Here is a 70,702-nt window from a genome sequence, read left to right as displayed (position 1 = left end):
CCAGACAGACATCACACAATAAAGAAAACTATATACCAATAACCCTCATGGATACAGTGGCAAAAATCCTTAACAAGATACTAGCAAATAGGGAGCGCCTGGCTGGCTCAGTCGGAAGGGCATATGACTCTTGATCTTGGGGTCACGAGTTTGCACCCCAAGTTGGGTGCAGAGATAACTTAAATCAATTAATTAAAAATAAAAAGACTGGGGCGCCTGGGTGGCTCAGGCGGTTAAGCGTCCAACTCTTGATTTCGGCTCAGGTCTCGATCTTGTGGTTCGTGGGTTCGAGCCCCGCACTGAAGCCTGCTTGGAATTTTCTGTATCTCCCTCTCTCTCTCTGCCCCTCCCCCACTTGCATGCATTTCCCCGCCCCTTCTCTCTCAAAATAAATAAATAAAACTTAAAAAAAATAAAAATAAAAAGGCTCTCTGGCAAAACTCTTGGCTCCTGTCTGGCTTATTGATTCCTGGAAGACGGAGTGATGCAGATGTGAATTCATAACATATTTTCTATATGGTCCTTGTGGTTCTTAACATGGGTTTCTCTGTGTTAATGTAACGTAACGTTATACTCCTATTAGACGTATGTTACTTGGGGGCAAGTTGAGTCAGTACATCAGTACTCTGTCTAACCGGGAGGCAGTGACAATGCTTTACAATTGAATAATCTGTTGGCGCTTCTAAAAGGTTTTCACGTATGACACAAGTGTCAACATAAATTGAAAATATGAGGGCAGGGATCATAGGAGGTCTCCAGAGGAGGCTGTCAAAGCGCCACTGAGCGAAAAGGAGAGGAAGAGAGACAATTGCCAGGGAAAGGTAATGAGCCCTCCTCCCCCCTAGAGAAATTGGTGAAGGCCTGCAACCTTTAAGTCTTAGCTGGCAAGACACCGCCATCTTTGGGGGCCATTATTCTGTCTACCATGACTTCCCGTCTCCCTACTCTGTAGGGACCATTTCTCTCAGTCGTCCACAGACATCTTTCCCTGTGGCATCTCCCATAGGTTTTCTGTTAATATTCACTGTTCATAGAAGAAACTTGTGGCATTTGGCTTTGTTGTTTTCCTATTTTGTTTTTGGTCAGATGAGCCTCAGGATGAAAGGGACTGTCTCTGTCTTCACTGGTGGAGTTCTCTAGCTCTGAATGGAAACCCAGGAGGGCTGCTTTCAGTCTGGAGATCTCTGGGTCTAATTCACAGGGAATTTAAGGAAAGAAGCCGGTGGGAGTTTTGAAGTGGCCCGTCACTGGGAGCGCACACAAGTCAACCGGGCCCTTGGTCTCCACCACCCCTGGCTTGCCCCTCCACAACCCGCCCCCCACCCCCAATCTCAGCAAATAGCAAATCCAATTTTCCAGTTTCTCATGCAAAAACTCTCCTCTCGGGGCGCCTGGGTGGCTCATTTGGTGGAGCGTTGGACTTCGGCTCAGGTCATGATCTCACAGTTCCTGAGTTCGAACCCCAGATCGGGCTCTCTACTGTCAACACAGAGCCCTTTTCCAATCGTGTCTCCCCCCTTTTTGTTTTCTCCTCCGCCGCCTGCGCTCTTTCTCTCAAAAAAAATCAACATATAAAAAACAAAAATCTCACGTTTCCTCTCGCATCCAACATTTAAAACATCAGCGATCCCTGTTGATTATCTGCTATGTATGTTCAGAACTTGACCACTTCTTACACCTCTACTGCTGACACCCTGGTCTGAGCCACTGTCACCTTTCTCCCTAGTCATGGCATTAGTTTCCTATGTGGTCTTCCTCCTCCTGTCCTGCCTCCCTCTGGTTTCTTTTCTTTTCTTTATTAAGTCATCTCTATGCCCAGCGTGTGGCTTGAACTCACCATCCGAGATCAAGAGTCCCAGGCTCCACCAAGTGAGCCAGCCAGGCGCCCTGCCCCCCCTCCAGTTTATTTTCAACACAGCAGCCACAGTGGCCTTCTCGAAATGGACTCCAGATCATGTCTCTCCTCTTATAATTCTCCAATGGCTCTCAATCTTGTTCTGAGGATAAGGTAAAGTCATGGCCCACAAGCGCCTGGGTGCCCCAGTAGGTTAAGTGTCGGACTCTCGATTTCAGCTCACGTCATGATCTTAGGGTTTGTGAGTTTCCAGCCTCCCCATTGGGCTCTGCCCTGGCAGAGCAGAGCCTGCTTGGGGTTCTCTCTCCCTCTCTCTCTCCCCCTCTCCTGCTTTGCACGCTCTCTCTCAAATTAAATAAACACTAAAAAAAAAATTTTTTTTTTAATGCTTCCTTCTCAGTGAGTCTTTCTGGCCACCCTTTCGAAATATAATGCCTCCTCCAACACCTCGCCTCCCTTTCCTGCTTTCCTGCTTAATTTCCTCCCTGGCTCTATTTGTCATCTCACATTATATATATATATATATATATATATATATATATATATATATATATATAGTGCAGTTTGTTAACTGCCTGCCTTAGCCCTCCAATATAAATTCCCAAGGGCAAAGATTTTTCTCTGTTTTATTCATTGATGAAACCCCCAGTGCTATAAACAGTGCCTGTCACATAGTAAATGCCAATAAACATTTGTTGGATGGATGAATAAACGAACTTTACATGTTCCTCCCCACCCAGTCCCACGCTAACTATTCCCTCACCCAATTTCAGCATCACAAACTTGCACCCTTCCCCTGAGACCTGAGTTCACTTTGCGTCTTAAAAATGATGTCCCAGGGACACCTGGGTGGCTGAGTCGGTTAAGCCTCCGACTTCGACTCAGGTCATGATCTCACAGCTCAGCTGGGGGGTTCGAGCCCCGCATGGGGTTCTGTGGTGACAGTTCAGAGCCTCAGCCTGTTTCGGATTCTGTCTCCCCCTCTCTCTGCCCCTCCCTCACTCGTGTACTCTCTCTCTCTCTCTCTCTAAAGTAAACATTAAAAAAATTTTAAAACACGATGTCCCAAGGTTCGAGGCTGACCACGCCCACTCTGCCAAAAGGTCCCTGCGGGGACACCGGCCCGGCCCTGGCAGTGTGGGAGGACGGGGTTCCAGCCCACCACGAGGTCTAGAGATCAGGGAAGGCTTCTCGGAGGAGGTGACAACCGAGTGGAGGCTGAGGGGCCAGTGGAGTCAGAGTGAAGAAGTGGACCGCCCAGAGAAGTCAAAGCTTAGAGGGGACCGTTGGGAGCTTGAGGGAGGAGGCACTGGCGGCTGGTGGGAGCCATCGCTGCTGGGATCCTGGGTGACCGGGACTCCGGGGGCACGGTGGGTGCACGTGCGATCCAAGCCGCTGTGAACATTGAGCTCACCCACGACGCCCATAGAGAGGGGCCCGGCCAGGGTGGCCTTGCCCCTTGTGACCGCGGCTGCATTGTCCCAGATGGTGCAGCCGCTGACCCTGGAGTTGCTGGAGGAAACCGGGCAGGCCACGGAGGTGGGGTGAAGTAGGATGCTTAGAGCTTGGAACAAGGGGGAAATAAACCTAAGAAATACAAAGACACCTGGGGGGAAAAAAAAAGATGTCCCCAAAGATTAGCCCCAACCCCACAGAGGGAGTTTCAGGTATTCTAACCAGAAAAGTGTTATTCTTGGAGAGTGAGAAGGTTATCTGCAATCACAGCATTCTTGGGAAGCCCGAAAGTATTTACTTTTTTATGCCTGGAGCGATCCCCGGCACAAAGATAAGGTCACGCCACGTAGACTGCTCTGTCCTTTGCAATCCCTGCAGAAGTCAGTGCGGTCCCTATAGCCTCACATACCGGTCCTATGATCTCTGTGGGATAGATTTCCAAAGCGGGGTCACCGCTGGCTCCGGCGGCCTGGGCTTCAAAAACGTAAAAAACGGTGTCAGATGATTATCCAGAGAAGGTTGTAAACAGTCATACTCCTGCCAACTATGTAAGAGAATGCCTGTTTCCCCACGTGCTTACTAGTACCAGATGTTATCAATCTTTTTCATTTTTGCCCATCCAGTGGAGGGAAATGGTATCTCGTTGTGTGGATTTCCATTTCCTTTATCGCTTGGTGAAGTTGAACATCTTTTCATTGGTACCTTATTCATTCGCACGTCTTCGTATGTGATTATCTTTTCCTTCGTCCAGCTGTCTTTCGGGTCATTTGTAATTTTTCTCTCTCTCTTTTTTTTTTTAACTTTTTTTGAGACAGAGAGAGAGCATGAACGGGGGAGGGGCAGAGAGAGAGGGAGACACAGAATCCGAAGCGGGCTCCAGGCTCCGAGCTGTCAGCACAGAGCCCGACGCGGGGCTCGAACTCACGGACCATGAGATCATGACCTGAGCCAAAGTAGGATGCTTAACCGACTGAGCCACCCAGGTGCCCCTTATTTTATTTTATTTTTTATAAGACTTGCAGTTTATTCTTTTTTAAAAAAATTTTTTATTGTTCTTTAAAAAAATTTTTTTTTAGTGTTTATTGTTTATTTTTGAGAGAGACACAGAGTGCAAGCAGGGGAGGGACTGAGAGAGAGGGAGACACAAAATCCAAAGCAGGCCTCAGGCTCTGACCTGTCAGCACAGAGCTCGATGCGGGGCTCGAGCTCACGAACCGTGTGATCCTGACCCGAGCCGAAGTCAGATGCTTAACTGACTGAGCCACCCAAGCGCCCCTTAATCTGAACACTTTAGAGTCTTCTCATTAAGTTCAGAATGCCACATTTAGTACCTCAAAACTATTGTGGGTGCCTGGCTGGCTCAATCTGTAGAGCATGTGACTCTTGATCTTGGGGTTGTAAGTTCGAGCCCCATGTCGGGTGTTGAGATTACTTAAAAATAAAATCTAAAAAACAGGGGCGCTTGGTGGCTCAGTCAGTTGAGCGTCCGACTTCGGCTCAGGTCATGATCTCACGGCTCGTGAGTTGGAGCCCCGCGTCGCGTCGGGCTCTGGGCTGACAGCTCAGAGCCTGGAGCCTGCTTTGGATTCTGTGTCTCCTTCTCTCTCTGCCCCTAACCCACTTGCATTCCATCTCTGTCTCTCTCAAAAATAAACATTAAAAAAAATCTAAAAAGCAAAACAAAATGATTATTGCGGTACCTGGGTGGCTTAGTCAGTTGAGTGTCTGACTTCGACTCAGGTCATGATCTCACGGTTTGTGAGTTCGAGACCTGCATCGAGCTCTCTGCTGTCAGCACAGAGCCTGCTTTGGATCCTCTGTCCCCTTCTCTCTATTCCCCTCCCCCCCCCCAATCTCTCAAAAATAAATAAACATAAAACCAACCCAAGCTACCATTGGCCTGGGCTCTCCTACTATGGTGACATCAAGCGTCATTATAACCGACCACAGAGATCATTTTCAGTTTTGGTCACTCAAAAATATAAAGTGAACTTCTCTATCACCAAGTGTTTAATTGCTATAGACCGATGGCTAGAAAAACAATATGAGAAAGTAAGTTGCTTTCCCTGGCTCAAATCCCTGGGGAATAGAGGCTAATTTTAGCACAATTTGTGGCAAAAGCAGGAAGTAGTGTTTATGCGGTTTCATCTGTTACCATTTCTGTCAGCAAGATAGGAGAAAATGCAGCAATAGTAAAAGTTACAATAACAAGTAGACACTACTGACTGGTAACTATAAGGTCCTACTCTGGACGGAAAAGAGCCCGTTTTCCCGGTTAATTGTGCTGAATGCTAAGAAGGAAACTCATCTGGAAGGACTGTGAAGGTAAAAGCTTGTATTTCCTACCTGTTCTCTAGACCCGCCCTCAACCCAAGCCCTTCTTCCATCCTCAAAGTTTTAGATTTAGCTGGGCGAATTGATTGACGGTGGTTGATTTATTGATTTCTAGGACATTAGCAATACTTAAGAGGCTCTGTGCTGTAATGGGAAGTTTTTCGGGCTAGGAACAAGCATCCTGGATTTTTGTCCTGACTGCCATTTATTTATCTGCTGTAGGATTGGATGTTTGGTAAATCGTGTACCTTATGTGGATGTCAGTCTCTCGTGTCTAGTTGATTTCTAAGGGCCCTTGCAACTCTGACATGCTATAGTTTTAAAGGAATAGGAGAATTAGAAGTCTTCGATTAAGTGGTAGGTCAGGAAACGGATTTGGGAGTCAAGGTCAGAAGAGAGAAATTAAGTCACATCAGAAACCTATTATGATTGGCGTCCCTGGGTGGCTCAGTCAGTTAAGCGTCCAACTTCGGCTCAGGTCATGATCTCGTGATTTGTGATTTCTGTGCTGACAGCTCAGAGCCTGGAGCCCGTTTTGGATTCTGTGTCTCCTTCTCTCTCTGCCCTCCCCGTCTCGCGCTCTCTCTCTCTTAAAAATAAATAAACATTAAAAAAAATTTTTTTAAAGAAACTTATTATGATCTAGGGTATTTTATGTTAGATTCTTAAGGCCATCATACAAAATTGAGGAGGGCCTAGGTAGTGCAGTTGGTTAAGCGTCTGACTCTGGATCTCAGCTCCGGTCACGATCTCATGGTTCGTGAGCTCGAGCCCCCACATCGGGCTCTGCACTGATGGCGTGGAGCCTGCTTGGGATTCTGTCTCTCCTTCTCTCTGCCCCTCCCCTGCTTGTGCTCTCTCTCTCTCTCAAGTCAACTCAAAAAAATTAAAAAAATATATTTGAGATGGCCCAACTCTGCATTTACTTAAAGAACCATATGTGCACAATGGTGGATTCTGTAATATGCAGACTGTACCTCAACAAAGCCTTCAAAATATACATTTGATTGTCATTTTATCTCCAAATAATAATGGGCAGGGTGTCTGAGATCCTGTGAACTGAGAATCCGCTCACTTCCTTGCATGCATGAAAATGAGTGAGGGCAAAGGGGCATGTGAATAACCTTGGGAGTCTTGTTGGCTCCGAGAAGCTGCCAGGCTCTGGGGAGAATGATGGAACTAAAATGTCCTTGTCACAAGGGAGGCAACTATTGATTTCACCGACAAACCCTGTAATTATGGAACACAATGCCTAGTCGCATTAATTAGAAGGGATGAGAGAGGGGAGCTGGGGGCCCTGCTGGCGGGAGAGAGGGAGAGACTCTTCTCGTAGGCGTGGCCTCGGCATGCAGGAACCAGCTTGAAGGTCTCTATCGGCAAGATGTAAGACTGACCACCTTGGGCTGCATGTATAGTCAACAAAATCACATATGTAACAATACTTTACAAATGGCAAAGCACTATCTAACTGACAATATATATATATTTTTTGATATGAAATTTATTGTCAAATTGGTTTCCACACAACACCCGGTGCTCAGCCCAACATAACAATATATATATATTTTTAACAGGCAATCCAGGCACGTGATAAAAATCCAGATCATACGGGGCTGGCTTGGTCGGTGGAGCGTGCAACTCTTAATCTCGGGGTTGTGAGTTCGAGCCTCGAGTTTGGTGTAAAGAATACTTCAAAATAAAATCTTACAGGGGCGCCTGGGTGGCTCAGTCGGTTAAGCTTCTGACTTCGGCTCAGGTTATGATCTCACGGTGGGTTCGAGCCCCGTGTCGGGCTCTGTGCTGACAGCTCAGAGCCTGGAGCCTGCTTCCGATTCTGTGTCTCCCTCTCTCTCTGTCCCTCCCCCACTTGTGCACTCTCTCTCTTGCTCTCTCTGTCTCAAAAATAAATAAATAAACATTAAAAAAATAAAATCTTACAAAAACTCACATGACATAAAAAAATGGCATAAGGGGATAGACAGTGAAAAATAAGCCTCCTTTCCAACTTTGTCCTCCCCAGGAACATCTACTATCTCATTTTTTTGTGTATCCCTCCAGAGATATTCTATTATCCTATGCATATACAAATATATGCATACACATATGTATACATACAAATACACACACATACATATACATGTGTCACAAACGGTAGGATACTATTCACATTGGTTTTTGTCTGTATTTGTTTTCACTTAACAACATAGCTCAGAAATCACTTCATATATTGATCTGCCTTATTCTTTTTTTAACATCTATACAGTATTTTCTTGTCCTGCAATTTATTTAACTGGTCCCCTTTGAAGGATATTTCATTTGTTTCCTTGGCATCTGGTCTATCTTCATAAAGTGAAGTTCACCACTGAACAAAAAAATAGTTCCCAACGTGGTGTTGCTGATGAAGGTCTTGGATATTTTTTGTGCTTAGTATACCAATTTATTTATATTTGTATGTTTTTCAATAAGTAATCATCTCAGTATCCCCAAGACATTTTTTTAAACTGTCTTTTTTTTTATTAGGTTTTAATTTTGATTCTAGTATAGTTAACATACAGGGTTTTATTAATTTCAGGTGTATGATATACCAATTCAATAATTCCACACATCAAGTGCTCATTAAGACAAGTGAACTCCTTAATCCCCATCACCTATTTCCCCCACCCCCCCACCCACCTCTTCGGGAACCATCAGTTTGTTCCCTATAGTTAAGAGTCTAGGGCACCTGGGTGGCTCAGTGGGTTAAGCATCCCAACTCCAGCTCAGGCCATGATCTCCATGGTTCGTGAGTTTGAGCCCCGCATCGGGCTCTGTGCTGACAGCTCGGAGCCCGGAGCCTGCTTCGGATTCTGTGTCTCCCTCTCTCTCAGCCCCTCCCCCGCTCACCGCTGTGTCTCTCTCGCTCTCTCAAAAACAAATAAACACTAAAAAAAAAAAAAGAATCTGTTTCTTGGGGGCGCCTGGCTGGCTTGGTCTGTAGAACATTGTGATTCCTGATGTCAGTGTCATGAGTTCAAGCCCCAAGTACGGCTTAGAGTTTACTCAAAAAAAAAAAAAAAAAGTCTGTTTCTTGATTTTTCTCTTCCCTCCCCCCCTTTGCTTGTTTTGTTTCTTAAATTTCACATATGAATGAAATCTTTCTCTGATTGACTTATTTCGCTTAGCATTATACTTTCTAGCTCTATCAAGGCTATTGCAAATGGCAAGATTTTGTTCTTTTTTATGGCTGAATAATATTCACAATGTGAATACCACAATGTGGTATGTATATATATATATATATATGTATATATAAAATCTTATGTGTGATATATATATAATCACAGTGTGATTATATACATATATAAAATCTTATGTGTAATATATACATATCACATCTTCTTTATTTATTGATGTCCATTTATCAATGGACACTTGGGTTGCTTCCATAATTTGTCTATTGTTAATAATATTGCAATAAACAAGGATGCATATATCCATTTGAACTAGTGTTTTTAAATTTTGTGGTGGTGGGGGTGGTGGTAAATATCCTTGTGTGATTACTGGATTATAGGGTAGTTCTGTTTTTTAACTTTTTGAGGAACTTCTAAATTGTTTTCCACAGTGGCTGCACCAGTTTGCATTCCCACCAACAGTGCACAAGGGTTCCTTTTTCTCCACGTCCTCTCCCACACCTGTTGTCTTCTGTGTTTTAGATTTTAGGCATTGTGACAGGTGTGAGGAGGTATCTCATTGTGGTTTTGATTTGTGTTTCCCTGATGAAGAGTGATGTGGAGCATCTTTTCATGTGTCTGTTGGCCATCTGTAGGTCTTCTTTGGAGAAATGCCTATTCATGTCTTCTGCCCATTTAAAAAAATTTTTTTAAAGTTTATTTATTTTTGCCAGAGAGAGAGAGAGAGGGAGAGAGAGAGAGAGAGACAGAGACAGAGCATGAGCAGGGGAGGGGCAGAGGGAGAGGGAGACACAGAATCCGAAGCAGGCTCCAGGCTTGGAGCTGCCAGCACAGAGCCCGACGCAGGGCTTGAACTCACTGTCGGTTAAGCATCTGACTTCCGCTCAGGTCATGATCTCACAGTCCGTGAGTTCGAGCCCCGTGTCGGGCTCTGTGCTGGCAGCTCGGAGCCTGGAGCCCGCTTCAGATTCTGTGTCTCCCTCTTGCTCTGCCCCTCCCCTGCTCACGATTAGTATCTCTCAAAAATAAAAAAAAAAATAATAAAAAAGAAATGCAATGGATTTCTGTACATTGCTTTTGTATCCCGCGACTTTACTGAATTCATCTATCAATTCCAGTAGTTTCTTGGTGGCATCTTTCAGGTTTTCTATATAGAGTATCATGTTATCTGCAAATAGTGACAATTTTACTTCTTCCTCACCAATTTGGATTCCTCTTATTTCTTTTTGCTGTCTGATTACTGTTGCAAGGACTTCCGGGACTGTGCTGAGTAAAAGCGGTAAGAGTGGACATCCTCGTCTTGTTCCTGACCTTAGGGGAAAAGCTCTCCATTTTTGCCTATTGAGGACGATGTTACCTGTGGGTTTTTCATATATATCCTTTATTATGTTGAGATATGTTCCTTTTAAGCCTACTTTGTTGAAGTCTTTTATCATGAACAGGTGTACTTTGTCAAGTGATTTTTCTGCATCTATTGAAATGATCTTATGGTTTTTATTCTTTCTTTTACTGATGTGACGTATCACATTGATTTGTGACTCTTCACCCACCCTTGTATCCCTGAAATGAATCCCACTTGATCATGGTGTATGATTTTTTTAAATGTATTGTTGGATTTGACTTGCTAGTGTTTTGTTGAGGATTTTTGCATGTATGCTCATCAGAGATATTGGTCTGTAGTTCCCTTTTTGTGTGGTGTCTTTATCTGGTTTTGGTATCAGGGTAATGCTGGCCTCATAGAATGAATTTGGAAGTTGCCCTTCCTCTTCTATTTTTTGGAATATTTTGAGAAGAATAAGTATTAACTCTTTAAAAAAGTTTTTTTAATATCCATTTATTTTTGAGAGAGAGAGAGAGAAAGAGAGAGAGAGAGAGACAGAGCACAAGTGGGGGAGAGGCAGAGAGAGAGGGAGACCCAGAATCCGAAGCAGGCTCCAGGCTCTGAGCTGTCAGCACAGAGCCCGACGCGGGGCTCAAACTCACAAACCGTGGAGATCGTGACCTGAGCCGAAGTCAGACTCCCAACCGACTGAGCCATCCAGGCGCCCCAGTATTAACTCTTATTTAAATGTTTGGTAAAATTTGCCTGTGAAGCCTTCTGGTCCTGGTCTTTTGTTTGTTGGGAGGTTTTTTGGTTGGTTTTTTTTTTTTTTTTGATTCAGTTTCATTGCTGGTAATTGGTCTGTTCAAATTTTCTATTTCTTCCTGCTTCAGTTTCGGTAGGCAATGTGTTTCTAGGAATTTATCCATTTCTTCTAGGTTGTCTAATTTGTTGGCATATAATTTTTCATAATATTCTCTTACAATTGTTTGTATTTCTGTGGTATTGGTTGTTATTTCTCCTTTTTCATTTGTAATTTTGTTTATTTGAGTTCTCTCTCTCTCTGATGAGTCTGGCTAGAGGTTTATCAATTTGGTAGATATTTTTAAAGAGCCAGCTCCTGGTTTCATTGATCTGTTCTATTGTTTTTTTAGTCTCTATATCATGTGTTTCTGCTCTAATCTTCATTATGTCCTTCCTTCTGTTGGTTTTGGGTTTTGTTTGCTCTTCTTTTTCCAGCTCCTCTAGGTGTAAAGTTAGGTTGTTGATTTGAGATTTTTCTTGTTTCTTGAGGGAGGTCTGTATTGCTATAAACTTCCTTCATAGAACTGCTTCTGCTGCCATCCCAAACATTTTGGACCATTGTATTTTCATTTTCATTTTCATTTCTTTCCCTGTAATTTCTTCTTTGATTTCCTGGTTGACCCATTCATTGTTTAGTAGCATGTTCTTTACCCTCCAGGTATTTGTGGTCTCTCCAGATTCCTTCTTGCGATTGACCTCGAGTTTCATAGTGTTGTAGCCAGAAAAGATGCCTGGTACGACTTGAATATTCTTGAATGTGTTGAGACTTATTTTGTGGCCTAATGTGTGATCTATTCTTTTTATTTTTTATTTATTTTTTATTTTTTATTTGAGAGAGAGAGAGCGAGCACATGGGTGGGGAAGAAGGGCAGAGGAGAGAGAGAGAATCTTAAGCAGGTTCCATGCTCAGCACAGAGCCTGATGTGGGGCTTGAGCCCACAATCCTGGGATCATGACCTGAGCCAAAACCAAGAGTCGTTCGTATGCTCAACGGGGCCCCAGTGTGTGATCTATTCTGGAGAATATTTCATGTGTACTTGAAAAAAAATGTGTATTCTGCTGTTCTGAATATATCTATCAAGGGCATCTAGTCCAGTGTGTGGATGATCCGTCCATTGATCTAAGTGAGGTATTAAGTCCCTTACTATTATTGTATTACAATCAAGTAGTTCCTTTATGTTTGTTATTAACTGTTTTATGTCATTAGGTGCTTCCGTGCTGGGTGCGTGAATATTTACAATTGCTGTATCTTGTTGGATCGTCCAATTTATTATCGTATAGTGTCTTTGTCTCTTGTTACAGCCTTTGTTTTAATTCTTTTTTTTTTTTCTGTTTTTTTTTCAAAATTTTTTTTAACATTTATTTATTTTTGAGACAGAGAGAGACAGAGCATGAACGGGGGAGGAGCAGAGAGAGAGGGAGACACAGAATCGGAAGCAGGCTCCAGGCTCTGAGCCGTCAGCCCAGAGCCCGAGGCGGGGCTCGAACTCACGGACCGCGAGATCGTGACCTGAGCCGAAGTCGGACGCCCAACCGACCGAGCCACCCAGGTGCTCCTCAGCCTTTGTTTTAAAGTCTATTTTGTCTGACACAAGTATTGCTACCCCGGCTTTCAGTAAAACTGTAATTTTGGGGCACCTGGGTGGCTCGGTCGGTTGAGTGCCCAACTCTTGGTTTTGGCTCAGGTCATGATCTCATGGTTCATTGGTTTGAGCCCAACATTGGGCTCTGTGCTGGCAGCGCAGAGCCTTCTTGGGATTCTGTCTCTCTCTGCCCCTCCGTGTTCGTGCTCTCTCTCTCTCTTTCTCAAAGTAAATAAATAAACATTTTTTAAAAACATTATTTTAATGATGCGATAAAGAGCTACAGTTAAATCCAAGTACAAATCACTTCTAAAGAATGGATTTGGCCTGGCCAAATAGAGTTTGCCAGGCTGGACAGAGGTTTCTACATATTCAGGCTCCAGTTTGGAAGGGCAGTTCAAGCCTTTAAGAATACTTCCTTGAAGGAGAAGAACCCGGAAAGGTAGTACAATGGAGCGGGAAGAGTTCAGAGTCTGGAGTTAGCAGGCTTGAGTTCCAGCCCCAGTTTTGTCACTAACCAGCTGTGTGACCACCTTGGGTAAATCGTGCACTCAGAGGTTCAGTTTTTTCTCACGTGTTAAATAGGGGCAGTAACAGCAAAGTTGTCATGCTCTTGTGAGGACTAGATGAATTAACAGTGTTTCGTAAAGTGCTTTCTAAATGTTAATTACAAGTATTACCTTACCTTCAGGGATGAAGACGTAAAACCAGAAAAGCTAGGGCTTCAGGTGGAGTAAACACACAGATATGCACAAATTGCAACCTGAAAGTGAAGAGATGGGCTGAGACAGAAATAGCCCCTTCTCGGCTAGATATATATTCACTCAGAACTTAACAAAGGGCCAGGTAACCCCTTTTTAAAAAGTTCCTGTAGGCCTACAATTTAAAGGTCCATCTTTGTGGGGCGCCTGGGTTGTTCAGTCGGTGAAGCGTCTGACTGTTCATTTCGGCTCAGGTCGTGATCTCGTGGTTCGTGAGTTCGAGCCCCATGTCAGGCTCTGTGCTGACGGTGCAGAGCCTGTTTGGGATATCTCTGTCTCTGTCTCTCTCTCTCTCTCTCTCTCAAAAATAAATAAATAAACTGAAAACATTTAAAAAAATAAATAAATGTCCATCTTTGTCACAAATTGTTGGAAGGCGTACTGCTCTTCTCTGGATACAAATATCCAGAGTTGTCCACATTACAAACCAGTGACCAAGGACAGAAACCCATAACTGCCAATGAGAGTGAGAGGATTTGCATTTTAAGGGGAAAATGATCTCTATTTAGATATGTCAGGGCAGACAGACCCAGCAGCTGTTTTTGAAAAGAATTGGGCGACTTGGCGTTTCATTGGAATAAAACCTAGAACCAGCACTAGAAAGGAAAAACCAACCAGCACCCTGTGAGACAAGGAAAGGAGAGAGAGACCAGAGTGTAAATGGATGTAAGATTTTTGGAGGGTAATTTGGCAATATATATGCTGGAAATAAAAATGCACACGCTCTGTCCTTCTGCCTCACTTTCCTAAAAAAATTGAGTTCGAAAGCCATTAGGGAAGCAGAACAAGGTAGCCATCCACGGTCCGATTAGGGTGTTAGATACTGAGCACAGTGAGGGGGGTGTCCCTGCGGAGGGCGGCCTCGTAGGAAGGGCCAGGGTCCAAGCAGGCAGGTGCAGGTATCCTCGGGGAAGGGCGGCCCGGTGTGGGAAGCAGAGCCTGGGAGGATGGATGAGGGCATCTCATGAGGGCATGTCATGATGGAGTGTCATTGCCAGGGAGTGTCAGCCTGAGCTGGGTGGGGAGGAAATCTGTGTAGGGGGGCAGCCACTGACGGGGAACAAGGGACCCCAAACAGGACGAGCAGACTCCATGTCAAGGAGAGTGGTAATGGAAATGGGAGATTGGTTACCATATTAGTTATCTAGTTGCACGTAGCAATTTACCCACAAACTCAGTGGCTTAGAACAGCCAACATCTCTCAGCTCAGGTTTTGTGTGTCGGGAATCCGGGCCCGGCCCGGCCCAGCCGGATGCCTCTGGCTCAGAGTCTCTCACAAAGCTACAATCTGAAGGCTCAGCTGGGGGAGCATCTGCTTCCAAGCAACCATGTGGTTGTTAGCAAGATTTAGTTCCTGGTGAGCTGTTGTCTGAGGGCCTCAGTCCCTCCGTGGGTATTGGCCAGGAGCCTCCCTCAGCTCCTTGCTACATGGGACTCTCCATCGGGCGGCTAGCTTCCCTGAGAGCAAGGGAGGGGGAGAGAGAGAGAGAGAGCGCAAGTGAGCAAGCCAGAGCAAATTAGGAGCCAGAATCTTATTGTAATTTTTCTTACAAAATTTGCTGAATTCTATCATTAGGAGGGATTCACTAGATCCAGCTCATGGTAAAGGGGAAGTGATCACACAAGTGGGAGAATACCACTAGGTAGAGATCATTGAGGGACATTTTAGAAAAATTGTCCATACTACCCAAAGTGATCTACAGATTCAAGGCAATCCCTGTGCAAGTCCCAATGGCAGTGTTTATAGAACTAGAAACAACAATCCTAAAATTCATAAAGAGCCACAAAAGGCTATGAAGAGCCAAACCAATCTTGAGAAAGAAGAAAAAAAGTTGGAGGAAGCACACTTGCTGATTTCAAAATACAAAGTGACAATAATTAAAACCGTATGATACTGGCATAAAAAACAGACACATAGGCCCGTGGAACAGAATAAAGTACTTGGAGATCAACCCATGTACAGTAAAGATTCAACCAGGGTGCCAAGAATACACAATGAGGGAAGGACAGTGTCTTCAACAAATCGTGTTGAGAAAACTAGATATCCACGTACAAAATAATGAAACTAAACCCTTCTCTTATAGTATACACAAAAACCAACTCAAAATGTATTGAAGATTTAAATGTAAGATCAGAGGCAGTAGAACTCATAGAAGAAAACAGGGGAAAAGCTTCATGGCATTGATCTTGGTGATGGTTTCATGGCTATGAAACCTTTGGTGTTGCAAAATAGACAAATAAGACAATATCAACCTAAAAAGCTTCTGCACAGCAAAGGAAACAACATAGTGGAAAGGCAACCCATGGAATGGGAGAAAATATTTGCCAAACATATATCTGGGAAGGGGTTAATATCCAAAAAATATAAGAAACTCTTATAAGTGAAAAACAAACAAACAAACAAACAAACCAAATAACTTGATTTTTCAAATGGGCAAAAAATGAAGTAGACATTTCTTCAGTTAAGACATGGAAATAGCCACTGGGTGTAAGATGAAGTGATTGTTATCACTGATCATAAGGCAAATGCAGCTCAAAAACACCTCGCATCTGTTAAGGTGGCTATTATCAAAAAAGACACCAGATAACAAGCGTTGGTGAGGAGGAGGAGAAATTGGAACCCTTGGGCGCTTGGGTGGTGTGGCCACCATGGAGAAACAGAACGGAGTCTCCTCAAAAAATTAAAAATAGAACTATATTATGATCCAGCTATCCCACTTCTGGGGATATATATCCAAAAGAATTGAAATCAGGATCTCAAAGAGATATGTGTTCCCATGTTCACTGCAGCATTATTCACAATAGCCAAGATATGGAAACGTCCTAGGTGTTCACTGACAGACGAAAGGACAAAGAAAATACGGTCTATACATACAGTGGATTATTATTCAGCCTTCAAAAAGAATGAAATCCTGCCATAAACAACAGCGTGGATGGACCTCGAAGACGTTATGCTAAGTGAAATCAGCCAGTCATAGAAGGGCACATATTGCATTATTCCACTCATGTGAGGCATCTAAATCATCACATTCATGGAAGCAGCGAGTAGAATGGTTGTTCGCAGGGGTTTGGGGAAGGAGGGAGTGCAGTGTTGCAGTTCAAGGGTATGAAGTTTCATCGTGGAAAACGAATAAGTTCTAGCAATCTGCTGTATAACACTGTGCTTATTGTGCACTTAAAAATCTGTTAAGAGAATAGATCTCACATTAAGTGTTCTTACCACAATGAAGAAGAGGAAGAAGAAGAAGAAGAAGAAGAAGAAGAAGAAGAAGAAGAAGAAGAAAAAGAGGAAGAAGGAGAAGAAGGGGAAGAAGAGGAAGAAAGAAGGAGGAGGAGGAGGAGGAGAAGGAGGAGGAGGAGGAGGAGGAACAGCACAGTGCTTAGGAAGTCATTTAGATCTTTGTTTAACCCCAGCTCCATCCTATCTGTTTAATTCCTGGTAGCTATCCTACCTTGAGCCATTTACTCTCTCTATGCTTCAATTTCCTGTCTAAAATGGGGATAATCATGCCCATCTCATAGGGTATACTGAGAACGAAATTTGGCATGTAAAGCGGTAGAATAGTGCTTGGCACATGATAAGCAGTCAATAAATGGTAGTTACTGCTAAAAAAGAAAAGAGGGGCACCTGGCTGGCTCAGTCAGTGGAGCATGTGACTCCTGATCGTGAGTTCAAGCCCCATGTTGGGGTTAGAGATCACTAAAATAAATAAATAGATAGATAAACACACACACACACACACATACACACACATAAATAGAAAAGAAACTTCCCAGCACAGTTACATACAGGGGGCTTGATAAAGTGAGTAACTATATTAAGAATAATAGAAACTAGTTATCTTGGGGTACCTGGGTGACTCAGCTGGTCAAGCATCTGACTCTGGATCTCAACTCAGGTCTTGATCTCAGGGTTGTGATTTCAGGCCCGGGGGTTGGCTCCACATTGGGTGTGGAGACTACTTTAAAAAAAGAAAAGAAAAGAAACTAGTTATCTCACTGTCACAACAAATACAGAAAGCCACCAGACTGGAATGAGTGCAGTGGTGTTGGGTGGGATATATCAGAGTGAACTCATGGTTAGATAGATAGAGAGAGATAGCTATAGCTATAGATATAAGATCTGTGAGTGAGTGTGTGTGTGTGTGTGTGTGTGTGTGTGTGAGTGTGTGTGTTTAAGCATGTGAGTAAAGATGCGTAAGTGGAGACTTTGAGAGGGCCAGAGAGAGGCAACACACTGATAGCAATATCTACACCTAGCACCCAGATTTGGTTTCTTTTTCCATTTATTGAGAGAGAGAGAGAGAGAGAAAGGAGAGAGAGAAAATGGGGGAGGGGCAGAGAGAGAGGGAGAGAGAGAAAATTCCAAGCAGGCTCCACCCCAACAGATGAGGGGCTCGAACCCATGAACCTGAGATCATGGAGATCACGGAGATCATGGAGATCATGGAGATCAGGAGATCATGACCTGAGCTACAGTTGATCGCTTAACCGACTGAGCCACCCAAGCGCCCCCAGATTTGGCTCCTAAATGCTATTTTCCACTAAAGGGAACTGGAGCTTCTCAGAAAGGTGGCTAATTTCAGGACTGAGGCAGTGAAAGTACAAGATGATCCTGGACTATCTTGCGCCAGAAGCACTCAAAGAATGATGGGGACATGTCAAAGGGACATAGAAGCCAGTTCAAAGGAGCCCCCGGTGACCAAACCTAGGACAACTCGAGTAGCAAAGTAAACAATGAAAGTAATCAATAAGAAACCCCCAGTCTATACCATTATAAATAAACAGATGAAGACATTGAAAGTTTGATGGGAAATGGAAGATTTACACAGCTTCAAAGCACTTTCCCGCGATATATGTATTGACGACGAAGAATAAGGGTGGGGAAACATCAGGACATGTAGACATCATGCTCCGCCTGATGGCATGCAGAGTACGGTGTCACTTCTGTCACAGTCCTGCCAAAGATGTGTAACCTGAACCTAATTATGAGGACACATCACACCCACCCAAACTGAGGGACATTCTCCAAAAGAACTGGCCTGTAGTCTTCGTAAGTGCCAAGGTCTTGAAAGTCAATGAAGGACCAAGGAAATAGTCCAGACTAATGGAGATGAAAATGTGACAGTGAAAAGCACCATATGGTTCGGAACTTTTGCTATCACAGACCATCTGGGGGAAACCGATGAGGCCTGAATGGGACCTGAGGATTCGATGTTAATTATTAATGCTCATTTCCTGATTTTGACGATTGTGCCATAAATAGGAAGATGTCCTTGTTGGCCACAAAACCCACACAAATTATTCAGGGATAATGGGGCACCGGGTTGGTAACTCACACTCAAATAGTTCAGGAAGAAATACCCAGGACATTCTGTGCTGTAGTTCCAACTTTTCTGTAAGTTTGTGGTTTTTTCATAATAATAATAGTAAATAATAATAATAATGGGCACCTGGCTGGCTCAGTCAGTGGAATATGCGACTCTTGATCTCGGGGTTGTGAGTTTGAACTCCACATTGGGTGTAGAGATTACTTAAAAATAAAATCTTAAAAAAACAATAATGAAAAGAATGGCTTGGTTTGAAAGGCAGAGACCATCGGAGGGACTCTTTCAGACTAAGGGAGGCTAGGTGGAAATGACAAATATCAGGTCTGATTCTGAATTGCATTCCAGAAACCCCGTCCCCCAATTTGTTTTTTGCTGCGAAGAATATTATTTGTGCAATTAAAGAACTATGAATATGGTGTACAGGTTAGACAGCAGTATTTCATCAATATTAATTTCCCAATTTTAATATTTGTACTGTCCTTACGGAAGAGAAGTATTTTGTTCTGAGAGATACATGCTGAAGTATTTAGGCTTAAAGTAACATCGTGGGTAAAATTTATTCCCAAATACTTCAGGAAAAAAAGGAATACCCTATTATTCAAAGGAAATGATAAAGCAATTGAACAAACTGTTAGCAATTGAGGAAACTGGGTTAAAGGAACATGGATGTTCACCAACTTGCCTGTTAAGTCTGAAATTATCTTTTTCTTTAATTTAAAAAAAATTTTTTTCAACGTTTATTTATTTTTGGGACAGAGAGAGACAGAGCATGAACGGGGGAGGGGCAGAGAGAGAGGGAGACACAGAATCGGAAACAGGCTCCAGGCTCCGAGCCATCAGCCCAGAGCCGGACGCGGGGCTCGAACTCATGGACTGCGAGATCGTGACCTGAGCTGAAGTCGGACGCTTAACCGACTATGCCACCCAGGCGCCCCTGAAATTATCTTTTAATAAAAAGTTACTAAGGGGCACCTGGCTGGCTCAGTCGGTAGAGCATGGCACTCTTGATCTTGGGGTCGTGAGTTCGAGCCCCACGTTGGGTGTAGAGATTACTTAAAAAAAAAAAAAAAAAGTTCCCAGGGCATAACATCTTTGATCGGCTCTAGAGAGATGACTATGGTTCTCAAACATTTCCTCCGGGCTGCCTTCCAGTGTGTACTCCCCAGCCTCCCTGATTATAAAAGCAGGTCTTACAGAAGGTGGGGTTACAGAGATCTACTCTTCGGGCAGGCATCCGGGACATGCTTCTGTTCTTAGGTCCCCTTAATAAACCATTTCTTGTCAAGCTGGAAAAAACAAGCTACCAAAAAACAACTACCAAAGTTACCCCAGATGCACACATTTTTGTTCCGGCAATTCCCCTGCTAAAAAGTACCCAACATGTGTATAAAGAGATTCACGCATGGATGTTGATTGTAGCATTATTTGAAATAGTTGAAGACCAGGCTCCATCGAATTGTCCGTTGATAGAGGTTTTTTTCTGTACCATGAAACACTGTGTAGCTGTTAAAAACAAAGAGTAAATCACCTCATGCCTGTTAGGGTGACTACTATAAAACAAAGCAAACCAAAACGAAACAGAAAATGACAAGTGTTGGTGAGGATGTGGAGAAATTGGGACTCTTGTGACCTCTTGGTGGAAATATACAATGGTGCAGCTGCTGTGGAAAACAGTGTAAAGCTTCCTTAAAAAAATGAAAACTAGAACCACCGTACGACCCAGCAACCCCACTTCTGGGTATGTATCCAAAAGAATTGAAGGCAAGGTCTTGAAGACATATTTGTACATCATGTTCATAGCGGCACTATTCACGATAGCCGGGAGGTGGAAGCCACCCAGATGTCCACTGGCGAATGAATGGATAAATAATATGCGGTGTCTACACACACAATGGAGTATTATTCAGCTTTGAAAAGGAAGGACATCACGTGTCACACCATGGATGAACCTTGAGGACATTATGCTAGAAAGAAGCCAGTCACAGGAAGGCAAATACTATACGATTCCACATATTATGAGATGTCTAACCTAGTCAAATTCACACAAACAGCACAATGGTGGTGCCAGGGGCTGGGGGACAGGGAAAAGGGTTGTTAAATGGGTATAAGAGTTTCAGATTTGCAAGACAAAAGGTTCTGGAGATCTGTTTTAGAACAGTATGAATATATATATGTATGTTCTTTATATATTCAATATATATATTCAACATATATATGTATACTGTATATATTCAATATATATAATATACATATTATATATATTCTTTATATATATTATATATTCAATATATATTCTTTATATATATTATATATATACTCAATATATATATTCTTTATATATACTATATATATATTCAATATATGTATTCTTTATATATATTATACATATATTGAACTGTGTACTTAAAAATGATAAAAAGGGTCAATTTCAGGTTCTGCACTTTCACCACACTAAAGAAATGAGTAAATCTAGATGTTTGCTATGGAGAGATTCCCAAGGGAGATCATTAAGTGAAAAAACAAGGTGAAAAATGGTGTGTATGCCAAGATTCTGTGTTTGAAAGATACATGTTAGAGTCTGTCCTTAAAAAATTCTGGAAGGATACATCAGAAGCTGTTACCAGGGATTACTCCAAGAAGTAAGGCTGGGAGGGGCGCCAGGGTAGCTCAGTCGGTTGAGCGTCTGACGAAGGCTCAGGTCATGATCCCGTGGTTCATGGGTTTGAGCTCTGTGTAGGGCTCTGTGCTGACAGCGCGGAGCCTGGAGCCTGTTCGGATTCTGCGTCTCCCTCTCTGTCTGCCCCTTCCTCACTCACAGGCTATCTCTCTCAAAAATAAACATTTTTTAAAAAAAAGAAAGAAGGCTGGGAGTTAAAAAGGGGAAAACTATTTCTATGTTCTAACTTTACTTTTTATGTTAAAGTCTTTTGTACTGGGGGGGAGGGGAAAAATTAAAAATAAATAAAAATAAAGCCTTTTGTACTATTTTTCTTACCACATGCATACATGATATTTATAATAAATGTTTAACATTTTACATTATGGCTAATATTGAGCGCTTACAATGTGCCAGGCATTGTTCTAAGCACTTACATGGAGTAGCTCATTTAATCTGAAAGTTACTCTATGAGGTAGAAAAAAAACTAGTGTTATTGCTACCTTATAGATAGGAAACAGTCTCAGAGGGATTAAGTAACATGGCCAAGGTCACACAAGGTCACTCAACGTCACTCAAGGTAGTAAGTCCTCCTTGAGTCAAACTCAGGCAATCTGACACTAAATCCTACATTTTATTTTTTAATGTTTATTTATTTTTGAGAGAGAGCAGGGGGGGCAGAGACAGAGAGACAGAGGGAGACAGAGGATCCAAGCGGACTCTGCACGGCCAGGGCAGAGCCCGATGTGGGGCTCGAACTCATGAACCGTGAAATCATGACCTGAGCTGAAATCCAGAGTTTGATGCTTAACCGACTGAGCCGCCCAGGTGCCCCCATTTTCCTTTTAAATACCTTTTCTCAAATCCTCTTGTAAATAGTCACAGTGTTTTTAAAGCTGGCAGCGAGGGCCCCACATTCATTTTAGAGAAGAGGCAAGTAATCAAATCTTTAGAAAAGCAGGGAAAAAAAAGATGGGGAGAGGAAAGTGTGGGTCTGACGTTACCGAGGAATGGCTTCCCTTTACTTGTTCATGGATGTGAAAGTCTAGATTTTATTTTTCCCGTTCTTTCTATTTCAGATTTATACGTATTTGTTCATATTTATTCATATTTCATATTTTCCTCTATTCGTACGGGGACAGTTTCGCTAGGGCAGTATATGTAAGGGACTGTGGCACTAGGACACTGGGAGAATTTTTCCAGGAGCCCAGTTGGAGGAAAACCAAAAGATGATTGCTGTTTTAAGCTACTAAAAAAATGGTCTATGTATAATGATGGGGAATCCTGGAGTGTTAAAAAGTTAGATCAAAAATATGGAGATTATCTAGCCCAATTCCCCTCATCTTACAGGTGGAGAAACTGAGCCCCAGAGGAAAAAATAAATCACTACAGGCCACACAGCTACTGAAGATGGGGTCTGGACTAAATCTAGGTGTCCTGATTCCTTGGCCACTGTTTTATAAGACTTCCAAAGCCCATGGGGGGCGCCTGGGGGGCGCAGTCCGGTTAAGCGTCCGACTTCCACTTCGGCTCAGGTCATGATCTCATGGTTTGTGGGTTCAAGCCCCACGTCGGGCTCTGTGCTGACAGCGCAGAGCCTGGAGCCTGCTTCGGCTTCTGTGTCTCCCTCTCTCGCTGCCCTTCCGCTGCTCAGGCTCTCTTTCTCTCTCTTAAAAATAAACAAACATTTAAAAAAAATTTTTTTTAAAGCCTTCCGAAACCCTTTAAAACCAATGAACAAATCCTTGTAAGAACTCAGTGAGGTAGGTTAGTGTGGTACTTCTTTTCACTTTTGAGCCATTTACTGAAAAAATGATTAGGTGGCTGTAATAGAAAACGGATTCTACTGTAATTAAGCATGTTTTTAAACACTCCAAAAAGAGCAGACTATTAAGGAGGCTTATGACCTCAGGAATTAGCTTTCGGTTTCTTACGCAACCAGTTTGAAGATCACCGCTTCTCACCTGGCATCTTAAATTCCTTTTATATTAGGCATAAAGCCTGTCTTTGCTTAGTGAGATTAAGCAAATACGGGGTCATTAGATCAGCTGCATCTCAGTGCTGTCAGCCGATGAATGGGGGGGAGGGGCAGTGTGGCATCCGCGACTTGCATAAATTATTAGAGTGCATCCCTTTGCCTGTTGGCTTTCCTTCCAAAAGGCTCCCTTTAGGCTGTGGCTTCTTATCCGCCCTTTTGTTATATGCAGCACGCAGGGGGCGCACAACACGCTTATGGAATTTATTGTGGCAATTTTTATCTGAGTATCACACAGTTTGCCCAAGCAGACTTTTTTTTTTTAATATGAAATTTATTGTCACCTTGGTTTCCCTACAAAACCCAGTGCTCCTCCCAACAGGTGCCCTCCTCGATGCCCAGCACCCGCTTTCCCCGCCCTCCCACCCCCCATCAACCCTCGGATTGTTCTCCGTTTTTAAGAGTCTCTTATGGTTTGCCTCCCTCCCTCTCTAACTTTTTTTTTCCCCCTTCCCCTCCCAAGCAGACTTTAATTAAGGTTTGCATAGACGGTTCTTTAATCATTAAGGGCAGATGGGTTGGAATTTTTAATTCAAAATTCGAATGGAAGCGACTGCATCATGGACCTGAGGCATAGGTTAAGTTTGGAGTTCTGGGCTTCTGGTCTGTCCTTTCTCAGGTTTTCCTCCTTCTAGTGTTCACTGCTCTCACGCTGGAGCATGCGCGTCCTTTCCAAAAGGTACCTCTGGTCCAAAATTATTTCCTGCCACCATGAAAATGCCCAGGGCCCCAGTGTCCTGATCGCAGCCAGCAGGATGGGGGAGATGACAGACCGAGCTGAAAGAAACCTTGCAAAGCATCTCACTTGATTTTAGTGATGGGGAAACTGAGACCTAGGGTGCCGGGTCGGTCACTTGCCCAAGGTTAACAGCAGAGCTGAAATTTGAATACCTCGAGGAATGATTTAACGTAGATGAGTAGATGAGTCTTCGCTTCCTCCCCTGTAGAATGGAAAACGAGGTATTAACTCAGGTCACTCTGAGGATCAAATGTGATAAAGTAAGTGAAACCACTCTGAAAACTGCAAATTGGGATAGGCACCTTAAAAAGTTTTTTTTCTATTGAGCTATGCTGTCTTCCTTAGGCTAAATGTTAATCACTAACACATACTGGCATGTGGGCTCTTCCAAGTGGGATTTGCATTTTGAAAATTTTTTTTTAAATTTTTTGAGAGAAAGCGCATGCGTGGGAGCAGGGGAGAGGGGCAGAGAGAGAGAGAGAGACAGAGGGAGAAATAGAGTCTTAAGCAGGCTCCATGCCGAGTGTGGGGCTCCATCCCACCACCCTGGGATCAGGACGCAGGCTGAAATCAACAGCTGGACTTTCAACCAGCTGAGCCACCCAGGTGCCCAGGTTTTATTTGCATTTTGAAAGAGGAGATCCTGAGGACACGTCTAATCCTAGAGGGGGAAAAAAATGGACAGAGAAGCATTCTGGGTGCCCCTCAAATCCCTTAGTCGTGCAGAGCCAATATTTGAACAGTAAGAACACAGCCTGCTTTCAGAGGCCAAGGAGCTGAGGACTTTGTAAAGAACCTGAAAAACTGCCCACATAGTAGTTTCTAGCATCTAGGGTGAAATCTGATTAAATTAACTTAAAAGTGCCTTCTAACACTGAAGTTCTGTAATTACATGATTCCAATGGCTTCATTTTGATAACATACAGTCAGTCCTGTTCATGTCCTTTCTCTTCAGATCCAGAAACATCCATGCCTATGGTATGTTACAAATTGCTATCTGGATCTAATTGTTCATCTAAGTTTTTGAGATATAATTGACATATAACATTGTGTAACTTTAAAGTGTACAGTGTGTTGGATTGATTTATTCTGATGTTTTTTATTTTTATTTTTTTTTTAAAGTTTTTATTTATTTATTTTGAGAGAGACAGAGGCAGTGCGGGTGGGGTACGGGCAGAGAGAGAGGGAGAGAGAGAACCCCAAGCAGGCTCCACGATGTTAGTACAGAGCCCGACATGGGGCTCAGACTCACAAAACTGAGAGATCTTGACCTGAGTCAAAACCAAGAGTTGGACACTCAACCGACTGAGCCACCCAGGAGCCCCCCTGGTCTTTTAAAAAAATGTTTGTATATTTTGAGAGAAAGAGAGTGTGTGTGCACACATATGGGGAAGGGGCAGAGAGAGAATCCCAAGCAGGCTCCTCTCTGTCAGGCAGAGCCTGACTCTGGGCTTGAGCCCACGAACTGTGAGCTCATGACCTGAACTTTAATCAAGAGTTCGATGCTCAACTGACTGAGCCAAGGCTCCTCTGATTTATCCTGATCTTAAAAAAGAAAAATAAAAGACAAAAAGAATTCAACATACACAATAAGCACATACTCTCTCAAATACAGAATATTTTAATCTTACGTTGTTGTTGTTGTTGTTGTTTTTCTAAGTTAAGGTGAAGGAAATGAAAGAAAAGGGCCGTAACCTCCGGCCTTGGAAATGCCAACCTTAATGGACTGAGTTTGAATATTATTCGCTGATACTCCACAAGGAAGAAAATCCCAGTCTCAGTTGCCTGGATGAATCTGGAGTCCAATCATTACAAATAGCTGCCTGATGTCTATGTGGCAATGTGAATGGAAGTAGAATCATTTTACTGGAAGCACCTGATGAAGGGATCGAATCAAATATTTAGAAATCACGTTGTTATACCCCCTCCCCCATACTTGACACACGTAGGTGCTCAGGATATGTGTTCAATGAATGAATAAAATACATCAATGTGTTGTAGGTCAGGATTAGGAGGGTAGGGGACAGGTTATTCCAGACTTTGTATCAGAGGCATAGAAGTGTCGGAGACCATGGCTCATTTGAGAAACAGAAGGAAGTTCAGGGGATCTGAAGTATAGAGTGCTCTGTGGTGCAGGTGAAACAGACGCTGGGCAGGTGAGGCCAGATCACCGAGGGTTTCACATGTTATTCGGGGGTTTCGGATCTTATCCTGGAATTGAAGGCGGGGGGGGGGGGGTTGGAGAAGGAGTAGGAAAGGATCTGAAGCTGGGGTGGGCTTTTAGGTCAGGTGGGGTAACAGGATTATCTTCGTGTTTTAGAGACGACTGTGGCTTCTGGTGTCAAATGGATGAGGAGAGGAGCATTGAGAGGCCACCGGGAGGGGACAAGCCTAGAGGTAAGGTGTCCTGTGGGGAGGCAGTTGTGCACACAGGATGAGGGCCTGAGCTTGGCGTTGGTAGCAAGACAGATGGAGAGATGTTAAGTACCGAATGAGCCAGTGAAGAGGTCCTGAGAGAAAAGAGTGAAATTAGCACTCCCCTCCCACCCCCAGCAAAACCCAATGACATTTACCAGCTAATCAAGTAGAAAACAGAGCCCTGTGATAGCAGCAGCAGTGAGAAATAGCCCAGGGGTTAGTTGACAGTAAATCTAATATTCGTTGGCTGTGATATAGCCGTCAAGAAAGCAAATGCCATCTTAGGGAGCTCTGAGTAGAAAAATCTAGTGTCTAGACAAGGGATGTGACTGTCCTGGTCTGCTCTGTACAGAAGGGTCTGTGCCCTGGGGTTGGGGGTTGGGGGGGGGAGAGAGACTCATTTCCCACCTTCCACTTGGGAAAGCTATAAAGGAATTGGCGTAAACTCGAAGGAGAGACTTGAACTCCGTTCTTTGTAACAGAACCTGGAAGAACTGTGGGGCCAGATTTGCCTTCAAATTGTTGGACCCCCGTGGGAAGAGGGGCCAAGCTGCCTTTGTGTGGTTTCAAGGGGGTAGAAGTTACCAGGGGGCCGGTTTCACTCAGTCTCACGCGACCCAAGTGGCGGTCCGTGGTGCCAGTGAGTGCTTGTCACCAGAAGTTGTCCAGCCTGGAGGGCAGAGCCCCTGTACGTGGGACAAACAACAACAACAACAAAACACAAGCAAGACACACAGCAATGCTGGGACAGAGTCAGCGGATGACCTTCGAGGTTCTTGCTGACCCTGTGATATGTGAGTTGTGGCCAGGACGGTGTACATTTCGCAGCGGCCCTGCTCAGGGATGAGATGGACAACGGTACCTCTCTCATTAGCTTTTTAAGTATTCGCTTATTCAGAATAGGTCGCGTGGGGGTCGGCAGACCAGGTGAGCTGCAGCCTTGAAATCACTGAACTTGGCGCGGAGGGGGGGGGAGCCCGGGCGAAGCCTCTCAATCGTCAGGAGCAACCGCGCAGTGGGATCAACTTTGGCTGCAGCTCCGCAGCACGAGAGGGGCGGGGTTAACTTGAACGGGTCCTCAGGAGAAGGAGATTGGCCCCGGGGGATTCGAAGGGGCGGGACTAGCCCATCGTTGCCATTGGTCCAGAGGGCGAGTTGAGGGATCGCAGCCAGGGGGCGGAGCCGGCGAGGGCCGGCAATTGGCTAGGCGAGAGCCCACCAAGCGGTGGGAGGGAGCCGGCGGACGGACGGGCGGGTGGGCGAGCCCGCTGCCGGGAGCCGGGATCCCGGAGTCGGGAAGCAGCCGCGGCGAGCTCGCCAGGGCCGCAGCGGGGCGAGGGGGCGCACGGGGCGTTGGCATCGGGGCGCGCGCGTGCGTCGCCGGCTTGGACGCGGCCATTCAACAGCTGGCCTCGCGGGCCACAGTCGCAGAGAGCGATCGAGAGCGTTGGCGGTTGCGACTGCGGCGGCCGGGAAGAGGCGGCGGCGGCGGCGGTCCCGTTACCTCAGCGGAGACCCGAGCGGAGGCGCAGCGGCCCCTCAGGCTCCGGGTAAATGCCCTCCGCGGCTCTCGCTGACAGGCAGCCACGTCCCGCTGCGTGTCTCGGGCCCCCGCCGGCCGCCCCGGCCTAGGCGAGGGGGGGCGGGGTGGGGGGGGAAGCTCTGGTACCGCGCCGACCGGGCCACGAAGGACCCTCGGTGGAGATTGGGGAGGGGAGGCGCGGGAGGCCCGGGCCGCCCCACCTGCCCCCACAGAGTCGGGCTTTCCAGAGATGCGCCTGGGCTCTTCCCCTGGTCCTCTCCCTTCTCCCTGGACCGCGCCGGGCCCCGGCGCCGCACTAGAGGGCGCTCAGGGGCCCCCTCAGGCCGCTGCTCCGACAGAGGTCACTCGAGGCGCTCCCCCGGGGTACGCCGGCGGCGGCTTCCCGCTTCTGGGAACCGAAGGTGCCCTCTTCTGTTCGAGGTGGGGGCCGGGGCCGCCCCCCCTCCTGCCCCCGCTGCCGCCCCCGCGCCCGGCCCCGTCCAGTTAACGGGGCCCCGCGGGTGACCGGGTCCCTTTGGCTTCAGGGACTTGTCAAGAGTGTCACTTGAGGTGTTCCGGGGCGGCGGGCGGGATAATCCCTTCCCCTGTCTGACTGGGAGAGCCGGACTCCCTCCCGGGGCCCGAAGCACCGGGTCCCGAGGTGGGAACGGGGTGGGGGGGGCGGGGGGGGCAGGGGGACAGGGAAGGGGGGCAGGGGGCGGGGCGAGGGGAAGAAGCGGGGTGGGGAGGCCGAAGCTGTGGGAGAAACTGCCGTCCCCGAACTCGGGGCGGGGTGGGGGGGGGGGGAGACGGGTAGCCTCGACCCTGGGGACCCTCGGCTTTGCGTGTGGCGTCCTGCCCTTTTTGCCGTTTTTTCGGAAGGCGGCCGTTCCCGGAGCACTTTTGATCGCGGCCGACCCTGAGGCGCGGCTCCCAGCGCCGGGGCGGGTCGCCTTGGGGGGCCTTTTCGGTTTCTCGGGGTCTTTTCTCGTTTGAGGGTAAAGGTTTCGAGGGTGGCGCCCATTTGGGGCCGTTTGCCCGCCGGCCTCTGAGGTAACTTTCGAAGTTCGTGCCGTTGACCTAGGTGAACTTGGGTGGCGCGGCTGGGGCGTTCATGCTGAGGATATCCCCGCCTTGGGCTAATCTAGTTGGGATCCCCCAAGTTCTGGTTTTTCGGTTGCCTTTCTTTTTTTTTAAAGCTATTTATTTATTTATTTACGAGAGAGAGAGAGAGAGAGAACATGAACAAGTGCGGGAGGGGCAGAGAGAGACAGGGAGACAGAATCTGAAGGACGCTTCAGGCTCCGAGCTGTCAGCACAGAGCCCAAAGGGGGATGGGGGTGGGGTGGGGGAGGATGGGGGTGGGGGGAAGGTGGGGGGCTGGGGCTCGAACCGACAAACCGTGAAATCATGACCTGAGCCTAAGTCCGAGGCTTAACCGACTGAGCTACCCAGGCGCCCCTAAACCCACCCACTTTAAAGTGAAGCCCCTGTACCCACCCACGTTATTTTTTTTAATGTTTATTTATTTTTTGGGGGGGAGTAGGGGCAGACAGGGGGGCAGATGATCCGAAGCGGGCTCTGTGCTGACAGCAGAGAGCCCGATGTGGGCCTCGAACCCACAAACCGTGAGATCATGACCTGAGCCCAAGTCGGACGCTTAAGCGACTGAGCCACCCAGGCGCCCCCTTTTGGTTGCTTTTTAAAGAATATGGCATTCCAGGAGTCACATTTTTCTGTACCCTGCTTTTTTGGGCGGGGGGGGGGGGTCTCTCAAAGCACGGAGTCACTGGAGGCATGGAGTAAATTGCATGAAGGGTTTTTTACCCCGACTCCTGTTAAGCGCAGAGAAAAGTGACAGTGGAATAAGCCTGCTGGCCCCGGTGCCCAGGGAATCCCACCTAGCATACATATCAGAGAATGAATGGCACTGATTTGAGGGGGAGTAACACTGGGGGGAGGGGGCCTGCAGAGGCCATCTTAGCTCCTGTCTGAGTCATGGGCTTTCCCTGAGTCAAGGGCTGTCCCTGGGTCAGCCTTAGAGGGGTGTGCTTCAGCCTGCACGATATTTTAGAAAGCCATTGAATTAGGGGTCAACAGTGAAAAACCAAAAGATCTTGGGGCACCTGGCTGGCTCAGTCGGTGGGGCATGTGACTCTTGATCTCGGGGTTGTGAGTTCGAGCCCCACGTTGTGGGTAGAGATTACTTAAAAAGAAAAAGAAAGGTGGAACTAGAGGGTATGATGCTAAGGGAAATCAGTCAGTGAGAGAAAGAGAAATATCATGGGATTTCATTCAGATGTGGAATTTAAGAAACAAAACAGATGAACATAGGGGAAAGGAAGGAAAAATAAGATAAAAACAGAGGGAAGCAAACCATAAGAGACTCTTAAATACAGAGAACAAGCTGAGGGTTGCTGGTGGGGAGGTGGGGGGGGATGGGCTAAATGGGGGATGGGCATCAAGGAGGTCACCTGTTGGGGTGGGCACTGGGTGTTACAGTAAGTGATGAATCACTAAATTCCACTCCCAAAAGCATTATGACACTATATGTTAACTAGCTTGGATTTAAGTAAAATTTAAAAATTTTTAAAAAGATAAAAACTGAACGATTTCAATAAAAGTCAGGATTTCCAGTTTCTCTTGAAACACCAGAAGGCTTGGTCTGCATCTCGCCTGTGGAAGGCAGATGCTAACTGCTTTAGCGGGGGTCTGAGTGTCCCACATCCCCCCAGTCCTGGGACCTACCGGACCACTGACCCAGACCACCGCTTGAGGGAGACAAGCCCCCCCTCGGGAAGATTCTAATTCAGGATTAGCTTCTTGTCCTACTGTGTAGTTAGAGAATTGCTGGACACGCAGCAGAGCTGACTCTGTGAAAGGCGAATAAATGTGCCACACGGGGATGTCGTGGGTGTCACTGGGGACCGTCTGATGGTCAGACTCTGAGCCCTATCCAGAGGTGGTAACCTCTCTTCTGGGCTGGGGTTTTGAATCCCGCTGTGCTAGGGACCCAAAGAGGCATTTGGGCTGGCCTTGCCGCTCTCCTTCATCCTTCAAAAAAAAAAAAAAAAAAACAAAACCCATTAATCGAGAAGTCCCCGAAGGCACTCCATGTGTTCTGGATGAATAGGTGGGAGCCATTTCTGCCTTGCCATTTGGGGTGGAGCGTTCTCCCTTGTGTCGGTCTGTCCAGGCGCCGCAGGACGTCTAGCCCCCCTGACTCCCAGATTGCCACGTGGCAGCAGTGCCCTTCCCTGTGCCAGCCCCTGTGACAACTACAACCGGCTGTTCCTACGCGTGTCCCAACACTCTTGAAGGGAGCAGTTCCCGGGACGTTCAAAACCCCCTGGATGCGTATCCCCAGGAATTCGAACACTCATTTCAAGCGAAAGGCTGTTTGAACCCTTTCTGCTTCTCGGTGACCCAGAAATATCCTCTGCTTCATCACTCACCGTTTTCTTCCTCGGCTTCCAGTTAATCGTCTTCATTCCTTTTTCTCTCTAGACTCTGATCTTCGAGGGCGACTTCTTGCTGTAGCCCCCAAAGTGTCTCAAACGGAATCGTCACTTGGTAGGTACTCTTGGTTGATCTCGACGACGTTCGCTCACTGACAGCTCTGAGAGCCTGAAGGGGCACACGGGCCTGCTTTTCAGCATCTCACTGTTCCTCTTTAGGTTTTCCTAGGTTAAGGTTTAGCACTCTGAAGTTCCCGCGACGTGCCAGGCACCATTCTAGGCTCTGAAGATAAACTGGTGACCCAGACAGAGGCCGGTGCCTGCCCTCGTGGAACTTCCAGACCAGGGGTGGGGGCGGGGCAGATAAAAACCATGTCAACAAACGCACATGATAATCGAGCATTTCAGTGTCACGCTGAAAATAAGATGGGGTGCTATGCTTCAACATGACAGGGGGCGGGGGGAGCCATGCTATTTAAGATAGTGTTCTGGGAAGGCTTCTCTGAGGAGGTGGCATTTGAGCCAAATGTGAGAAATGAGAAGAAGCCAGCCATGAGAAAATGTTAGGGGAGAGAGCACTTCAGCCAGAGGGAACCGCAAGTGCAAAGGCCCTGTGGCGTGAACTTGGATCTGCGAGGAACGGTAAGAAGGCTGGATGGAGAGAGAACAAGGGCCGTAGGGGAGAAGGGGCACACAGTGTGTTGAGCCGGGTGGGCAGGGGCTGGGTTTTGTGGGTAAGCAGTTTGAATTTTGTTCAGAGCATGATGAAAAGTCACTGGAGGGTTTTAAACAGAGTGACACAATCTGACTTGAGGTTTAAAAAAAAATCGTTTTGACCGGCACTTAGCATAGACTCTATGGGGCAAGGACGACAAGGAGAGACTGGTTGGGAGGCTGTGGCAGTCATCCAGGTTCCAGATGGCGCTGGCTTGGACCCGGGGAGCAGCAGCGGTGATGGAGGTGGCCTTGGAACGTGGTAAAGGTGGGATCAGAAGGACTTGCTGAAGGGTTGAATGTGAGGGGGAGGGAGGGACAGGTCCTGGTTTTGAGCCTGAGCTCCTGGGAGGTGGGTGGCTGTGTTTAGGACGATGGGAATCGCTGGGTGGGGTGGGGGGTCAAGTTTGAGGTGCGGGGGCAGTTGGGGGGGGGCATGGAAATGAAGAGATCTGTTGCACTTGTTAGCTGGGGATGCGAACGAAACCTTCAGCTTGGAGACGTTGAATAGGCTGTTGAACGTCAGCGTAAGCTGAAGCCAACCTTTACTTTTTATTTAATTTAAGAAAAATGAGATGCGAATTCAAGCCACTTCAAGTTGCCGTTACCTACCAATAAAGGTAGCAGAAATAAAAATGGTAACGATCCAGTGTCAGCAAGCCTACAAGGGACTCGGGCACGTTAATACGGCTACGGTCGTGATAAATTGTCGTAATCCTTCACAAGAACAATTTGCCAATCTGTCATGAGCCCTATAAGCTCACTCCTGCCCCTTGACGTGGGAACACATTTTGAGGAAATAATTTGTTAAAAATGCACAAAGATAGAGTGGTAGTGGTGCTCCTTTGGGAAGGGTAGTGCTCTCTTTTTTTTCTTTTAGAGAGAGAGAGAGGATGAGCCAGGGAGAGGGGCGGAGGGAGGGAGGGGGGGGAGAGAGAGAGAGAGAGAGAGAATTTTTACCAGGCTCCACACAGCACAGAGACTGACGCGGGGCTCGATCCCACGACCCTGGGATCATGACCGGAGCCGAAATCAAGAGTCGGACTCTCAACCGACTGAGCCACCCAGACGCCCCTGTGTAGTGCTCTTTCAATAATAATAATTAAAAAGATTAATTGGAAAATGCAAATCCCTAGAGAAGGGGACTAGCTTACCAAATATATACTCAGTCTTTCTAGCACTTGTGTAGGGTTTCTCTCTATATGGAATTTCTACAGAAATTTGCTGTAGGCACGAAAAATGAGCAACGTGTTGACCACCTCGACATCTGTTTTTGTTGTTTATGCTGAAAGTCGTAAATATACCGCTGTCTTATTTTTTTTTTTAATTTTTTTAATGTTTTTATTTATTTTTGAGACAGAGAGAGACAGAGCATGATGGGGGAGGGTCAGAGAGAGAGGGAGACACAGAATCGGAAACAGGCTCCAGGCTCTGAGCCGTCAGCACAGAGCCCGACGCGGGGCTCGAACTCACGGACCATGAGATCGTGACCTGAGCCGAAGTCGGACGCTTAACCGACTGAGCCACCCAGGCGCCCCGATTTTTTAATTTTTTTTTAACGTTTATTTATTTTTGAGACAGAGAGAGACAGAGCATGAATGGGGGAGGGGCAGAGAGAGAGGGAGACACAGAATCGGAAACAGGCTCCAGGCTCTGAGCCATCAGCCCAGAGCCCGACGCGGGGCTCGAACTCACTGACCGTGAGATCGTGACCTGAGCTGAAGTCGGACGCTTAACCGACTGAGCCACCCAGGCGCCCCTGTCTTATTTTTTTAAAACCATTCCATCCTCTTTTGACTTTGCACTCCTTTCTCCCTGGCAGTGTTCTGTGGTCAAGATGCCACGACACAGCAGGCTGCCACGAAGAGTTCACATGCATTGTGGCTTCTCCAATCTTTCCTTCCTTGATCACATTTTCGCCATAAGGTATTGGGCGATATCCTCTTAATAGGACTCGTATTCAAATAAGTTTGCCTTGGGATTTTCAAAAGGTTGGGAAATACTGCTGCTTTGAGAAACTGCTTAGTTGTACCAAGCACCGGCTCACAGAGAGGTTGCTTTTCCCCGGTAGGTGGCGACTTGCGGGCAGGGATTTTGCTGGTAATTTTCAGACAGTGAAGGTAAAACTGAGAAGTAAAACACGGGTGCCTTCGTGAAACGCATTGCCCACGGATAATGTCCTGACTGTTCAGTGAGTGAGACAAAAAGAAAGCTACTCAGCCGCATTGCTTTAAATCCCTGGTAGCTTTTATTGTGTCACAAGAAGAGAAAGCAAGAAGTCTACTGTAGTGGCGTTATGGTAAATTAATCCAAGATACAAAGTTGTGTTCCTGGCTGGAAGCATCTGGAGAGGGGTGTTCAAGAATGTTTCTGGTGCTGAGAAGGGGGCAAAAGACCAAAGGACTGGTCAGCTGGCTCTGCTCACTGCTGTGTGCTTATTTAAAAAAAAATAGCTCCCCCCTCCCCACACCCCAAGAAAGCTCCCTTGCTCCTGTCCTCACCAATATATAGAGTTATGTAAATCCATTTGCATGGAAAGGCCTGCTACAAGTCTTTCTTTGGGTTGATTTTTTTTAGTGGCTTTAGAAACACTTTGCTTTTACAAACATTATCAGACAAAGGACGCATTAGTATGACCTCTTGAAATAGGGACAAAAAAAAATTAAGACTAGAACTGCCATATGTCATTTGAAAAGACAGGCCCTTCTGTATTTATTGCAGCATCGTTTACAATAGCCAAGATAGGAAACAACCTAACTGTCCATTAAAGATGAATGGATAAAGATGATGTGGGAGATATGTGTATGCACACACACACACACACACACACACACACACACACACAGTGGAATAGTACTCAGCCATAAAAAATGAGATCTTGCCATTTACGACAACGTGGATGGACCTTGAGGGTATTATGCTCAGCGAAATAAGTCAGAAGGAGAAAGACAAATAGCATATGATTTCACTCATATGTAGAATCTAAAAACCAAACCGTATGAAAACAGGCAAACAAAACAAAAGCAAAAACAAATCCATAGACACAGAACAGATCAGTGGTTACCAGAGGGGAAAGGAGATGGGGGTTGAGCAAAAGGGGTAAAGGGGGTCAATTGTAGGGTGTTGGATGGTAATTAGACTTTTGGGAGTGATCGCTTTGTAGTGCATACGCATGTCAAATTACAATGTTGTGCACCTGAAGCTTACAGAATAAAACGATTTTCCTCCTATACCTTAGAACAGATTTTCTTTGAGTGCTGGCAGAAGAGATTCTCCCTCAGCAGGACTCCGGCATGGCCACTAATGTATCATTGCTGAATGGCTATGGCTCTCCAAAAGTCCCTTTTTGTCTGTTCCAAAAGCCCCCAGTGCCCCAATAAGCCCTCTAGGACCATCTTGAGTTGGAAATTTAGTCATTCTGTGCGTCCTATATTGGCTCTATTCCTGTTACTGCAACACTGACTGCCACTCATTTTAATTATGTGACTTTTAGTTTTTTCAAGATCAGAGCATATGGTCAGCCTCAGTTTTAAAATTGCTGTTTGGGTTAAGGATGTGTCAAAACACGTGAATATTTATCCATGACCTCTTGGCTGGAGAGCCAGGGAATATTTCTGTTTGGTCAAGGCTCACTGGGACTGTGTACTAGCCAGGAGCCTGGAAATTGGCTAGGTTGCTTTGATCCATATACGTCTCGGCTGCCCCACTGCCTATAAATATGTTGATACAATTTTATACATCTGAAATGCTTTCAAAATGACTAACTTTAAGGTTCAAAGGCCTGGAGAAAAAAGAAAGGCAGCAAAGAACTACTTTGAAAGAGGATATGGAGTTGTGCAGATGGTCCTATTTTTTTCCCCACTGTTTTTAAAAACATGCCTCGTTGAAATGGCTTTGCTGGCACTCCGATAGCAAATATTTGTGAGTGTGAGTAAAAGCGAGAGAGAATGAATGATGGACACTTATGCTTATGATTCAAATGCTTTTAAAGTTGTAAAGTTATACTTTTGATCTGAGAGCCCTGAGATGTAGCAGAGGAATCTCTCTAAGTATCTTCTGAGATGAAGGAAGGTATTAGAGGGACCTTGGATGCAGAATTTCTGGAATTTTCACTGCTGGTTAAAACAACCATTTTACACTTGTGAGAGCATCTCAAGACTGGCTTCTTTTGTCCGTTCTCTTATGCTACTGCGATTTGGTCAGCTTTGCCGCTGGGTATAGAGGCAAGGAAAAAGAGGCGGACAGATGACTAGAGAGAGCAATCTTTTTCTCTGAGAATCTGCTAGAAATGTCCTGGCATTGGGAGCATGTTGAGTGAAATGCCTTGGTAAAGCTGTATACACAAGATACTGCTGGAATGCACGCTGTGTAAACATTGTTGAATGACTACAATTTTTTAAGGTTGGAGGAGCTCTCGTTTGCCTCTGCAAAGCTGTTAAGGAATAGGTGGTCTCAGAAGTGTTGCTTTTAGGGGGGCCTGGCTGGCTTGGTTGGCCAAGCATGTGACTCTTGATCTTGGGGGGTTGTGGGTTCAAGTCCCATGTTGGGTGTGGAGATTGCTTAAAAATGAAATCCTTCAACGAAGCAAAACAAAAAGTGTTGCTTTTATTTATTTATTTTTGAGAGGGGAGACGGGCGGAGAGAGAGAGAGAGGGAGAGAGAAAGAGAGAGAGAGAGAGAGAGAGAGAGAGAGAGAGAGAGAGAGAGAAAGAGAATCCCAAGCAGGCTCTGTGCTGTCAGCAGATAGGAGCTTGATCTCACAAACTGTGAGCTCATGACCTGAGCCGAAATCAAGAGTCTGACACTTAACTGACTGAGCCACCCAGGTGCCCCAATGTTTATTTATTTTTGAGAGAGAGAGAGAGCAGGGAGGGAGAAGCAGAGAAACAGGGGGACAGAGGATCCGAAGCAGGCTCTGCGCTGACTGCAGTGAGTCTGATGTGGGGCTCGAACTCTTGAACCGCTAGATCATGACCTGAGCTGCAGTTGGTCAATCAACTGAGCCACCCAGGCGCCCCGATATATGTTTTTTAGACACTTTTTTAAAAATTTTCGAGACAGAGCATGAACGGGGGAGGGGCAGAGAGAGAGGGAGACACAGAATCCGAAGCAGGCTCCAGGCTCTGAGCTGTCAGCACAGAGCCCGACGCGGGGCTCGAACTCGTCAACCACAAGATCATGACCTGCGCCGAAGTCAGACGCTCAACCGACTGAGCCACCCAGGCACCCCTAGACACTTTTTTAATGGAAGTATAATTGACATAGAGTGTTGTATTAATTTCAGGTGTACAACATAATGACTCAATGACTTTATACATTACTCAGTGCGCACCACGATAAGTGTGGTCACCATCTGTCACCAAAGAGTGCTATTACCATCTTATTGACCATATTCTCCATGCCTCAGTCTTTTTATTTTATTATTGTTTTGTCATCCCTTTTTATCGATGCGTAGTTAACATACAGTGTTATATTAGTTTCAGGTGTGCAATAAAATGATCCAACAATTCCATACCCTGCTCAGTGCTCATCACCATAAGTACACTGTCAGTCCCCATGATCTATGTTGCCTATCCCCCCACCTGCTGCCCCTCTGGCAACCCTCAGTTTGTTCTCTGTGTTTAAGAGTCTGGTTTTTTGTTTGTCTCCTTTTTCCTTTCTTTGCTTTGTTTCTCAAGTTCCACATATGCAGTAATCCCAACCTGAAATTTTATCCTGGGGAAATAGTTCAACAGAAGTTTGACTCTAGATTCACAAAGATACATATTAACAATAATAGCCCGTGTTTATTAAGTGTTTACTGTGTGCCAGGCCCCGTTTTTAAGTGCTTTACAATTGCTCATTTGGTCCTTACATCAATGAAATGATACACTGTGGTGATACTTATACTAAATTGAGCAGACTGACATATGGATGGCTTACACAGTTTGCCCCAAATTACAGCTAGTAAGTGGTGAGAGTTGGGATGTAAACCTGGGCAGTGTGGCTCTGGAACCCACAATCTTATCCCTATACTGTATACTATAAAGGCATTATCCACAATAGAAACAAGGTGAAAATAACCCAGACCCTCCACAAGAGGAATGGTTCTATCAGTTATGGTGAGGTTCTTCGTAAACGAAACATTTCCAAACAATACAGCATGAGCTTAAGACTATTCAAATTCTTGGCATCATGCCCTGAAATTCTGATTCAGTAGGTCTTTTTCACTCCATTCTCTAAATGAGGGTGTCCCCCTGGGTTGTGTCCTTAGCCATCTTCTTTCTGGATTTCTCTTTACCCATATGTGGCAAGTTACAATTTCCAAATCACTTTCTCATACATTATATCCCTTGATCCTTAAAGCCTCAGCTGACCCTATAATATTCTCCAGATACTGCTCCATTTCTCCTCCTCCTCCTCCTCCTCCTCCTCCTCCTCCTCCTCCTCTTCCTCTTCTCCTCCTCCTTCTTCAGCTGTACGCCCAGTGTGGGGCTTGAAGTCATGACCCAAGATCAAGAGTCACATGCTCTACTGACTGAGCCAGCCAGGCGCCCCTGCTCCATTTCTTAAAATCCTAATCTACACACCATCTCTGCTTCTCTACTTCTTTTAAACTCTTCAACTTAATACAATCTGGATTTTGCCCTCAACAGTCCATAAGACCATGCTTGCTAAGATCACCAACAGCCTCTAATGCTGCCAAATTCAGTGGACACTTTTTTGGGGGGCCTGGCTGGCTTTGTTGGTAGAGAATGTGACTCTTGATCTTGGGGTTGTGAGTTCAAGTCCCACGTTGGGTGTAGAGATTACTTAAGAATAAAATCTTAAAAACATTTTTAGTGGACACTTCTCTATTCTCCCCTTACTTGACCTCTTTAAAATTTTTTTAATGTTTATTTATTTTGAGAGAGAGACAGAGCATGAGCAGGGGAGGAGCAGAGAGACAGGGAGACACAGAATCCAAAGCAGCCTCCAGGCTCTGAGCTGTCAGCATGGAGCCCGATGCGGGGCTTGAACTCACAAACCGTGAGATCATGACCTGAGCCAAAGCCGGATGCTTAACCGACTGAGCCACTCAGGTGCCCCAGTACCTTACTTGACCTCTTAGGAGTAGTCAACACCACTGACTAATCCTCCTTCTTGAAACACTTCTACATGTCTGGCTGCTTCTTCTGTCTTCTTCTTCTTTTTTTTTTTTTTTTTTAATTTTTTTTAACGTTTATTTATTTTTGAGACAGAGAGAGACAGAGCATGAACAGGGGGAGGGGCAGAGAGAGAGGGAGACACAGAATCTGAAACAGGCTCCAGGCTCTGAGCGGTCAACACAGAGCCCGACGCGGGGCTCGAACTCACGACCGTGAGATCATGACCTGAGCCGAAGTCGGACGCTTAACCGACCAAGCCACCCAGGCGCCCCAGCTTCTTCTGTCTTCTTGCTGAGCCCTCCTCCTCATGCTGACTTCTAAATGTTAATTTTCCATGGGGATTGGTTCTATGTTTTCTCATTCCCAGAGGAGCTCATCTACACCTGTCATTTTATTTATTTTTTAAAAATGTTTGTTTGGGTTTTTTTTTAATGTTTATTGATTTATTTTGAGAGAAAGAGAGAGAGGGAGAGAAAGAATCCCCAGCAGGCTCTACACCATCAGTGGGACCCCAATGCGGGGCTTGAACTCATGGAATCGTGAGATCATGACCTGAGCTGAAACCAAGAGTTGGATGCCTAACTGCTAAGCCACCTAGTAACCACCTCCCTTTTCTTTTAAAGTTTATTCATTTATTGTGAGAGAGAGTTAACTATTTATTTATTTTGAGAGAGAGAGAGAACGAGAGAGAGGGTGTGTGTGCATGGAGTCAGGGAGGGGCAGAGAGAGAGGGAGAGAGAGAATCCCAAGCAGGTTAGCCCTGTCAGCCCAGAGCCTGACGCTGTCTAGATCTCATCAACTGTGAGATCATGACCTGAGCCGAAATCGGGAGTCAGATGCTTGACGGACAGAGCCACCCAGGCGCCCCTACACTTGCCATTTTAAACATGATTTATTTGCTGAAGAATATTGCATATAGAAAAAAAAAAAACCCAAAGGCACAACCAAAAGTTCAGGGAAAACCCAAGGCACAGCGAATAGTTGTGTACACTGATGTGAATAGTTGTGTGAATAGTTGTGTTCACTGATGTACAGTTGAGAGACTGTCAAGAGCCACTGAAATTTTATAAAGAAGGAAGTCCTTGGTTAGCCAAAGGGCTATGCGGTAGAGTGGAACAATAACCCAAAGGGAAACAGACAAGAAATCACATGGTCCCCAAGACAGACGAGAAAGTAGCAGCTTCAATCCCTTAGCAGCTTCAAGAAGAAAATGGAACCTGGCAACAATACCAAAAAAAAAAAACAAAAAAAAAAAAACCAAAAAAACAAAAAAAACAAAAAAAAACACTAGTGCCTCAGTGGACCATAGGTTCATTATGAACTGACATATGCCTCAGTATTTTTAAAAATTAAGATTGGAAAATTAGCTCCCTATTCTGGGAGAGTATTTTAAGATGAAATATTCATGAACATTTAATTTTAAAGCCCATGAACAACAGGGAAAGATATGAGGACAACTGTCTAATTCATTATTGTTACTATTTGGGGGAGCCAGGAGTTGGCCGTGGGGATTTTATTTTATTTTGTAAAAGTTTATTTATTTATTTAAGTCATCTGTACACCCGGCCTGGGGCTTGAACCCACCACCCCGAGATCAAGAGTCACGTGCTCCTCTGACTGGGGGGGGGGGGCCTGCGTTGGGAACTTTAAAGGGGGTCATTATTGTTTGTTTGTTTGTGTTTTTAAGACCAATCTTGGGAAGGTCAGAAAATAGCTTAGGTGCTTCCTAATCCAGGTGTAGGGTCTTATCCCTGGAGAAAGAGCTGAGAACAATACTCTAGAGCAGAGAGGTCAAGGACTAGCACGCCAGAGAGTCCTGTAGATGTGTTTATTTGTACTCTGCACTGCTTTTAAATCGTTTAAATTGATTGCCAACATCTGAAAATCAGATTTCACGTAAGGACCTGGATTTCTGGTGCTTCTGGAAAACACGGGCGTTCTGGCCGATCCTGGCCCTTCTTCCCTCATTGCAGCTGGAGCTGAGGAGGACTTGCCCTTTGAGATTGGCCCGTTCCTCAGTCTCTGCTCAGTTTACTTTGTTCACTGAGACCGTCTTGCTGTTGGCCGTAGTCATCCGAGTTATGGCTTCTGCTGTAGAATTTACTGCTTATTTTTGCTTCAGTGTGAGACGGAAGCGATAGCCAGTTTTTTGAAAACTGTCAAAAACACGGTTCATCAAACACTTTAAAATGGTATTTGGCTCATTTCTCTCCAAACTTGATAAGAGCCTTTTTTTTTTTTTTTTTTTTTTTACACTTCAGGGAAGTGGAGAGATATGGGTAAAGTACAGAAATTTGTTTTGTTATGTAGAAATCATCCTTGTGAGGGATGTGAGGCATATGTTAAATCTCAAAACGGTGATGATTTTTAGTCGTCTTTGTGAATTTAATTTTAAGTAGAAGAAATTTTTAAATAAGATCTATTTATACTGGTCATAATTTTAAACAAGTGACTAAAAATGCATCTATTAAAAGTTTGATTAAATCAGTAAATGTTTCATTAAAAACTACTTTCCCTGGGTGCCTGGGTGGCTCAGTCGGTTGAGCATCCGACTTCAGCTCAGGTCACGATCTCGCGGTCCATGAGTTTGAGCCCCGCGTCGGGCTCTGGGCTGATGGCTCAGAGCCTGGAGCCTGCTTCCGATTCTGTGTCTCCCTCTCTCTCTGCCCCTCCCCCATTCATGCTCTGTCTCTCTCTGTCTCAAAAATAAATAAACATTAAAAAAAATTAAAAAAAAAACTACTTTCCAAAAAAATCATAACTCAATTTCTGGACTTTATTCCTGTGCATACATAATTTGCACAAAATTATATCCAAATGACACTGTAATAAGTGGCTTTGAACAGGTTTGATTTTGTTTTTTAAAGTAGGCTCCCTGGCCAATGTGGGGCTTGAACTCATGACCCTGAGATCAAGAGTTGCATGCTCTACCAACTGAGCCAGCCAGACGCCCATGCTTTTTTCTTATTTTAAATTATTTCTCTAGGATAAGTTTCTAGAGCAGGTTACTTGATAAAGGAGATGAGAATTTTTACGATTCTTGGTTTGTTTGGCTAAATTATTCCAGAAAAAGATGATTTACATGGTCTCTAGCAAGATATGAAGATGCCTGTTTTTTTCTTCCCAAAACTCTCCCAGGAATTGGCTTTTATAACTTTTTATTCGTTTGTGTAAAGACCATTAAATGGAATTGTGTATCTATTTAGTGTTGAGAGAGAGAGAGGAGAGAGACAGAGCGCGAGCAGGGGAGGGGCAGAGAGAGAGAGAGAGGGAGACACAGAGTCCGAAGCAGCCTCTAGGCTCCGAGCTGTCAGCACAGAGCCCGACGCGGGGCTTGAACTTACACAAAATCACAAGGTCATGACCTGAGCTGAAGACATACGCTTAACCGACTGAGCCACCCAGGTGCCCTTGTAATTGTATATCTTGAAACGAATTAAGAGTTCGATACATGTATCAGTTAGTTATTGTTGTGTAACAAACCATCCCCAAACTTAGTGGCTTAAACAACAGGGATTTATTGTTTCTCACAAGTCTATAGGTTGGCAGGACTGTTGTACTTGCTCACGTGTCAGTGGTCAGTTGGTGGGTTGGCTGGGGGCTGGCTGGTCTAGGACATCTTCCGAAATCAAGAGTCAGACGCTTAACCAACTGAGACACCCAAGCGCCCTGACTCTATCTCTTGATAGCAGTAATTCAAAGTCACATCGCAGAGTGTAGATACGGGGCTGGGTGGAAACTTGCGATTACTTTTACAACTCTTATACCACCACATTCAAATGACTGTTGTCCTTCAAAGTTGTCATCTTTCAAAGCTCTGCACTCATTCCAACGATGTGCCCACGAATTAAAAAAGCAAGAATCAGAGCCTTTATTAGAATCTCCTTTTTTGGGGGGAGGCGGTTATAAGCCAGTTAAGAAAATCAGTTTGTTTTTTATAGTCAACCATTTTATTCAACGTTCTTGATTCTAGGTAATTTTTTTTTTAATTTTTATTTATTTTTGAGACAGAGACAGAGCATGAATGGGGGGAGGGTCAGAGAGAGAGGGAGACACAGAATCTAAGCAGGCTCCAGGCTCCGAGCTGTCAGCACAGAGCCCGATGCGGGGCTCGAACTCACAAACTGTGAGATCATGACCTGAGCCAAAGTCAGACGCTTAACCGACTGAGCCACCCAGGCGCCCCAATTCTAGGTAATTTTTGATAATTTCTAAATATCAAATCCATGATAAAAGAATTTCAAAATTGACCCCCGTCAAGGCTATTTAAAAGAATGTAACCCAGACTTTGAAATCAATCCAAAGGGAAGCATTCTGAAATGCTTAAAACAAAGGCTTGTCACTGGAATAAATGGGGAGAGCATGACAAACCTGATCACTTTGAAGTGGTTAACTACTCTGTGTGTATTTTTTCTGGAAGGTTTTTTAAAAGCTGTTGCTTTGAATTAGGTTGTGTAAACAAATACCTATTGACTGTAGATGAATTTGGGAGTTCTGTGTATCTTAGTTGAATATCACATTAATTTTTCTCCCCTAAAGGAGCTTAGCGTTGACTCTCATTTAGGTTGCACGTTGCAGCAAAGTAACTGGATTTTTTTCCTCATTTTGCTATTTAGATAATGTTTTTGGAGAAAGAGAGCATGTTTGTTTTCATAACACCCCAGTTCAGTGTTGCTATTATAAGAATTTCTAAGAACCTTAATATCTTAGATATAACCTTTGGAGGCCTTTAAAAAAACAGTCTACGCAAACTTTGTCTCCTCAAGGAAATTGACTTGGACTGTCCTTTATGGACAGTTATTAAAGAATTATGTACCTACAAAGTTAACCAAGATTTAGTAGTGGATTTTGTGTTAGAATTTCTATCATCTGGCCATGTATGCTTGAGTCTAAACCTCTCAGAAGTTGACATTGGAAGTTGACATAAAACATGAGAAACTCAGGTTTTATAGACTCTGGATATATCCACTTTAGAAAAAACTCCTTTATTGGAAAGTGCTATTTGAAGTCAGCAAATAGGAGCAGAAATCCTTGATTCCCAGTATTTGTAATCTTGGGGCACCTTGGGCAGCTTAAAAGAGTTTGTTAATAGGAAATGCCAGCAGGCACTCATGTTTGGGGGATTTTTTGGTCAAGGGCAAATTCACTTGGTCATTCATTAGAAGAGGATGGTTCTTCTGCATTGGAACTTAGAGTTCAGTTTAGTTCATGTCAATAGACTGGGAGCATACGAGTGGATATGTCCACGTAAGACCTAGAAACCAACCTGGACCAAGGATGTTAAATCAGGTGCGTGTGCCCGAATGCGCTATGGGTGTTTTACCCTTGCCTCGTTTCTGTAGTACCCCCAGCCAGTTTTTCTGGGATTTGACCTTTGAGATCAATCATGCAATAGATTGGAGATTTGGAATCTTGGGGTCTCAATGTATGGGCAAGTCACTGAATTTTTCTGAATCCGTCTGAATTTCCCTATCTGTAAAACAGGCATGAAAATTCTTATAGGTTGCTTCGTGAATCAAATGAGATAAAATAACACTTTTGCCACAAATAAAGAATCATCATAGCTTGTGTTTATTGAGAACTTCCTTTGTGCCCGGCACTATTCTTAAGCTTTCACATGTACTTGCTCATTGAATCCTCTCAGAAATCCTAGAATCTCAATTTTTCGGTGAAGGAAACTGAAACACAGTACAGTTGGCCCTTGAACAACACAGGTTTGAACTATGCGGGTCCATTTATACACGGATTTCTTTGCGATCAATACAGTACAGTACCATAAATGTATTTTCCCTTATGATTTTCTTTTCTTTTCAGTGTTTATTTATTTTTGAGAGAGGGAGAGAGACAGAGCGTGAGTGGGGGAGGGACAGAGAAAGAGGGAGACACAGAATCGGAAGCAGGCTCCAGGCTCCGAGCGCTCAGCTCAGAGCCCGATGCGGGGCTCGAACTCACAGACTGTGAGATCATGACCTGAGCCGAAGTCGGACGCTTAACCGAAGGAGCCACCCAGGCGCCCCTTTTCTTTTTTTTTTAAGTTTATTTATTCACTCAGAGAGAAAGAGAGAGAGTGCGCAAGTGGGGGAGGGGCAGAGAGAGAGAGAGAGAGAGAGAGAGAGAGAGAGAATCCCAAGCAGGCTCCTCACTGTCAGCACAAAGCCCAGCGTGGGGCTCGAACTCATGAACCGTGAGATCATGACCCGAGCCGAAGTCCGACACTTAACCGACCGAGCCACCCAGGTGCCCCTTCTTCTTCTTTTTTTTAAAGTAACCTCTACACCCAATGCGGTGCTCAAACTCAGAACCCCGAGATCGAGAGTTGCATGCTCCACTGTCTGAGCCAGCCAGGCGCCCCCATTTTTTTCCTTCCTTCTGATTTTCTTAAGAACATTTTCTTTCCTCTAGCTTACTTCATTGTAAGAATACAGTATACCATCCATATAACATGCAAAACATGTGTCCCTCGATTGTTTCTGTTGTCGGTAAGGCTCTGGTTAACAGTAGGCGATTAGGAGTTGGGTTTGGGGGCAGCCAAAATTATGCGTGGATTTTCAACCGCATGAGGGTGAGGGGGGTTGGTGCCCCACACCCCCGTCCCGTTCAAGGGCCAACTGTATACGGAAACTTTGAAACCCCTAAAACCCATTAAACGAATGCGAGCTATTGTCTTCATTCTCCCCAGAGTGCGCTTTCCCCTATCAGTTGACCTGAAGTCCAGGAATGCTAGCAGCCTTCGAAGTCCAAATCCGTGTTTTGCTCCATCTGTATGAAAATGTTCTCTCTCACCCTCTAAGGTTTCCGGGGGCTACCATGACGGTCACCGTGGTGTATGATAACTCTGAGGCCACAGAGCTCTGTGCAGCTCAGCACCTCTACCTCAAGCCCATAGCAAAACTGATGATCAATGTATTGCTCCCAGAGAGCTCAGAACCCATGAGACCCTTCTCCAACTGGGAAGTTCTCGACCAGCTCAAGAGCCTAATTTGCCCTGATCAGTTCACCACAGTCCGGCTCTCTAAGAGTACCAAGGACTTCATCCGGTTCGAGGGGGAGGCCGAAACGCGAAGTCTGGTTCAGATCTTGAAGGCAAAGTTACATGGAAAGATCATCAAGCTAAACGGTTTGAAAACAGACTTAAAAGTAGTGGCTACGGACGCCCAGGGAGAGTGGGAGCGCTTCCCCAGGGAGAAGGAGGCCTCATCGAGTGATGGGGCTGAAGAGCAGGACCAGGATAAGAGCCCCGACTCTATATATTTTGAAGGCTTGCCCTGCAAGTGGTTTGCACCTAAAGGTTCCAGCGGGGAGAAGCCCTGTGAAGAGATCCTCCGGGTGGTCTTTGAAAGCTTTGGGAAGATCAAGAATGTGGACATCCCTATGCTAGACCCCTACCGAGAAGTGACGACTGGTGGGAACTTCGGGGGCTTCGGATTCGGCTTGCAGACGTTTGAGGCCTTTATACAGTACCAGGAGTCGACGGACTTTGTAAAAGCCATGGAGTCCCTTCGAGGTATGAAGCTAATGCTCAAAGGAGATGATGGGAAAGCTCTGGCCTGTAACATCAAGGTAAGAAGGAGCCAGAATTTCTTTCATTCCCCACTGTCCAGGTGGTCCTGAGCAAAAGCTGGAAGGAAGCATCTAGAATAAATTTCCTTAGACCCCACCAGGCTCTGATTGACAGCTAATGTGGAGATTTGTGTTGTCACTAATAAATGGATGTTTAGGAATAAAAATAATCCGGATTTGAACATTCTCTGCTAGCAGGCATGCTGCTGGCTGGGGTTTTGTTATTATCCGGGGTTCTGCCCTAACTTCTCCAGGGCACTGAAGAATTCCTCTGGCCCTTATGGAACTATCTCGTATGCCTGTTCTATTTGACGAGTTGCTGAGAGAGAGGGATACATGCAGTTTGAAACCACAGGAGAGCGGTTTACTCCCTCTGTCCTCTTGGGGCAACAGCTTACATTTTCAGGATGTCTGTCAGGTAAATTGTTGGAACGTAACCTCAACAAGCTTGGATGCTTTCCTTTCAAGATCATCCTGTCTGTCCAGTCATGCCACCTCATCGATGTCTGAATGCTTGGCCATCTTCTTAGAGAGAGTGCGTGCAAGTGGGGGAGAGGGGCGGGGGGGGAGGGAGGGGGGAGAGAGAGAGAGAGAGAGAATATCTTAAGCAGGCTCTACACTCAGCACAGAGTCCAACCTGAGGCTTGATCCCACAACCCTTTGATCATGACCAAAATCAAGAGTCAGACGTTCAACCAACTGAGCCACCCGGGCACCCCTAAAATATATCTTTTTAAATTAGGAGCTATTCAGCCAGACAAAAGATATAACACGTACCATGGTGACCACCCATGTACCCATTGCCCGGCTTACAAAAGAAAACATCACCAGTGAGATCAGACCCCATTCCCCTTCCTCCCCTCAAAGATAGCCATGATTGTGAATTTGGTGTTTATCATTCTTGTGTATATTTAAAAGGGCTATTTCTGTCTCCTTTTATTTTTCGAGCAAATTTGTTTGTAGTGCCTCGATCTGACTTTCACTTTATTTTGAGATTTGCAAAGTAGCTTAATAATCACTACAGTCCGACGTCTGTATCCCATTAGGTCAGTTTTCTTGCCTCTTCGCTCCCCGCCCCCTCTGCTCCCCCCCCCACATTTTTTGACTATTTTTGTCTCTGATGATTAAAAAAAATACATGAACTCAGTTGATTGCTATAACAAACCAGAGGTAATATACTCACATCCCTCAGACCCTGTGCCCAAAATGACACCGTGATGTCATCTATAGCTATATTAGAGCTCCTCAAGGGTTCTGCCAAAGGAAATTCCACAGGGCTGTTTGGCAGGTGACCACGAAGCAGCGGAACCATCTGGACACTGGGATGCAGAGAGGGCATTTTGAACTCCTTGGGTTTTGGATGGTAATGTACATACCCGTTCCATCTCACTGACCTGGGACATACCCAGCCAGCTGGCAAACTTTTCTAATGAAGCTCTGCATTGTTTGTGGGCAGGTTATGTTTGATAGGACCAAACATTTCAGCGAAGGAGCCATAAGGAGGAGAAATCAAGAAAGGCTAAAATTACAAGAACTAGAGGAAGAAAGGAAAAAAGAAAAGAGGAGAGACGAGGAAGAGGCTGCGAGGTGAGGAGACCGACTTTAACAAAGAGGGTTTTTCACTTCCGATGAGTGGAGTTTTCCCTCTGGGTGAACAGGTGACAATGAGGTTGGGGGGGGGGCAGTAGAAATTGCTGCAGATTGGAAAATTCTGTGGAAGCCTGTCGTCTTCCGACTGTGCTGTTACAAAACCAAAATGGCCAAACAACTGAAAACAGGAAACTTAAAAAGAAGGTTCTCAGGGACAACAAGTAATGAGCTAGATTAAGCTATCTGGGAAGAAAGGATTAAAAAAGAAAGGATCAGGGGCTTTTATAATGAAAATCCTAGCCCACCAAATTAACAAGTATACCAATTTACCCCCCACTTTACCAAATTTTACCTTGCCTACCAATTTAAATAAAAACAAATTCTTTTTAGGACTGGAAAAGATTTTCTTCCACAAAATGCTCAGCAGTCAAACCAACTGACAGGCAGGAAGGCATGTATTTCTTGGCATTCTATTTCCTGTTGGCCTAAGGTCTTTCGGTGAATTTAAGGAGCCCCCATGTTTATTTCTTTGAGCTTCTCCTTGTCTTGAAATTAGGGACTTGGGCCTAGAAAGGGCGATTGGATTGCCAAAGGTTTGCCAAGAAGGTACAAATGGGCTGGAACTACAGGGCTCTCAAAACAAGTCTTACGTGGGGCGCCTGGGTGGCTCGGTCGGTGAAGCGTCCGACTTCGGCTCGGGTCATCATCTCACAGTTCCATGAGTTTGAGCCCCGCACTGGGCTCTGTGTTGACAGCTCGGAGCCTGGACCCTGCTTCAGAGTCTGTGTCTCCCTCTCTCTCCACCCCTCCTCCGTTCACGCTTTGTCTCTCTGTCTCAAAAATAACATAAACATTAAAAAATTAAAAAAAAAAAAACAAGTCTTACCTCTTGGCCCCTCCACTTCCATGTTTATTCTTGCAGTCTTTCATGTGAATTATAGCGGTTCAAAAAAGGAGAGAAAGAGTGCCCCTTCATGGACCTTTCACTTTTTTGGCTGGTGGGGTAATAGGAGTAGATTGAGATCATGTCTGTGAAACTTGGCCAGAAATTGAGCCCAGTCAAGGTAACTGTCGCCCCAAATTTCTGGACAAAACATGCAGTTTAGATAATCCTTCAGCTTTTGGCTAAGCCCTCACTCAGGTAACTGTCCCTTCTTTCTCCTTCCCCACGTTTCCATAAGGGCCTAACCAAAACAGTTTCATTTTTCAGAGAACAGCTATAAACAAAGCCCATATTCTCCTTCTTTTTTTAAGTTTATTTATTTATTTTGAGAGAGAGAGAGAGAACGAACACAAGCAGGGAAGGGGCAGAGAAGAGAGAATCCCAAGCAGGCTCCACGCCATCAGCGCAGAGCCCAACTCGGGGCTTGAACTCACGAACCGTGAGGCCCTGACCTGAGCTGAGATCAAGAGCCTCACGAACCGTGAGGCCCTGACCTGAGCTGAGATCAAGAGCCTCACGAACCGTGAGGCCCTGACCTGAGCTGAGATCAAGAGCCTCACGAACCGTGAGGCCCTGACCTGAGCTGAGATCAAGAGCCTCACGAACCGTGAGGCCCTGACCTGAGCTGAGATCAAGAGCCTCACGAACCGTGAGGCCCTGACCTGAGCTGAGATCAAGAGCCTCACGAACCGTGAGGCCCTGACCTGAGCTGAGATCAAGAGCCCAACGCTTAACTGACTGAGCCACCCAGGTGCCCCAAAGCCTGTATTTTTCTAAGCCAGTATGTTTTTATGATAGTGTACTGTGTTAAGTACCAGTTCTCATCCGTAAGATTTTCTGAGTGCCTTGACTTCCCTGTTTTATAAGCCAAGGTGAAGTCAACTCCACGGAAGGTTTTGATCTCAAGAGAAATGAAATCAGCACTGCGACAGCTGAGTCCACAAGCTGCACTGCTTGTGGTTTGAGAAAGTGGGGACTTCTAGAAGCCCCTCCTTTGAATTCTGTAGCCTTCCTTTTGTACACTCTCTCCTGTACATGCTTCTAACCAACCAGCTCAATTTTGTGTCCTTCTGTTTCGACTGATGCACATGGAGCCTTTTTTTTTTTTTTTTTTAGTTTATTTATTTATTTTGAGAGGGCGAGATCAGGGGAGGGGCAGAGAGGGAGAGGGAATTCCAAGCAGGCTCTGCGTTGTCAGCACAGAGCCCGACGCACGGTTCGAACTCACGAACCATGGGATCATGGCCTGAGCCGGAATCAAGAGTCAGAGGCTTAACTGACTGAGCCACCCCGGTGCCCCATGCGTGGTGTCTTATTCCCTAAGTTGTCTGTGTCAGGCCCTGGGGTTCGCACTGAGTGATTCCTGGAAACCTAAATGATCCATCCTCCCCGGGCAGCGGGGAGGGAGCTGGAAGGAGAGCAAATGCCTAATAAATACCTTCTGAATGACTGAATCTTCATCATTGTCCAGGAAAAGAAAAGAGGAGGAGAGGAGAGCCCAGGAAAAGAGGAGGAGGGCCAGGGTCAGGCGGCGAGCCCTGAAGGAAAGAGACAGACACCGGCAAAGGAAACAGAAGGAGCCAGCCAAAGCTGAAGCTGCGCGTGAGCCCGACTCTTGGGAAGAGTGGGAGGAGAGGAAGTGCCTGCTGGCTCAGAGGAGGGGGGAGGCCCTTCGGTTGCTACGCGTCCTCTTGAGGAAAATTGCAGTAAGGCTCTTTCTCGATCAGCCATCACTTTTGGTAGGTACTGATCTTTCTGAGGCACACTTCTACGCTGAAGCAGTGGCCTGTTTCAAATCGACTCCATGGAAGACTCTTTGCCTTCCTTGGGATTCGTTTTCAATAGGCTGATCTCCAGTAGCCCAGTTGTGGATTTGCGAAAGAGGTACCCAAATTGTCCAAAGCACTTGTGTCTCACCCTTACCGTCTGGCACACTGTGTGTTCCCGAACTCCAGGATGGTCTGACCCAGAGCCCTATAGCTAGTGTATCTTCTGAGTTTCTCATGGATATAACGGAAGGCGCCAGGGCGAGGGAAGGGGTGTTAGGTGGGTAGCCTTCCATTGACTTGTCCGTTCATCTGCAACAGGTTTGGATGGGAAGGAAGAACCGTGAACAGAGACCTTAGGGTAGCAGGTTCATGTTAGTCTAGTCTTAAACTATTTGCTAAGGAATTTCTCACATCACAGAGCAATTGTTTTGTTTGGAGAGTTTCCGTTTTGGAGTTTTGGGTTTTGCTGTTGTTGTTGTTGTTGTTGTTGTCGTCGTCGTCGTTTTTGGTTTTTGCCCCACTTTACTGACCTCCTAAAGATAACCAGGCTCCACAGATATCCTGGAGTGAAGGTCAGAAAGGTTCCCAAATTATTAATTTAAAAATGCATATTCAGTGTTTTTATTTTATTTATTTTTTTTGAGAGAGAGAAAGAGCAAGAGAGAGAGAGGGAGAGCAGGGGAGGAGCCAAGAGAGAGGGAGACAGAGGATCCAAAGCAGGCTCCTCGGTGACAACAGAGAGCCCCTTGCAGGGCTCGAACTCACGGACGGTGAGATCAGACCTGAGCTGAATTTGGACGCTTTACCGACTGAGCCCCCCAGGCGCCCCTTCAGTGTTTTTAAAGAGGAAGAGTAAATGGCCTCAGTATCAGAGGCCTCTCATTAGTGTGGACAACCGACCCGAGTGAAATCAAGATCAGAAAACTCTCACATAGACTTTCTAATAAGGCTAGCTGAATCTTTTAAATTTACCTTACTGATCTCTGGGGGCGACCCCTTTTTAAGAATTTACCTTTTTACACGTGTGTGGTGCCTAATTCTTGGCCCCACTGATACCACATACTGATTGCGTGCGGTCCTCAGGTTTGGATCCCGGGTAACGGGTGGGCAGGGTCCCGATTGACACGAGCCGTCAGTGAGGGCACGGTGCACACTCTCCCCGAGGGGTGGGGCCCGTGGGCAGCACCTTTAACCTGCCCTTTGGTTGTGCAGAGCAGACAACACAGGCAGAACCACTGGCACGGCCATGTTTTCTACCTGTCATCTTGCTTCTGAATGAAGCAGGTGAGAGGGGACAGCTCAGGGATATCCTCCCCTACAATCCACGGGAAGAGGCTGGAATGAAAAACAGAAAGGCGGTTCATGTTTTAGGCCAGGCGATTCCCTTTTAGACACACATTTCACCCATCAGTCTCTTCTTGTTCTAGGATTTTCTGGGAAGGCTGTAGAGCATGTCTTCTTTTACTATCCCCAGCCCCTAGCGTAAGACCCGGAACAGTAAATGCTCGCCAGTTTGCGCACATATAAAGAAAAGGGTCGTGTGCTCTGAAGGCGTGTAAACGGTCGAGCACAGACCTAGTGTTTGCGTTAGCCCGAGACACTTCATTCGTGCCTCTTCTTTCCTCAGTGCGATGTTGTTCCTAGTCTGGATCCACCTTACAGCTTAGAAACCACTTCAGAACCATGCCAGAAAGCCCAGTTTTCTTTGAAATGTTTAAACCGTTACAGTTTTCATGTGAGATGTTTAACCTTTTTCTTTAAAGGAATCCACCCAGTTTAACCCACAGGGGGTAGACGATCCAAGCCCCAGAGCGAACCACACTCCAGGGAACATGTTGGAAACTCTGAAGAAAGAAGAGCTACACAGCCAGTACCTTCAGAACCAAGAAGAAATGCCAAAATATCAGGTTGCCAAGTTACACCATAAACAAAAACAAAAAATGAAGAAAATAAATAGGGCTCACTTACATCAATCTCCCCACCACCTTAGGAGAAAAGAAATAAGCTCTTCAGCTAGAGGAGCAAGAGCTGGAAAATCATTAGCCGATGGATACAATGAGAGTTCGGTCTCTGACCAGAGTTCTCTGCAGAATGCAACAGTCCAAGGTCAGCCTCTTGAGAAAGAAGACCACAGCAATTCTCATAAATCCGATTCCTCCAGATTGTTTGAGCGAGGGCGTGGCAGGAAACAGAAGATCTATGAAACAGATGAGTTTATTGATTACATGTTAAACTGCTATCAACCTCCAAACTATGCCCGTATCTGCCTAGAACCAAGTGGCCCAGAAAGCACGCGTGAGTGGCAGAGGGCTGTCCATGCTAAGGGAAATGGATTTCGAGTCACTTTGAGAAAACGTAACTATCACTCCCCCAGCCTGAGCCCAGTGCAAACCCTGGCAACAAGACGACAGGCTCAAAAAGATGATGGCTGCTCAGAGATTTGTACTCGGGGTCCTGAGCATAAACCACAAAAGAGAGGAAGAGTGGATTATGCCAAAGAAAGTCGCAAGGAGTTAAATCATTGCAAGGACACAGCCAGTGAGGCTGGTGGTCATTTGTCCCCAACTGATGCAATGAGCCATCTGTCGGAAGAGATTTATGCTTACGAGGTCAGAGTTTCCAAATCCACCAGTCAAAGCCAGGATTCCTCACCCAACAGGTCAGCAGACTTAGAAATGGAGTTGACCGATTTCTTAGAGGAAATTAGTAGTGATTCTGAATGCTTCAGTGAAATCCTTAACATAAAGAAAGAAGACAATGAGAAATCTGTGACTACATATGATAGCTCCCCAGAAAAAAGATCTCTTGATGCTGCTGAAATTATCACTAGCGATCAAGAAGTTACGTCAAGTCCGCAGACCTGGTGTTCAGAGTGGAACCGTGAGGGCGAGGAACGCTACTCTAAACATGAGCCTTGGAAACCAGTCAAGAGGTCCAGGTATGAGTTGACAGGCTCATGGCTTGAAGGTGAAAATGGTTCCATGAGAGGTGAGAAGAACAACAGCCGAAACAGGGAAACACTGGCCCCCAAATATTTGTTTGATGAAGGCTACTACTGTGGATCCAGCCCCAGTGATCTGTTAGACGACATGGTAAGAAAGAGGAAGAGGTTCGATGATAGCACATTCGGCCAGAACGTGAACTATAGGCCCCCTCATGTGCCAATAACATCATCAAACAGCGCCGATGTTTTCTACTTGAGGGGTTTCCCCCGAAGAAGAGAGACCCCCTGGAGGCCAGACTACAACCAGGAGGTGAGAAGGTGCAAAAGATATGAGAATTCTAAAGATTCCAGGCTGAATTCTGATGATTATTATATGAGACGTAACAGTCAGGAGCACGCGGACTATGGAAGCTATTCACAAAATGGCTACACTAGTCCTCTGTATTATCAAATGTTTTGAAGTTCTTTCAGTTCAGAAAACGCTCTCATTCGCAGCAAACAAATTGCAAGAAGAAAATTTAAAACCAAATATAGCAATGTAGTTGGCAACTACAGAGCAAGAGAGCGACACTTAAAAGCTTGAGCAAGGTCAAATGCAAAAACCTTGTTTCTCTTGCCAAAGTATAAAGCATAAATGACTGCCAGTGTGCTGGCAAACTTTAGAAATAAAAAACATCCAGATTCTGAAGGTTGGTAAAACAGTGTGCCCGCAAAACTTCCTGATCCGAGGACAGACATTTCTACAGTTCAGCCGCGACTTTAACTGGGTGCCAGCAAGGGAGCAAATGAACGTTGAGAGGAGTTGAGATGGCCCTCTGTGGCTCTTTAGCTGTTCTAACAGCATCATTTAGTGTCATTTATCTTCAAAAGGGACAACAGCGAATGAAATAAGGTCTTTTTATACCTTCTTAGCCTTGGTCCGAAACACCACGTGCAGCGACGAAACTTTCCTGACTTTTATCCAGAAACGGCTGTAGGTAACAGAAGGGATGACAGCAAGGACATACCAGAGACTCCTTCACGACATCGGAAGGTTACGTGACCACCCACCAGAGGGAAATTAATCTTTTAAATATGTTCATAGTACTCAAAGAGTTGTCCTTTTAGAAACAAAATTTGGAAGACGAAACTAAAAGGGGCTCGGATTGTCCCTTGACGTTTAAACGGATGGTGGACCATTTGCAGAGTTTTGTTTTGTTCTTTCTTTTTTGTTTTTGTGTGTGTGTGTTTTTTTTAAGAACCCCACGTCATTCCATCCTAGAGAAGCAAGAGAATGGAAGTAAAAGAACCAGTGGGATTTGCAAAAGGAAATGCCGAAAGATCCTGGGGCACCGATACCAGCACTTTGGGAGGACAGGACGTGGCAGTATTTCATTTCAGGTTATGTAATCCTTTCACTCAGGGTTGGGTGACATCAGTTTGTAAAAAGCCGCTGACTATCCCCAAACTGACTTTTGATAACACGTTAACAAGTGCCTCCCCAATCCTCAATAACGCCATGGAGTTAGGAGTCGAGGGCAAAGCCCTAGTTTTCTAGCTGGGGAAAAATGGTATGTGTGAAGGCTTTGTAAACTCATAACATAAGCAGTTTCTCTTTTTACCTACTGGTTTTGGACTTCTTGACTATGTTTTTAAATTGAGATATTTTATAGATTCTTAAAGACTTACATCTTAACGCAGTGCATGTTCTATTAAAAGCTCGGCTGATTCATTCCGCCTTATATTGGATTTAGGACCCTCAGGGGCAGTAGATGACCTTTTTTTTCCCACCCCCAGCCAAGCTATCCCTGACTCGGCAGTTGAAGACATCAATGAGATCAGACTGGCTGGCAGGACGAGAGGGTGATTTTCATTCACAGAAGTAGTGGAAGGCAACATCTCCCTGTGCCATGATTCATTTCAGTCTTAACTTGATATTCTGTGGAAAAGTACCAGCCGGTAGAGCCAAGGTGGAATGCCGGTCAGTGTGGTTGCCCTGAGTGACGAGGCACGTTACGTGCTCATAACCAGCCAGCCACTCGAGCAGCCTGATCTCTAAAGGGGCCACAAGATCTTCTAAGTTACTGGAAGTAAGAACGACACGTTGTTTCATTGATCTCTTCTCCTCCCATTTAAGAGAGCTACGCTAGTACGTGCAAAAGTTTACAAGTAATGTAGCGGATTGTGTTTATCATTCAGGAGATGATAACCAGCGGACGGTTCGTTGGTTCTCTTGTATTCGGTTCCACTTTCAACCTAGTGACTCTGCCGTTAAAACTAGGTTTGGCTTGTCAAATCTGAAAAATCGTTTCGTGGGGTGAGTGCCTTTTCTCCTCTGAAGACTAGCAGTGACTATTAATGTTCAAAGTACTGTTGTCCAGAGTAGCCTTTTAAAGTGCTAAGAGCTTGTATTTTGTCAGACAGCTTTTGGTAACTAGGTGTTTTTCTCCTCCTCCGCCTCCTTCTTTTTTCATGCTCCATGCCATTGAAACCAAGAACACTATGGGTTCGTAATGGAAAGCAGTTATGGTTGTTTGGAAAACAAATCTTCATTTCTGCTGTCACTAGATAATTTTTCTTTGCAGAGATTTTGGGGCATGAAAACAACTTGCTGCTCAGTAACCAGGCATAAAAAATAAATTGCAGAATACAGCATGTGCAATTTTTTTTTTTTTTTGGTATAATAGAACCGGTGCTAAGTCACTTCTATCTAATATTTTTGTCTGGTTTTGTTTGTTTGCTAAATACCATCCTGGGACCTAGAAGTTAGTAAAAATACTGATTTCATGTTTACTTTCTGTACCACCTTCAATTTTTATATGTCTTATAGTAATGAGTTTTAGATTTAAATAAACGTGTGTGTGTGTGTGTGTGTGTGTGTGTGTGTGTGCGCGCGCGCATAGGCCTTAAATAAGGAAGAGAACCATTTATCCTATACTTTTCAATGGAGTGAGTGGCTTAGTAAGGAATGAGATAGAACCGAAAATATTGTGATCACTTTCTATTAGTTCTAGTTACTTAGTTATTCTTTGTTGTGCTGTTATTTAAGTGGTGCAAGAGTTTTTTCTCACATCTTTTTTCTATGTCTTATTAAGTAAGTAAGGGCCTGAACTTTAAATTTTGTCTTTTTAGACAGACATCTCCATGTTTTTCCTCATATGTGCTGATAGTGCTTTACGAAAACTAAAAACCTGTCAATGTATTTTTGTTCAATTTGTTTGAATTTCTCAGGTAGAAAGCCATGTAACCTGGTAATTTTGAAAGTAAGAACCAAATAAACGCATTTTTTGTGTGGCAAAGACTGTTTAGAATGTGAACTCTTAAACGCTAATAATTTCACCGGGGCGGGGTGAGTTTCTACTTGTAGGATGCCGCTTTGCACTAATGTTGTCGATCCTCATTTGCATTGTTAGAGAAATAATACATATTTAATTTTCAGATATATTAAAAATAAAATGGTCATAGTGACTACCTACTGCCTGTTCATTTACCACGTGCATCATCTACATTTTCTGTGAAAATCTACGTGCCCAGTTTTTGGGTTTTTTTTTTTTTTAAGTTTCATCCACTCATTTAAGTTCTCTCTACACCCAGCATGGGGCTCCAGCCCATGACCCCGAGATCAAGAGTTGCGCACTCCTCCGACCGAGCCAGCCGGGCGCCCCTATCCATGTCCAGTTTTAGTCTTGCTCCTATGTGGGGGTCTGTTGAGCACTCGACTTCAGCTCAGGTTGGGATCTCGCAGTTCTTGGGTTCGATCGAGCCCTGCGTCGGGCTCTGTGCTGACAGCTCTGACGGCTCGGAGCCTGGAACCTTCTTTGAATTCTGTGCCTCCCTCTCTCTCTGCCCCTCCCCTGCTCCCACTCTGTCTCTCTCAAAAATAAATATTAAGAAAAAAATTACAGGGGCACCTGGGTGGCTCGGTCAGTTAGGTGACCGACTTCGGCTCAGGTCGTGATCTCACGTTTTGTGGGTTCGAGGCCCGAGTCGGGTTGTGCTGACAGCTCAGAGCCTGGAGCCTGCTTCGGACTGTCTCCCTCTCTCTCTCTTCCCTTCCTCCTCCCCTACTCCTGCTCTGTCTCTATGTCTCTTTCAAAAATAAACATGAAAAGATAAATAAATTTTTAAAAAGAGCCTTTTTGCTTCTATGCAATTTTTCCCTTTATGACGCTGATGTTTGGGAACTGTGTCAGAGCTCACACAACTGAAGATCACAGTTTGGTCTTCAGTTTGGATGAGGTGAAATGATAGTATCTGGACTTAAGACTATCCTCCCTTCGGCAAAGGTTTGTTTTTTTTTTTTTAATGCTTATTTATATCTGAGAGAGACAGAGACAGAATGCGAGTGGGTTGGGGCAGAGGGAGAGGGAGACACAGAATCCGAAGCAGGCTCCAGGCTCCGGGCTGCCAGCACAGAGCCCGACGCGGGGCTCGAACTCACGGACCGCGAGATCATGACCTGAGCTGAAGTCGGACGCTCAGCCGACTGAGCCCCCCAGGCGCCCCGGCAAAGGTTTTATCAATAATCTTCGAAGGTAGCAAAACGGACTCCATGGCATCTCATCTCACCCCTTCAGCACCTGGTGGCAGTGTTCAAGTTCTACAATAGCCGGGACTAAGTGGGGGTGTGGGGGCATCTCGGGGGCTTCACTGGTCAATCTTTGACCGTTCGGGTGTCACCTGTATTTTCACGTGAAGCATCCGGCACGCTGCCTCGAAGTGTTCTGTAACAAAGGCTGCCTGTGCCTTAGTACAATCTGGGTACTTTACAGCTGAAAGGGTCCCTTTTGGGGGGGTCAAAAAGCTCTCTCTCTGAAACAGCAAGGGCTGTCCGGATGCTTGTTCTGGGTCTAGGATTAGCCTGTTTGGCCCTCCGACGACGTGTTGTGAACGTGTTGTTATGTAGAGAAGCCACAGATATGGGGAGGCGGGGCAAACACGGAGAGAATGCTTAGGACGCTAGTCCTGAGAACGCAGGGCCTCTGCAGGGGCTGGATAAAGGCAGGGGAACAAGCAGATGTTCACCTCACACCTCCCCCACTGGCCGGGTGCCTGTAACCTCCACGCCCCCATCTTAAATGGCACCTTTTACATAATGTGGCTTCTGAATATGCTAGCTGGATTTGAGAAGTTTCTAGACTGAAGTCCTGCCTTCTAGTAATATCCTTTTACATGGAATCAATACAATGTTGATTTCATTCTCAATGGTGGGGGATCGGGCTATTTGAGATTGAAACTTTAACAGGGCCCTGGATGTTTTCCTCTTGGCATCGGACACACCCGTTTAGCTTAGAAAAAGGAGCAGCCTAATCTTCGCATCTGAAAGATTTCAGGCTGCAAGATGGCCCAACTTCTCCCTCCCACCCCTTCCCAGAAGCACACAGTGTAATAGGGTGCTTGGCACGAAACAGGCAACTGGAATATTAGTTGCATGAAACCTAGTGGGGGCGGGGCGGGGGGCGGGGAAAAGCTCATTTAAAAACAAAAGAAACAGGGGCACTTGGGTGGCTCAGTTGATTAAGCAGCTGACTCTCGATCTTGGCTCAGGCCATGATCTCCTGGTTTGTGAGTTCAAGCCCCGCATCAGACTCCGTGCTGATGGCATGGAGCCTGCTTGGGATTCCCTCCCCCTCTCTGCCCCCACTCCCGAAATAAATAAATAAAAACTTAAAGAAATAGGCAATGTTTGGTAACAGAAAAACCGGAAAGCTGCAAGCCCTCTTTCGTCCAGGGAGTACATCCCTCGTAAGAAAACTCTGCCAATTTTAACGTCAAAATGGCAAAACACTAATATTAATAGGCTGTATTTATACAACCAACTGCATACGCAAATCTGATCTTTTGCTAGGAGGGGAATTAGCTACCGTGAAAGAATTCCTGAATATTCTCCTGGTCAGATGGTATCTGGAAACGGAAACAACCAACCGTGCCTTGGCACTTGCTAATGCCATCAGCAGTTACCCCTTAATAACCTTGCTATGGACCCGAAGGCAGAGGTCTGCCGTGGAGTTTAGAAAAGTTCTGAGGCAGAATTTGACAAATCACAAAAAATAAATTCACTAGTTTTTTAAAAAAATGTCCATTTGTACGTTGGAATTAAGGCAGCTTAGCTAATCTCGACTCACTGTCTTCTTAGGTTTATTTTTAATGTTTATTTTTGAGGGAGAGAGAGAGTGCACAAGCAGGGGAGGGGCAGAGAGAGAGACACACAGAATCTGAAGCCGGCTCCAGGCTCTGAGCTGTCAGCTCAGAGCTCTACGCGGGGCTTGAACTCACAGACCATGAGATCATGACCTGAGCCGTAGTCGGATGCTTAACCTACTGAGCCCGAGTTTATTTTTATTTGAGAAAGAGAGAAAGAGAGCAAGCCGGGGAGGGGCCGAGAGAGAGGGAGACAGAATCCCAAGCAGGCTCCGCACTGTCCGTGCAGAGTCTAACGTGAGCCTTGAACTCATGAACCCCAAGACCATGACCTGAACCCATCAGGCGCTTAACCGACTGAGCCACCCCCAGGCGCCCCTCAATTCACTACTTCTTCACAAGAGAAGCTGGTATTTGGTTTGTGGTGTGAGGGTCTGAGGTCTTGCCCCTTAACGGGTTTCTTTTTGAATACACACACACCTCAGGAGCGAAACTGAGTATTAAGCTAAAGTAAAATGACCGAATCTGATTTCCGAGGTTTAAAAAAAAAGACAACCCACCACGCTATACTGGGTAAGACCGTTTTTATTAACTGACCAAAGCACTTCATTTTGTTTTCTGATCTGAGGTAAAACCATTAAACACGGTTCACAAGAAAATACAAGGACTATTCAACTACAGTTACAAGGGTTGGAGACCTCACTAGTTCATATACTTTTACGAATTCATACGACTGTACAGTCTACTTAAGCTAAGTTTATTGTTAACCAAAAAGACCCAGTTATCAGAGACCTAGACACCCGGCCCGACTCCTCTTGTGGCGGCTACTTTTGTCGGGACAGAAGAATGACGGTTACCTTAACGAATGGATTTTGAGAGCCGTGTGGCTACGGCGACCTGTACTCTCTTCGTTCCCCAGAGGCGGGCGCGAGGGCTGCTGGGAGAGCAAATGCGTGTTCTGTTCGGCACGCCCCCCCCCCCCCCCCCCCCCGCCCTCGCGGCAAACCGGGTCGGATAACCATCGTCCCACCGTGAACGTGGGGATGGGGAAGAGGGTCCCTACGTTTTCTTCGTAGAGTTAGCTTTTCAGGCAAGCCGGCTGATTTCTTCCAAGGCTTCCCTTCGAATGTTCAGATCCTATTTCAAGCCTCACTGTGTACCGCTGTGTTAGCGGGGGCATCTGAGTGTCCAGAGGACAAAAAAAAAAAAAAATCGTAAGGCGGTCTAGAAACACAGCGCATGTATTTTTCCCAACTGAGCCCAGCTTTGAGATTTCAAAACAAAATTTTTTTTTTAATGGACAGCTTTCTTTACTCAATACCAGAGGCTTTGGAATACTGCCGATTTGCTTTAGAGGTAGATAAAACAGAAATCGTGCAGCTAAGTCAATTGAGAAATGAGGGATTTGCTTGTCTTGAGAACGTCGGGACTGCAAGTTCATCCTTTGTTCTCGGTTGCTGGAAGGGCTCTGCACACTTAACACCTTTACCTGCTTGGGCAGGGAGGGAATACCCAAGTCTTGCCTGTCTCTTTCAGGAAAAACAAACTGAAAGTCGGCCCGTACTGACTACAGAGAGAAGGGAACGGTAATAACGTCTGTATTACGGCCCTGCAGTTCACGGTCTGGATTTGCGACACACAAACGCATCATGCACTTGGGAGACGGGAGTTAATTGTGTATCAGTGTCACTAGTGATGTTAATTACAAAAACTTACAGCCAAGTTCGAAACGTTTCTAAATATTGGAAATCACCATGTTTTAAAGACAGACTGGAATGTTACAAATGATTCTGCAAAATACAAAAATAGATATGCTTCCACTGGACGCTCTAATCATTTTTCCGAGTGCTCTCATCTTTTGGTTCTTCCTCATCGGAGTACACGGTGGGCTCCTCCCCCTCCTTCAGCAGCTTGCCCACGTGATGATACTTGACTGGAGGCAAAGAAAACACAAATGATCGCTCTCGTGCCTTACCCAGAACCACTACCTCCCACCTGCAAACATTCACGAGAGGCCTACGGTCTATGCGGCGATGTGCCGGGCTTCTTGAAGGTCTCTGTTAGGAAGGTCTTATGCCACAGCCCTTGGTGACCGGGAATTAAGACTTTTGTTCAGAAGAAACACGGAAGGGGTGGCGGTGTTGGGCGAGGAGTGTGCAAGGGAAGGCTGACGCAGAGTCGTGTTTGTGTGCACAAGCAGGAGAGCAGGGCTCGCTAGGAGTTACTTGGAAGGGTTTCAGAACGCCTCACGAAGGACGACATGCTTGGGAGGACGCGTAGGAGGACGTGAGGCAAGAGGGATTTCAGAAAATGAAAATGCCGCGTACGGACGCATGCAGGCCAGGCCGCACACATCTGGGGAACATCAGAGAGACCGAGTTGAGAGCTCAACGACGCGGGAGGAAGGTTGGCTAAGCAGTGTGGGCGAATATGATGGAGGTGGCGGACAGCCGGCCCGAAGCGTCTGGACTTCGTCTACAGGTGGCAAAGGGCACTGAAGGTTTATGACAAAAGAACGGCATGGGAAACCAGCGCTTTGGCAGACCAGGCAGATGACAGCAAGGAGGCCCAGCGCAGGGAGCCCAGGCGGCCAGATCAGTATGTGAAGGAACAAGGGCCAGGAGTAAGCAGGACGTCCATGGGAATGGAAAGGGAAGGATGCGAGCTACTTTAAAGCAAAATTGGAAATGCGCGTTAATGAAGTTCCAACGGGAGCCGGGGACTCTGGAGAGGGGGCCCCCCCCCCGGGGGGCGGGGGCACGTGACAGGAGCTCTACAAGGGCGGGAGGAGTGAAGTTAACACTGGCAAGAAGCAGGTCCCTGGAAACCTTCAGGAAGGGAAGCTCTGTGGGACTGTGGGGACGGAAACCGCATCGCTGGGAGTAAGAAAGCAGTGGTTACGGACCAGCACTTCTTAGACGGGTGACAGTGAAGGGGAGGAACGAGGACTCTAGTGGATGGAGGCAAAGCGGGAGACGGTGGTTCTTCCCAACACAAGGAACAAGCTATGCATCGTTAAAAGCAAGTGATTAAGGAGGCAGGAGAGCACTGGAGATGTTGGAGACAACAGATTTAAGGGTGCAAACCAGAATGCAAAAGGCAGGATCACGGCCCCACTGGCTGCATTCTTGAGGTCAAGCTCATGAGGGATTAAGCCTATGGATGCCAGAGGCCAAGAGGGCCGGGTCTCCTCTTTCTGAACAGGTAGTAACCAACCTGTCTAACCAGGTACCAGACCGGCTTTTGTGTGAAATAAGCACTAGACTGGAACTTCCCTATCTGAACATGTTGTAAAGGTCCCTAGGGTGCCTGGGATTGCATAAAACAAATAAAAGGCGGGTGGCGCCCAAGAAACCTGCTTTAAGGGGAACCCACGCTAGTTTTGAGTGGAGCTCCAGTGTCACAACAGAGCGTGGGGCGGGTCTTAGTGGAAGGGGGAGAAAGTTTTTACGGTTTTTACCTCCTTGGTGAAGGCAGGCCCTAGAAGATAGAGCTTTGTCAGTAATAAATTACAACTCGCTGGTTTCATACAGAAGAATATTCTCTACGTGTACAAAAGCATCCTTAGGATACAAGAAAACCAGGGACTATGTTAGATAGTGTTAAATAGCTGAATCATGTTTTCAAAGTAAAAAGACTTGCCTCTAGACTTGAAAGCTATACTTTGTCTGCTTGGGATTCAAAATCTAGGGGTAGAGCCGTAGCTGGCTAATAATTGACACCGAAGTCAGCATTATTTAAAAAAAAAAAAAAAAAAAAAAAAAAAGAAGGTTGGATTTAGCCAAAAGAGTCAGTAATATTTAACTGGCTATAGAGAACAGCAAATAGAAAACTGCATTTTAGAATAAAAAATCTTAGGGGGTGCCTGAGTGGCTGTCGGTTGAGCGTCTGACTTCAGCTCGGGTCATCATCTCACGGTTCATGAGTTCGAGCCCCACATCGGGCTCTGTGGGCTCTGTGCCGACAGCTCAGAGCCTGGAGCCTGCTTTGGATTCTGTGTCTCCCCCCCTCTCTCTGCTCCTCCTCTGTCTCGCTCGCTCTCAAAAATAAACAAAACGTTAAAAGAAATAAAAAATAAATAAAAAATCCTTAAAAATTTTTTTTAAATGCTTTTATTTTTGAGAGAGAGAGAGAGAGAGAGAGAGAGAGAGAGAGAGAGGGTGAGGAGCAGAGAAAGGGAGACACAGGATCAGAAGCAGGCTCCAGGCTCTGAGCTGTCGGCACAGAGCCCGACGCGGGGCTCGAACTCACGGACTGTGAGATCATGACCTGAGCCGACATCAGGTGCTTAACCGACTGAGCCACCCAGGTGCTCCAAAAATAAATAAAAAATCTGAAAGTGATGGTCATGGCCTTTATATTCTGTTTCAAAGCTGGGAAAGGTTAGTCAAATTCTTAGCAGTGAGATGTTGCTAAAGTGATAAACACTTCGGTTTGACAAGAGCTGATTCCTCAATTCCTGAAATTTGAACTAATCCTCGTCCTCCCTCCCCCCACCCTCCAGCCCCAAAGACCTCAGCCCATAGCATAAGCCAGGAAACAAGTGTCTCCTTTTCCCTTTCTTTTTAAAAATGCAGACACCATTGTTGCTGGGCAGATTATAAGCATCATTTGTAGATGAGGCCTATAGTCAGGCTCAGTTAGATTCAAAAAGAAGCTGTTTTGTTGAACACAAGTCTCCCATTCTTCAACAGAAATGTGGGCTGCTTTTAAATAGCAAGCCTTGCTAGTAAGGACTTCTGAAATCCCTCTCTGTAGCCTACATGGCCATGATCCTTTCCCCGACAGGCCAAGCACCAAATCCTAGTGTGGAATCTAGGCAAACCCGTCAAAAACTTAAATAACAGAAACCCAAGTTTCCATGGGGAACTAGCTAAAAACTGGACGCAATCATGGCAGGTGACTCAGCACTGCTGCAATCACTTCAAGCCATGAACTTGATCCGTCCGTTCAGGAGCCTATCAAAATGCTCCCCAGTTTCAGGCTGCTTAGTAGTAACTATTGTGCTGCCGTGAATCCCATTACTGGTAGAAATTTGATCCAGGCACAATTTTAAAAAAATGCTTACAAGTGAACTGAGAGTCCCAGTCACTCAGGGTCTCCTGCTGGGCGGGAGTGAGGTCAGAAAGGTCATCATACTCGTCCTTCAGGGCTTCCTTATCCAGGCAGAAGGTGGCAAGGCCCCGGGATGCGTCTCTTCCGGCAAAGACCCCATACGGCCCCTCTTAAAAAACAAAACCAAACCAAAGATCAGTTCTTTTTAGACGGACAGTTTCTCTGTGGTTCATACATAGGAAATAGCTTCCTTACCCATCAACGAAGAAAGCCCCCTTCTGCAGTATCCAATTCCGTTCGGAAACCCTAAGTGACGTTGATGCTTTTGTCATTACATGGTGGATACTGGAGGATCTGTTGTCCTCAAACTGTCACAAATCAGTATGTTATGCATCATCATCCATTTCCTGTGATTTTTCAGACAGCTAATAAGAAAACCATGAATGCTTATTTCCTAGGGCGGGATGCGGTGGTAGGAAATCGTTTAAGATAATACTGAGCCCACGGGTCAGAATCCGGCTTTAGGACTGAACCCAGAGCCTGCTTCTCCTCTAGGCACTAGGGCTACAGCGGCGAAAGTTACAGTTTCTTAAGGTAATAAATACTAAGGCATAAATGAAAACATTTCCTTATAAAATGTATTCTGATCTGTTTTAGTGACTCTAAAGTATCTCATGGTGATCTTTGGTTGTGAGACTGTATCAAACATTAACATGTGGTATCTGCAGGAGAAATCATTTTATGAGAGTATCAGGGGTTCAGAAATCTCTCCTCATGTTACATAATCTACACTGTCAATAAAGAATAGCACAGAGATCACCTCTGTCACTCTGGTGAGCTTGAAGACAAGACTCAAAATCCTCACACTTTCACGGAAAACAAAGACTGAATCAATATCCCAAACAAATATATGAGACATGAGAATGCTATTATATAGACTTTTGTCTAAGGGAGCGGTGAATCATTTTGTAGGTACTTGACGTGGATGTTTAGACTTATTTAAATATTGCACAAGTAAATGAAAAGAATCCAGTGTACTTTAAACCATGTGCTGTTTCCCCAAGGTAGATTGGGTAGCAACTCTGACATTAAAAAGTTTGTAGGTAACCACGAGGCCAAGTATGAGACCGGATCAAGTTTCAATATGCCCCCTGGTCACTGGAAAGCTCAATCCACAAGGAATTTATTTGTGTACAAATTAGACAAAATTTATGACCAACTTTTGAACGCAAATAAGGTTCTAAAGAAAACCGGTTGTTTGCTCTCCCACTAGAGAAGGTAAAACCCAACAAACCCATTACACAGTTTTCACATGACACGTTTCACAGTTTTCACACTGTATACACACACACACACACACACACACACACTTCTAGCGGACATGGTAACATCTAGTACTTGAAAATAGGCCAATTGTTCTGGTTTGGACCTTGCTACTTCAGAGATTATAGTCACTGAATACTGAAAAATGGCCCAAGGGGAGCATTAGGAATATATTCACCAGAATGTACCTTCCCTAGAATATAAGCTCCATGAGCAGCCCCTTTTTCTGTTTTGCTCCCTGCTGTATTCCCAGTGCCCACAAAGGTGCCATGCATAGAATAATGGGCACCGGAATGAATCATTTTTAGGAATCCTTTGTAACACGGATTATCATTTGCACATGGTATCACACATTCATGGGCTCACAGGACGACAGCGCAGGGTAGAGACTTAGGAAGATCTCCCAATGGGCCGTCCTCAGCATTTTTCAGAGGGACAGCTAAGGCCCAGAGAGAACAATGCTTCGTGCCAGGTCACACAGCTGGTCAGTAATCCAACCCGGATTAGAACTCAGGTCGCCTGATTCCCAGTGTTGTGTTTCTGTGCACAGGCCTACATTCCTCCCAATGACTTTGCAAATTACAATCATATGATGATGGCCCGTGCACGTCTTTGGACTACTTGATGGTGCAGCTCAGTACTAACGGGTATTACATGATTATGTCCACTGAAAATGCCTCTAGGTGTGCCAGGGTAAGTGCCGATAATAGAGGTGTGGTTTTCAAATGATCTTGACAGCTACACGGCCTACAGAAAGTAGGTCTTCTAAATCAGCCACAAGGAAACACTGCTAAGGGGACGAGTTCCGTAAGAACTTTCCCACATCTGATCTTGATTAGTTGGACTGGGCGAGTAAAACAAAGCAGGAGTGGAGATGACGGGGATCACGGGTATGTGTGCGCGTCTCCAGACCCGCGAGCAAGAGAGAGTACTCTCCATGTGGACACACTCCCTGAGCTCTCGGTTTTTAGGAGTCCGTATTAAACGAGCTAAAACCTCCTTCCTCTCCAAATATCCTACATGGCTCGACTTTCCAAACCCGGCCGTTTCTCAAAGGCGCCCCCGGGAAAGCCTCTTACAATGCAGATTGCTGGACCTCCCCGACAGACTCCTCCACGGTGGCGGTGATTAAGCCGGGAATCGGTGTTTTTCCTCAAGCGCATCAGGTGATTCTGATCCACCAGCAGGCTTAGAAAGCCTCATCTCTAAGGCCCTTCGGGCCTGCTGTCCTCCAATGGCTCAGCAGTCAGCCACCCTCATTTCCCCTCCGGTTGGCTTTTCCTGAAATCCCCACACCCAGCAGCCCTCACAGCCCTACCCCTTTTGTTTCCCAGGATCCTCCCACTTCTCTCTCCCTCCATTTTTAATTTTTTTTTTTTTTTTTTTTTTGGCTTCTAGTCCTTTCTCTCGCGCTATAGACTGAAATGCTCTATTACCTTCTCATCTGGCCACATTCCCATTGTCCGCTACGTTCAGCCTCATTCCGCCCTCGAGCAGCTCCCTTCCCCCCCCCCCCCCCGGAATCTCCTAGTTCACCTCCCAGCTTTTCGGTCGGCCACACGCAGCGCGCGCACACACATACCAAACACATGCCACACACATACCTGACACATGCCACATTCCAAGCGCGCGCGCACGCACACACGCGCCTGGCGAGCCACGGACACGGGATACGCACACACACATCACCCGCCAGCGCGCACGCGGCTTCGACCTGCTGCTAATCCCACCTCCGCGCTCCATCTCCCGCACCTTCACGTTACACCACGGCCACTCCCGGCGGCAGCGGCCTCCGCATCTTCTCCGAGGCTGGACCTCCCCCCCCTCCCCCCCCCCGGCTTCCCTCGAGACACCCTCGTTTCCCTTCTCCAGCCCGACACCGCCCCTCCTTCCAGAAAGCCCCAAACCCCGTGCCCTCGAAGCGCCTCGAACACTGCGCTCGGCGGTGCCCCCCTTCCCGGTTAGCGATCTCGCCCGCCCCCCTCCCATCCCGGCCTGAGCGCTCCAGCCTTCTCCCTCCACCCCCATCCCGGCGCTGGCGGCGTCCCCCGCCGGCCGCGGCACTTGAGGGCCCCTTGCCCTCTGCCGCTGGGAGCCGCCCCGCCACGATCGCCATTCCTCCCCTCAAGGGCGCCTCGCTCCCCCTCGCCTCCCCCGGACCCAGCCCCGGGCCGGGGCCCCTTCTTTTGTCTCCGCGTCCCCTGGGCGGCCGCCGTTACCGGGCCCGTAGAACTTGCGGCCTTTGGTCACGTCGAACACCTTGCCGTTGATGGCCATGAGTATGCGCGGGTCCTGGACACCGTCGAAGCGCCGCAGCTCGGCAGGGGTGAAGTCGCGCCGCTTAAGGCGGGGCAGCGGGGGCGGCTCGTCGTCGTCGCTGTCGCTGCTGGCCGCCGGCTGGTCCCCGCGCACGATCTTGTACAGCAGGAAGACGCAGAGGCCGAGCAGCAGCAGGTTGAGCGGCGACGTGAAAATCTCGTGTAGCAGCCCGCCACCCTCCAGCTCGCTCGGGTCGGCGCCTGTCGCCGCCACATCCTCGGCAGCCATGATCTCTGGAGCAAAGGTTGGGCCGGGCTAGGGAGGGCTCCGGAACTGGCTGCTTTCTCCTCCCTCTCTGCGAGCTTGTGGCGCGCACGGATCGGCGGACAAGGACTAGCCAGCGGAGGAGGCGGGGCGGGGCGGGGCCTAGGCGGGCGGAGCCTCCCGGCCCCGCCTCCCCCGCGGCTGCCGGGGCGCCGCGCCCCGCCCAGCTCGGGCCCCCCACCTGGCCTCCGGGCCGTCGCTCCCCTCCCCCAGCCGGATCCCGCCTACCCTGGCGCCGCGGGATCGGCCCCCCCCCCGCCTCCCCCCCCCCCCCCCGCCTCGGCCCTACCTGCGAGGCCCCGGCCCCGGCCTCACGCCATCGTCGCGCCATCCTCTAGCTAAGCGCGACGCAGCGCGCAGCCCTCCTCCGCACCCTCGCTTGCTCCTTGCGCCCCGACCGGTTCCGAGAGCCTCGGCTTTGCAGAGCTCTGGCGGAGGCCCCCTCCGCCACCTGATGCGCGCCGCGCACGGCCCCATTTCTGCTGCTTCAGGCTTCTCCCCCGCCTTGCATTCTGAAGCCTCACCTTTCCCCGCCCATCCCCCCCGGGGCCGCGGGGCTCTCTTGGGGGACAGGAAGGAAACTCTCTCCTCCAGCTCCTTTTGCACCTTGGAGGCCCAGACTAGCCATTTCCACTTTGGGAGCCCCCTTTGACTCTCCTCCACGACCCTTCTCCAGTCCTCCCCGCCCGAGGCTGTGGCGTGGACACCCCCGGGGTAGCTCCAGTCGGTGCACGGGCCCCTGTCCGACAACTCTCCCAATATCTGGGGAGACGGATCGGCTCGCCGGATTTACGTTGAGTTCATTCTCGGCAATCAGAGATTTGCTCAGTCCCAGCGCATCAGCAAGCAACCCTCTGTGGTTAACGCGCTTTTTTTTTTTTTTTTTTTTGGCTCAGAATAATGACCAAAAGTTTCTTTGTTGGCAGCGTTCTTTTATTTGAAGTCGGCCGAGCTACCCTTGGTAGTCGCCACCTCCCTGTGCTGTATCCCAGACGAAAGCGGGAGTTTGGTCCCTTCCTTTCCTAGGTATTTCCTCCTGCCATTGCTGCACTGGAGCAGGCCTAACAGGGGAAGGCCTGTCTATACCCTTTAGAATCCTAACCCGGCTGCCCTCTTTACTGTCACCAGCCCGGGGCGGGGGTTAGGGGGGGCGGAGCGGAAGAAAGGATAGAGAGAAGGGGGAAAAATAATTAAAACCAAGCCCGGTACACATCTGCAGCCCAGAGCAGTACTTTTCCATCAAGAGTACTGTTCGCTTGCACGTAATTTACTCCCCCTCTCAACACGCAAGAGATTTGAGAGAACTGGCTTCTTACCTGAGAATTCTAAAAACTTCTGGCACAAACTGCTTCCATCCCTGCCCCCTACCCCATCTTCTTAAATCATTTAAAAGTACCTATGAGCGGAATAATCCTTAAATCGGGCCCACACTTTTTTTTTTTTTCACAGACCTAAATTTAGGGTTAGCTGAAATGGCCCTTTCAGATCTTTGATTGAATCAAGGGAAAACAGGCTTAAACCGAGGGCACAAGG

General features: G+C 46.3%; 2 protein-coding genes across 3 annotated transcripts; one reads left to right on the top strand and one right to left on the bottom strand.

The window, feature by feature from the left end:
- The first annotated feature begins 27,609 nt into the window (after positions 1–27,609).
- On the top strand, positions 27,610–57,538 carry LOC106970860 (A-kinase anchor protein 17B). 2 transcript variants are annotated; one of them, XM_027054248.2, is made up of 6 exons: positions 27,610–28,011; positions 31,491–31,556; positions 46,074–46,842; positions 48,299–48,429; positions 50,847–50,977; positions 52,908–53,063. In XM_027054248.2, the coding sequence occupies exons 3-6, from the start codon at positions 46,090–46,092 to the stop codon at positions 52,922–52,924; spliced, it is 1,032 nt and encodes a 343-aa protein (XP_026910049.1). In that variant the 5' UTR covers positions 27,610–28,011; positions 31,491–31,556; positions 46,074–46,089; the 3' UTR covers positions 52,925–53,063. The 2 variants fall into 2 exon arrangements, with proteins under 2 accessions (XP_026910049.1, XP_026910046.1); XM_027054245.2 differs by having other exon boundaries at positions 27,680–28,011; positions 50,847–51,081; positions 52,908–57,538.
- Positions 57,539–60,775: 3,237 nt separating this feature from the next.
- PGRMC1 (progesterone receptor membrane component 1) lies at positions 60,776–69,230 on the bottom strand. The gene is made up of 3 exons (XM_027054228.2): positions 68,806–69,230; positions 65,277–65,432; positions 60,776–62,141 (listed from the first exon to the last, which is right to left on the bottom strand). The coding sequence occupies exons 1-3, from the start codon at positions 69,131–69,133 to the stop codon at positions 62,038–62,040; spliced, it is 588 nt and encodes a 195-aa protein (XP_026910029.1). The 5' UTR covers positions 69,134–69,230; the 3' UTR covers positions 60,776–62,037.
- Between the last annotated feature and the right edge of the window lie 1,472 nt (positions 69,231–70,702).

Source organism: Acinonyx jubatus, chromosome X, assembly GCF_027475565.1.
Source record: "Acinonyx jubatus isolate Ajub_Pintada_27869175 chromosome X, VMU_Ajub_asm_v1.0, whole genome shotgun sequence".
Lineage (NCBI taxonomy): Eukaryota > Metazoa > Chordata > Mammalia > Carnivora > Felidae > Acinonyx > Acinonyx jubatus.
This window is presented reverse-complemented; position numbering and strand designations above follow the sequence as displayed.

Excerpts from the sequence above, each read along its gene's own strand:
- LOC106970860 (XM_027054245.2), top strand. The coding sequence starts at position 46,090 with ATGACGGTCACCGTGGTGTATGATAACTCTGAGGCCACAGAGCTCTGT. Across the intron at positions 46,843-48,298 it reads CTCTGGCCTGTAACATCAAG|GTTATGTTTGATAGGACCAA; the intron begins GTAAGAAGGAGC and ends GTTTGTGGGCAG. Across the intron at positions 51,082-52,907 it reads TCCTCTTGAGGAAAATTGCA|GAATCCACCCAGTTTAACCC; the intron begins GTAAGGCTCTTT and ends TTTTCTTTAAAG.
- PGRMC1 (XM_027054228.2), bottom strand. The coding sequence starts at position 69,133 with ATGGCTGCCGAGGATGTGGCGGCGACAGGCGCCGACCCGAGCGAGCTG. Across the intron at positions 65,433-68,805 it reads CCGCAAGTTCTACGGGCCCG|AGGGGCCGTATGGGGTCTTT; the intron begins GTAACGGCGGCC and ends TTGTTTTTTAAG. Across the intron at positions 62,142-65,276 it reads CTGGGACTCTCAGTTCACTT|TCAAGTATCATCACGTGGGC; the intron begins GTAAGCATTTTT and ends CTTTGCCTCCAG.